Raw genomic sequence first — 72089 nt, forward strand, 5'->3', positions numbered from 1 at the left:
AACGATTTTTGTTCTTTGTTTATTGAAAACATAGTCCAATCTGGATCTAACACCTGCCAATGTGATTTTGTTTGTACCCTATTCGAGAGACAGAAGATCAATCCTTAATGTGGACATCCGCCAGAACATGTATTTATAAAAAGTATTTATAGAAATTTAATTTTTAAAGCGTTAAGTTAACATTACTCTGACATTAATTGTTCTGTTACAAACTCACTTAAAAACAACACACATGCCCACACACATTACAATATACACACTGCTCTCTTTTTGAGATTTATTTGGTATTATGGTATACAACTTTTGGCCACTGAAGAATTCTCAAACGTAAAAGTAAAACCCTAAAGGATTTTCAGTCAATATATTATATTCACGCCAAATATTAGCAGCTCTCTATTGTACATTTGTACTGTATATATACTGATTAGTGATATCTGTTGAGTACTCTCTGTGAATGAACCTATGCATTCCAACACTATAACTATATAAACCTTCTTCTTTTACGGGTGAAAACAATTTTTTTTTTAGATTACTTGAATCGGCTCGCCTTGAGACAAATTCTAGGTTACCATCAGACAACTGTAAAGGAATTGTATAAGATCTACTTTCTCCCTAAACACCATCCTAAGGGTAATGCCAATATTTGGTGACTTCTCTTTTTCCAACTTAAGTCAGATTTTATCATTAAATCACATATTTTTTAATGATTATTATAGTTTCAGTATATTAAAGTATTATTTACAAATTGTGAATATACTGGCTACGTTATTTATTTGTTATATTAATCAAAAAATACAAAGGAGGTTTCTGATACGATAACCCTTATAATATTCGTAAGTATTTTATTTCATTTGGTTTCTATTAGATTCCGTACCTACATACAAATATTATGCTCAGTATATTTCGTCATTGTACTTATATAAAAACTCATTATGATATTCCTTAAAACAAAAATCCATAAATCCATTTTATCCATTCTGGGCCTTCGTTAGCCAATAGATAAAGAGATAGAAGATAGATAACATCAACAAAGATAAAAAGACGAAACTGCTAAATGTATCTAAATAGTATGATTTATATTATTGTAATACCAACAACGGACATAAGTTGGTTTTGTATTACCTAACAAACAGACAAACAGTAACTATAGGTAGTGTTATTAACAAAATATTTAATCATATTATTTATACTAAATATCAAAAGCTATCTAACGAATATAAAATTATTAATTATTATATTTCTACATAGCATTATAATAATTTTATGATTTAAAGTTAGGTATGCAAATTTTCGATCATTTCTAAAATATGGTGACCAGCCACGGCTTATGTTTTGACGTACTTATTCGTTGATTACTATTTTAATAGCGATATTATAATACGTTTGACTTTACTAAATTAAGCTCGTTAAAAAAAAAAAAAAAAAAATACTATAGTTAATTAGAAAATAAAACGTTAAATTTTTTGAGAATGAGTATATCAAATGTCTTATAAATAAATCACATGATTTAATAATAATAACATTAAGAACAGGGGCGTAATTAAGGGTGGTGGTGGGTGAGATAGATTCCCCCAAAACTTTTATTTTACTGCTAACATTTTATATTTGGTGGGATAGGTTACTGTACGAGGCTTACAGATTTTGCTAAAAACATATAATCCCCTCCTCCTCTACAGGACAAATTCTAATTACACCACTGATTACGAGGAACGTACGTAAGTTCTTGTTTAAAATGTATTAAAAAATATGAATTAGCAACGTTATTATGTAAGTTTCAGAATTTTCGATTTTGATTAGATATTTTCAAAAAGGTGCTTCTATGATTAATTCTGATAAACCCCAATGGTTTGAAAATTAAAAGAAATACCATAATTTATGAAACTTATAATTATATGTGAGTAAAATAGTTTTATGCTCAGGAGCATATATATTTAAAAAAAAAAATATGTAATTTTAACATACCTATACTGAAAACATATTTGGCTAAAGTAGGTAGTAAAATATTTAAAAAATGCACAATAATGTAGCGTTAAAAAACTGCAAAGAAGTAGTTACAAGACATATATAATTTAAAATTTCATGAAAAGTAACTTCGTAAGGAGTATGACTATTTTCAATTAATGATGTTTCAATGAATTGATTGACAACTCATGATTCTGACGATAATTCTGTATGTCAATGCATTACACAGACTAGAAAAATATCTATACTCTAACAATTTTCAAGTATATTTGTTCACTATATTATAATACCTATATTATTTTCAGTAAAATATTATTAGTAAACATAAAATCACGGTATACATAAAAAATTATTTGTTTCAAAACCTCTTATCATTTACGAAAGTTAGAATTGTCTATAAATATCATCTTAGATAAAAATGTACATGACAATATTTAGTAACTGGAGTTTGAGATATAAATAATAAAATAAAACCAATTTAATAGGAAATAAATCATTACTATAATGACGATCATTTATATTTATACTTTTGTGTCTTAACAGAATAAATTAGTAATCTGTAAAAAATAACATTTTTTTGATGTATAAATGTTAACAATAATGATTGCAGTGTTGAAAAACTAACAACCGCAAGCAGGGACCTTAGCGAGGACTGGAGGCAGGTTGCATGGACCGGGTGGTGGGAAGCATGGTGCTGGACATCCGCATGGTGAAGGAATCAAAAACAATTGTGGTAAACCAACTGGGGTTTGGAATACAATATCAGGTTTTTGGACGTACACGCCGGGATTGAAGAATATTTTTGGTAGTGGCGCGGGTGGCAAAACGACTGGCGGAGTCGGTAATGGGGCTGGCAATGCGAAGAATATTTTGTTTGGATCAGGAGCTGGTGCGTACGTGACAGTCTGTTCTTTAATTACGTTTCCACCGTTTACGACGATAGGACCTGGTGCCGGTGGTGGAAGTATGATTGGTGCGGGTGCTGGGGCTTGCTTTAGTTTGACAAGCAAATTAGCGCCTGGACCGGCGGGAACGACGATTGGTGCGGCTTTTCCTTTGACTGACGGTGTTTGGATTATCACTGGTCCCGCTGCTGGTCCCGAAGAGATCACAAGAGGTGCAGGTGTGGGTACCGACAGGGTTGTAGCCACGGTCGGGGCAGGTCCAAAGGCCGGGGCTAAGGGCGGTGCAACTGGAAGTGGGGCAAGGGGCGAATATGGTGCTGCTGCCTTAAGAGTAGCTAATAAAGAGGCTAGTGCCGCTGGGCTAATAGGTGGAGATGGAACGCATGGTGGGACTGGAAGTACTGGTGGGGCTGGAAGTACTGGTGGGGCTGGAAGGGGTAGGGCTGGAAGACATGGTGGAGCTGGAAGGGGTAGGGCTGGAAAACATGGTGGGGCTGGAAGACATGGTGGAGCTGGAAGGGGTAGGACTGGAAAACATGGTGGGGCTGGAAGACATGGTGGGGCTGGGAGACATGGTAGTGGAGGACATCCATAACAATCACATGGTAAAGCTTCGACCTTAGTAAGATTGGAAAAGCAAGGTTTTTAGTTTTCTGTTGAATTAGATCTACTCAATAATAATTTAATTACTTACCTTAGTTAAACAAATCACCGCCAAAGCGAACACAAATCCAAAATTATTCATATTTTCTAATATTACTGAATGGAAAATTACGAATTACAGTTAATGATTCTCACAAAACATTAGTAACTAGATATAAGCTTTTATATAGAAGCAATTGTTTGTGTTTTCCACACTTCCACGTTCCTTTAAACTGATTGCCAGTGTTTATTAATTGATACGTTCAATAGAATATACAGTATATTATTGTTTGTTACCTAAAACATGACCAGTCATTATCCAATTGATTGCAACGTTTTAAAACCATTTTAGAATTATCACGCGTTTATTATTTTGTTTTTAATTATCTTATAAGTAGCTATACCGGATTATTACGTTTATAAAATATGTCATACTATGGTTCTTTAATATTACTAGTTAATTTTGGAATTTAATGTTGTTTCCGGTCTTTGTTAGATATTTTTTTCTTGTCATCATAATTATATAAAATAATTAATAACTTCAATGTTCAGGCCATTTTCAGGATTTTAAATATGTTGAAATTACTTTGTTTCGGTGATATAATATTAGATATTTTTTTATGATATACCTATCTAGGATCTACTTGAAATCAATTATGTGTTTGGTAGTGCAATATTATTAATAATATTATAAAATATACAATTTTGGTTACGGGATTCCTGATGAATGTAGAAGGAAAAATCATTATCGATTGTTATTATGGAAATTAATGTTGTTTTTAATTGAACTAAAAAACAAAATAATAAAATCACTGAAAAAATGAAGTTCAGTATTTATCGAAATGGACAATTTTTTATAAAAAAAAGACGTGCTTCTTATTTTACCATTAAATGTTTAATTTTTTTTCATCGTTTTCTCAAAAAATATTGAGAAATAAAATAAATTACTTGGTACCTTTATTGTAATCTGCTTTCAATTTAAATATTACATAAAATAATGAATGATGCATACAATTTTAATTATTAAATCGTATAACGCCCAACAAAATTATCTTCTAAAAAATGCCCGCAAATCTAAGTTATAGTTATTTTATCTTATACTAAAATTTCTTTTTTTTTACTCAGCAAACCAAGAGCTAAATATTATTTATTTTAGTTTCCATTTCAGGAATAAAAATTGTTCAACAAAAAATTTAGAGCGATAATAATGAATGAATACATCTATGATTAAAAATATGAAAATATGCAAATATGCAACTTACTATTATCCTCTACAGACAACATTATAATATCAATATTATCTTTTCAATGATTATTCTATAGTTTCTGTAATATTGTAAAATTGTTAAACAGTTGATAGCACTTATCCGATCGGTTATAAAAAACGTGCTGACTTGGATAACAAATCGTAAATATTTTACGTATAAAAGCATAACCGGATAAATGGTTTACAAGAATTTTTTGTCGTCATTTTAACGATCCACAGGTAACAAAATGATTTCATTGAGAGCAATAAGAGCCGCCGCAGCTTTAGCGATTATCTGTTCAGCCATGGTAAGGTATAGCATATGTTTAATATAAAAGAAAATAACTATAATATCACAACAAATTATTTTATTTTATGTAAATAAGGTCTTAGCCGACATTCCAGATACCCACGAATCACTTTCGTCGTTACCAGATAACCTACCCGACGATCCATTTCCAGATCATAGCAAATCCTTTAACTTTCCGTTTTTATCCCCTTTGCCACCTCTCATCAACAACTTTCCGCGCCCATCTTCTATGTTACCTTTTCCTTTTTCCAAACTAGAAAACTTATTTTCGTCTTCAATTCCCACATCACCATCTGCATCGGAAACACCACCTTCAACTTTACCTGAACCAAAACCAACTTCAACAGATGAATGAAGACAATTATTAAAACTCGTATCTAACAGGCGCAAAATGATCTTATATAACGAACTTTTTATCAATTTTAAACATACAATTTATAATTTAATATTAATTTCAGCAATAACAATTACCTACATATTTTAGCAGATTATTAATCATATTTTACGCAACTTTGTGCAAATTTTTTTACTTGTTTAATAAATTACATTATAGAACACATGTATTGAATTTATTATAAATATTATGTTTATAGTTATTATTTTATACCTACGATTAGTTTTAATAAAGAATGAAAATAGTTGTAACTAATATGTTTTATTAATACTACTTTGTAAACTTGTGAATATTTAACAATATCTTTTATCATATGACATTGCTGGTCATAAATTGTAACACAGCTAGGTATCATCATTTTTATGACATTTTAATTACAATATTGTACTAACGTCTAACAAAATTCAATAATTAAGTTAATAAAAATAAATAAATATGTATAATACATCGTCTGACTATAATTATAGCAATCAGAATCTAATAAAGAGAATAATTTGAATACCCATATTGAAAATAATATGAAAATAAATTTGTATAAAAAAACTTATACATATGTACAATATCAGGGGCGTATTAAGATTTTTTTTTTTTGGGGGGGGGAGGGGACTGTGGTATTTTCTCCAACAGAAATTCCCAATTCAGCCAAAACAACTAACATATGTTAGAAAATTTCCATCTGATAGGACATAATAAGCAGACTTCATAAACAATTCCTGGATTACGGGGGGAGGGGAGGGGGAAGGGGCTGAAGCCCTCTCATCCCCCCTCCATAAATACGCCCCTGTACAATATAAATACTATATAGTGACTGTCAATAAAGTCCACTTAATGCAATGTCGATAATATACTATTGCGTCTTACATAATAGCTCAAAAAGAAATATATGATGAGGAATAATATGAAATCTATTATTTAATTGAAAAATCAATTTACCTATCCCTAATCTTACAATAGTTCTGGTTATTTTTTTTAAACAAAAATTCACAGCCGACAACATTAGGTTGTAAATCAATAAGTATATGAAGCTTACCTCATGTTTTTGAATTATTGCAATAGATCGTGAGACTTTTAATTAGGTGCTTAAAATATTTGATATACTCAATATTATTATTTACTATAATACTATATTACTACTATAACATGGTTATCAACTGGCGTTGTTTAATATGCATGAATTGAGTGGATCATTTATTTATCTGTTTATGACAAAAGCTACAAATCTTGAAAAAATTGTTGGAAAAAAATCTTATAAAATATTGATTCGTAATAATTATGAAGCAAGCGTTGTGTTTATGTTACATATAATATTATATTAAACTTATAGATTTCATTTAATTATCTATTAACTAATACATCATTAAATTATTATAGGTTTTGATGGATGTGAACATAATGTGGAACATAATAAATTTAGAATATTTTAAAAATCAAACAACTATAGTAGGTACTATTATTTGGTTTTAATTTGATTATGTTTGACTTATGCAGTATTATATAAATTATGTACACAGCCACCACGTCAATGACCGTCAAAATATTAAAAAATAATCACAATTTATTGTTTCGGAGCATACTGCAGGCATGCCGGCATATCGTAGAAATGTTTTTGGATGTGTATAGAAACAAAAAAAACATTTGCCTTAAACAGCAATAGGAACTACACTGTTGTTATAAATAGACAGCAGTGCCAGAAAAATAGTTTTACGGTGACACGGGAAGTAACACTATTATGACTTAAAAAAAGACTTAAATCATAACAATTAATTTCAAAAGGTATAAATTAAAAAATACCCATAGTAGATGGTTCGTTTAAATTTAAAAGATTTGATAAACCGCGGAAGATTTTTAAATTTGATGGCTCTCCTTATTTTCTTATTATTATATTATCATTGATTGAAATTAAATTAAATTTGTAATATTGTGCATTTCTACCCATACTTTACTGTGGTACACACGGTATGTATTTACACATTTGAATGTAACAATATAAGATATTTTATAAATTATATTTATATTATATATTATTTATTTCCAAAAAATTTTCAAGCTTATTATTTTCTTTAAATATGGCTATTTGTCTAAGCAAATTTGTTACATTAGAAATCAAAAAAAAAAAAGGTATTTTATTGAACAAAATTAATTTATTTTGTAACCGAATAATGAATATCAAATATGTAGGTATCATACATTGTCAGAATGGTTAGGTGATAACTGAAGAAAAAAATATACCTAAGTCATAAAATGTTGTTTGTGTAGTCTCTGTTTATGTTTTTACATCAAAATCTTAAAAGCAAGATTTACAATGTATAATTTAGGTACCAATAGGAAAAATATGATATGATGTAAAATTATTTTAAATGAATAACCAATATATTGTCAGTTACACATTTTTTGGAAAGTGTGTGATTAAAGTATAAAATTGATTTCTCGATAAAGATGGAATAATATATTTAGACATTTAGTATTTAATATTTATTTATGTGTTTATATTAATATAGGTTATATATAATTAAATATATACATAATCAGTCAATTAAATTTAATAATCCTTGAAATTGTACGAATACCACGATAATTCGTTTATTATTATTTCTTAAATGTTATAGATTTGTTTGTTTTTTTATTAGGTTTATTATTATAAAAGCCAACTTAATATTTGTGCGTATCTTTACAAGAATCAAATCAATTATTTACAATAAACAATAAAATGAATGATACAACATTTTACAAAACAATATTTTTACTATCTTATCTATAGCTCGAGTAAGTCGTTCTAAGGTATATCATAAAGTAATATTACTCTATGAGATATACTCAACGACGTTCCATTTATTGATACTATATTGTCGCACTGGTTTACGGTTGCATCACGTACAACGGTCTTACACTTGTGAAATCTTCTTCATTTATCATCTCACTATATTAAATGAAATTCAAATTACATATATAAGGAAGTGTGAAACACATTATGAGTGCATTAAGATTATATTCGATATCCAGTCAAGTCTTGGAATGAAGTGGTCGATTTTAGTTGCCTGCTTGATTGTGTGTCTCTTGGATTTTAAGGTAATTATATATAAATACCTATGGCAATTCTTTTGAGCGATCAAAACATAAACAATAATTTTTTTTCTATTTGTATACATATCTTTTTTGTAAACACTATAAAATAAACAACAATTGATAACAGATCGATTATTAATTGATTGTGTTATCCGAATAATATTATGCAATTATTTCTCGGACTAGAATTGAGAAACTTTGAATTAAATATTGAAAATTATTTTATTTTTTTAAATTAGGGTTCCGATGGGATTTCCGCGGTTCCTTGTTCCCAAGAAGGCTCAGATCTACAAGACAGCATCGTAAATGTGGATAAGTCTCCAGTCTGCACGGCACCATTAGGCCCCCTGTTAACCAATTTGTGTTCGACGTCAACACTCAATTCTCTACCCTCTTCAGCACTGGTGTCAATCGTGAACGCACTGTCAGCAACACCCGAGCTCTACAAAACGTTGCCACCTCCTACGCTTGTAGCCCTATTGAATGCAGTCTCGTCGTCTTCAACGGTGCTGAGTGAACTGTCACCAATCTCTGTTCTCGTCTTGCTTGCTGCTGTCTCTTCAGCCAGCCCCACGTCGATTTCCGGTGTACCACGAGACGTGCTGTTTCCGTTATTGAAGACGTTGTCCTCTTCCGGTTTACTACCACCAATTGGTTCTGTGAAATCGGACACAGTTTTCACCGAACTACCACCCTTGCCACCACCGGCGCCACAAATCATAGTTCCCGGCCCAGCCCCAGGTCCCTTATTCATAAACCTACCAAAAAAACAACCCAGACCCCCACCCATCATCGTACCAACTGGACCCCCACCATCCATCGTCGTGTCCATCCCACAACCTTACCCAGCCCCGCCACCTTTAATCATGCCGTACGGTACACCTGGTCCGATAGTGATTAATGAAGGACAGAACACTGATCCTCGGTCCTATCCAACTGCAGTATTACCTGCCCCCGAAGCGCAAAAAATATTTTTTACCACACATCCGTCAAAAGCATGTCTCAAATCGATCAATGGCAGACAGTCGCCACAAGATTATTGTAATTCACAATTTGAAATTCCAAAAGTGTATGCGTTACCACCAGGTGTTTTGCCTAACCAATATTTCCAGATTGCTAGAAAAGAATCCTAAAAAATTTATATGTCTTTAATATTTAAAACCATTTGTAAATCGTAACCAAATAAATAAACTGTGGACATTTTTTATTAAAAATTGTTTATTTATCACCAACTATAGCTATATAACCTGAATTTGCTCGGTAAAAATGAACAAATATAAAATATGGGGATATGTTCTCGGGTATATTAGTGTGTGTGACACAGACTATGTGTACTGAGATTTATTGCTTTGCAGTTAAGTAATTCGACCGATATGGGTAATCAATAAATAGTGGAGTGGATTCTATTTTAGTGAGCCAAAAATATCCTGTATGAGCCTCCTATAATCTATAGAAACCTATATAGGTCGAATAAACACTTCCCGAGTATCAATAATATGTGTAAAAATATCGTGACAATTCATTAGTTTCCAAGTCGATAATTCTTATTCAAATTTATATACTCATATAATCATCTTTATTTGCATAATAAATATGATGTTATATTATAATATATTATATAATAAATATGATGTTATATTATAATATATTATATATTATATATTATATAATAAACATATATTATAAAGATAATCGTTTAAAAAGAGTATAATAAAGAGCGTATTTTAGCTGTATTCATAAGGATGAGGGGTTAACATAATCTTCCACACTTTTTAAAAGATCACAAGATTCTAGTAACGTCACCTCTCACACACCTTTTCACCACTAGGTGTAATCCAATCCTCGCAATCGAAATCAGTATAATATGATTAAGGGAATGATATTATTCTTAAGGTTATACACGCACTCGTATATTACGTTTGGAATAGGTACAAAATTATGTATGTTAAAAAAAAAAAATAACAATAAACTAATGATCACTTAGGTACTGAAGTTAGTTCATTGTTTGATACACACACAGTTTTATTAATATTGATGTAGAATAATATGTAGTAGTAACTATTAATCGATAGATAAATCGCAATAAATCCACGATAGAGTTACAAAAAGTCTATTGATAGAAATAGGAAATTAATTATTTAATTTTTGACTGATTAGTATTTTCTATTTAATTGGTTTTGTTTAAGATAATTGCTTAAAATAGTAAATAAAAATCAAGCCAATAAAAAATAACGCTCGAGGTAATTCTTTTGACAATAGACAGAATTACAAATTGGTCGCATTAAATTCATAACTTATATTTAGATACTAAATTTCAATTTAATTGTTTGTAAATAAATATAATAGATTATTTTATTTGGAGCTTCATATATTCATAGGTTAACACCTGTTAAAAACAAATATAGCAAATATCAGATAATTTTATAATTTAAATATAAATAAGATACTGATCCAAAACTTTTTGCTAGTAAACAAGAAGACACACGGAAGTGTAAGAGGAAATGATGGTTGGCATGGTGGTACTGCTAAGCATGGTTGTATTGCTAAGCATCGCGGTGGAGGTGGTTGGAGAATATAAGAATATAAGAGTTTAGTTGGCAAGGCAGAGGGCTTGGATAATTTCCACATGAATCTGCTTTAGCCTTTGTAATAAAAAAAATATGTTGTTAGATATTTAGTTCGATAAAATGTCATTATTACATTCTTACCTCGGTATAACAAGCTAATGCTAAAATCACAACTCTCTAAGTGATTATTTATTTTTTTTTACAAATTTATGTTACGAAGAGTTAATGAACGCAAGACATATTTGTCCGACTTTGATATAGGCTTTTATATAAGAAAAATACAAAAACATTGTTTTTTATTCGTTCACGTTCTTAAAATTGATTAGAAAATAACTACAATTTTCAATGATAGCTTATCATCTTTGTTCATGAGATATCAATAAGTTTACAGTCTTAGTTATCAAAAAAAAAACATGTTACTAGTGAATAGTTAATAGCAAATAGATACATAAAATTAATTGATGATTACATATAAAATTTGATAAATCCTTCTAATGAATTAGAATAAAATATACGTTAAATAAGAACCGATATTCCTTGTCCTTTTCAAAATCCGAACAAGTCTAATATAGTATAGCATGAACACCATAATTAATTTGAATTTGAAAATAAGATCACATACCTAGATTTTCATTTTAGTTTTGTATTATGGTTACATTACTCACTTGCTGTTTAGCCCCTATTATAATACACCGTAATATTTACCTACGTACAATACGCATGAAATATTATATTAAAAAAAAAAAAATTAAGACTCGGAAAAAAATTATTATGATAATTTCATAAATTTTACTGAAATTATTACTAATTTGGACAAATTAAAGTACTATTAAACATATTATTTTATTGGTCTAATAAGTCGCAAAAGAAATTTTATTTTTACATTGTGATTATTTGTGATCGAAATTAAGAAAAAAAACCATCGTAAGATAAAGTAATGAAAAGAATTAAATTCATAATTAAACAATTTAAATTTCTATATCTTTTTCTGCTTGTGTCATTCAGTGATTTTTTTTAAGTTTTAAATTCTTTCTTTTCCTAATATTCAATAACTCTTATAATTTCGTCTACGATTTTCGTCAATCATAAATTTCCGAACTAAATTACATAAACTAAAACTAAACTCCAAGGAACACACATATTACTTATAAAGTTATGAAGTTATGAGTTACCTATGTTTATTAACACAAATTTATATTTCTGGAATAATTCTAACATAACGAACAAATTTATGGGAAATTCAATAAAAAAAAAATTTATCTTTAATTTTAGTACTTTTAATTTAAATAAATTATTTATAAAATATAATTTGTGTATTTAATAAATAAGAGTATTTTTCAATGCGATTTATTTCGATGAAGGAATTATATTTAATCTATCTTCTTTATCTATCTTAATTTATATTAATATTACACACTTGTAACTATATAAAGAAAAATCATATACATAATATTTCAGATCAAGTAAGTACCTAATGCGTGTGTATATGTTATATATTTAACACAAAATATTTAAATTATGACCCATGAGTAACATTATTAATATATGTTCTCAAAACAAATACCAATAATGACCTCTATCTTAAATTATCATTGAAACAAACTAAATGTAATACAAATAGATATTACATCTATATCAGTTGATAAGCATAAATGTGCCATAAAGATATTTTACAAAATGAACGTTTGATTGATCGCATATCCGTTATCAATTTAAAGGAACGTGGACGTATGTTAAACAAAATACAAGTCGTGTGGAGTATAAAAGTCGAACTGTTCTGTGGCATCACATACAACAGCAAAAGTATTTCAATCCTCACATCTATTCTGTGCATTAAAAAAAAAATTATAAAAAAAATTAAAAAATGAATAGTTTTGGAATATTAGCCATCTTGGCTGTGGCTTGCTTAGCTAAGGTAAGAAAATATTTTTATTTACAACATTATTACACTCTACTTCAACAGACCAACTAATTTTAATACTTTTCGATAAACAGGTCAACGCTGTTCCATGTGGTGGATGTCCAGCTCTACCATGCCTTCCAGCCCCACCATGCCTTCCAGCACCACCATGCCTTCCAGCACCACCATGTCTTCCGGCCCTACCCCTTCCAGCCCCACCATGCCTTCCAGCCCCACCATGTCTTCCAGCCCCACCATGCCTTCCAGCTCCACCATGTCTTCCAGCCCTACCCCTTCCAGCTCCACCATGTCTTCCAGCCCTACCCCTTCCAGCCCCACCAGTACTTCCAGCCCCACCAGTACTTCCAGTCCCACCATGCGTTCCATCTCCACCTATTAGCCCAGCGGCACTAGCCTCTTTATTAGCTACTCTTAAGGCAGCAGCACCATATTCGCCCCTTGCCCCACTTCCAGTTGCACCGCCCTTAGCCCCGGCCTTTGGACCTGCCCCGACCGTGGCTACAACCCTGTCGGTACCCGCACCTGCACCTCTTGTCATCTCTTCGGGACCAGCAGCGGGACCAGTGATAATACAAACACCGTCAGTCAAAGGAAAAGCCGCACCAATCGTCGTTCCCGCCGGTCCAGGCGCTAATTTGCTTGTCAAACTAAAGCAAGCCCCAGCACCTGCACCAATCATACTTCCACCTCCGGCACCAGGTCCTATCGTCGTAAACGGTGGAAACGTAATTAAAGAACAGACTGTCACGTACGCACCAGCTCCTGATCCAAACAAAATATTCTTCGCATTGCCAGCCCCATTACCGACTCCACCAGTCGTTTTGCCACCCGCTCCACTACCAAAAATATTCTTCAATCCCGGCGTGTACGTCCAAAAACCTGATATTGTATTCCAAACCCCAGCAGGTCTACCACAATTGTTTTTGATTCCTCCACCATGCGGATGTCCAGCACCATGCTTCCCACCACCCGGTCCATGCAACCTGCCTCCAGTCCTCGCTAAGGTCCCTGCTTGCGGTTGTTAGATGATTTTGTCAACATAACGTTTTTAGTGTTCTTGAAAATATAAGAACACATTTATAAAATATTATTGAAAAATTTTGAACGCTATTATTACTCTGTTTTTAATGATTATACTTTGGGATTTTAATAAATGAAAATACTTAAATGAAATTAAATAATTTATTATTTTCAATAACTATTATAAACCTACGCATTATATTTACAGAATCAAATAATCAAATTTTATCATTATTGTATTGATTCTAGAATTTGTGTTCGAATTATGTTTTATATGAAACATTTAAAAAATGTCTAACCTTTGAACAAACTATATTATTGATAATTTACCAATACATTCAGTAATATTAATCATTATTTAAGGTTAGATGAGTATTCACTATTCGTTTCCTTGCCACCAGTCGGTGGTTGAAAGATTTCAAAATATTATATTGAGTTTATTTTGATCATTAATCAAGTTGTGAACGGTTGTATTTGCATACACAATCCGGTCACTGTATTAATAGGAGTATACACTTAAAATTTAAGTCCACCGGTTTCTTATAATATTTTTCGTTGGTACTCGTGCTACATTAAACAAAATATTATTATGATCGATGTGCTCAAATATTTTCTCATCGCAAAACCCAGTAAATTACTGTATAAGAGCAGTTGAATCATCACTACCACTTTTCTGGTCACTAACCTCGAACAATGTTGATCGGTTCAGAAATAACCTAACAAAACATATTAAATATGGCCACCATATTATTATTAATATGTTTGAGACAGCGTAGAATATCAACCGGTGCTCGTTTGACTGATGTGACAGAAGTTAACTTCAATGTTAATTTTAATCATTCAATTTTAAAAACCATTGACACCGCTTTTTACACTTTTTTACATAATGTACATAATGTAGGTAATAATTTTACTACTAACGTATTAGGATATAAATAAGTTTTTCAAATTTATTTGTTCATTCATTTTTCAGTTCTTATGTATAATACACTATTAAAACCAATGTGGACCTACAGTCTTCAATTATGGGGTACTGCTAAAGTATCTAATACTAACATAATCCAACAGTTCCAGTATATTGCTCTTAGAAAAATTAGAAATGCTCCACCTTTTGTGTCCAATTATACCTTACATAAAGACCTCACAATGAAAACTGTGACAGAAGAAGCTGTAAATTTCTACAAACGCTTTCATAATCGCCTACAAACCCACCAAAATCCATTGATAAAAAGCCTCTACACTCAAACCATACCGGGAAACCCTCAGCGTCGTCTAAAAAGGAACTGGTGCCGTGAATTGTTATAAATAAAAACGAAGTTCTAGACTCTAGACAGCGTTAATTCCCAGCCAAGTGTCACCAATGGGCGATTTCTTAATTCAAGATTAAGTTATGTTACTATTATAATATCATATATACTTATTGTGCTATGTTGTATAGATTGTGTAATGTGTATTTCAAATTGTAAAATAAAAAAATAAATCATTTTTCAAACACATTTTTTATTAATATTTTCAGGTCTGTATTTTTTTTTTTATATATCGTTCTGAAGATGTTTATGTTACAGTTCATATCAATAAGTAGTTCCGTAAAAAGTATTTTCTTTCTAAAATTATATTTTTTCACAGTAATATTATGTAACAACTTATTATAGAATAAATAATCTGATTTAAATGAATATATTTGTGCATTTATTGAATGCAAATTCATACATGGATTTATGCAAAATATTATTTAAATAACTAATATATATCCATTTTAATACTCAAATAAGATATAATTATTCTACAATATTGCTAAGCAATTTATTTGTGATTTAATATATATTTTTTTAAACATTATTCTGAATAAATTGATATTACTCATATTAATATTGTGGTTATAATATTGGTAGTTACTAGATAATTCAAAAAAGTATTTTCTGATGAAAATTATCTTTTTTGATTATATAAATAGTTATCATATATATTAAAGTTTTTAAAGTAAGTTGTTTAACGTTTCAATCAGTTTCTAAAGTACAATTAAATTTAATTTGCTGTAGGTACAAACATTGTATAGAAATTATTATAATACTTTTGTTGTATTCGGATATAGATACACATTTTTCAAATAATTATAATATACTGAATGTATAATATAACGCAATGTATTTTTTTTCAACACCATTTTAAAGACATTGTTGTTAGCTTCTGTTGGATATGTTTTATCCTTCATAAATTAAAAGTTTAATTTGCCGTCCATTTTTCTCCTGGGAGAAATACCATTTTCTACATGCATGGAAATCAAATAAATGACAGTATGGAAGTTAAAATTACGTCAAGTCTTCACGGTTAGGTATAATGGATCTATTATCACACTACTATATATTTATTGTTTTTATCTTTCGCTGGTTAAAATTCACTACCTTGTCAAGATAGAAATTTTGTTTCATTAATAATATGCATAGTAAAAAATAATAAATTAGTTGATAATATAATAATAAATAAAATAGGAATTAATTACAATGGAAATAAATAAAAAAACGTATTTATTTGCAATATCATTTTAATTTACTTTGTTCACTGTGTTACAGGTTATCGGCGAAGCCACACTTCTCTCTTGACGAGTGATTAACGAAAAGTCTAAACTTTTTATCTGCGAAAGATAAAACAATACAAGAGCACGATAATTGACTAGCCTTGATATCGGATTTCCGTGTAGAGTTAATGTTCGTAATTTTAAAAGTGATTTTAGTTTTATAACGTCCAGAATGTCATTTATTTGATTTCCGTGCATGTACAGTATCCTTAAATTTTGAAAGTGAAGAAATTCCTGAAAAATTAATTTAACAGCACACTTTAATAGCATATTGAGTCATATTAAGTATACACTTTTAGATTTTAATATTCTCTAATCATTAACAAGTCAACATTGACGATATATAAATAAACAATCGCTATTTTTATATGATATCTTTAAGTTTAAATGCCTAAATAGTTATTTAATATTTATATACAAATGCGTTCTTTCTTTTTTGTTTTTGTTTTGATCTTTTCTCTATTTTGTTCCATTTTATGTTATTCATATTCACATTAATTTTAACTTGTAACCCATAATATGTGCACCATAACACAAACTGTCATTACACAATATTTTTTTTAATTGGAATTTATTTCCGTAAATAAATTATTATTATTATTATTAATACCGACCATAATATTGTGCTGTGTAAGAGGTAATAATAGGCCAGTTCACAATACGTTCATAAAATTATACAGGTTTTTAACACTTTTTTTTTACAGTGGGATTTTAAAAGTCAAGCTGATATGTTTTACTGGAACACAATTTTTTTTACCGTATAACATAAATTCGTAGTATTTTTAAAAAACGTGTGTCTGTAACTAACACAAAAATATTTACCATTTACACAATATTATCACACATGTTGTCAAAATATTTGAAAGATGTGTTATGCAAACTTTTGGTTTTTAAAACCTTTTCATAAACCCGAAAAAATTAATCCAAGTAATAAAAGAACACGATGAATCGTCTAAATAGAAGTTTTATTCAAAAAGTCTATGGTTTTGTGTTATAACAAATGTATTCGATCAGAATATTCCTCTATGAACTTTTACCATCTCCTTGTAAAAATGGGATTTTAATGAACAAAAATATACTACTTAGGTAGGTATACTACCTAAAATAAATTTACCGAATTTATAATGAAATTTCAAGGTTTACTAAGATACATAAAATGTTTGCTTGTTTTTAACAACATGAAACTCGAGTATTTTTCTAGGTTTTCGTTATTCTCGACCAAAAATGGACGTTTTGATGTAGTAGATATGATGTAGATACCTATGCTGAAAAAACGTGTAGACAAGTTGGTTAAAATTTAAAAAAAATGATTTGAATTCATGAATGTCACAATAAAAAGTCGAATATGATGATGAACAACGGGATTAAATTTAAATATAAGAATATGCAATATCTAATCGTAATAATAATTGTTCGTGCTGACCTTGAATTTAAAAAATCAAACAATTAAACTCTTGCAGCAGTTATAGTTTTTACCTGGCCAATGGTTTTAAATTCATTATAAGAAACGTCAATCCAAATCAAATATGACGGCAACTCGAGCATCTGTTCAACAGATTTGTTCAAGCCTTGTAAGCTCGTCAAATGATTATTATTCAACCAAATTGCTCCACTGATGAATTTCTTATTGGCGCCTCTTCCGGGAACTCCATGGACTCTGACTGACAGCGGTGTCTCATCAATTAGTTCTAAAAAAATAATCATAAATAAATCATCGATGTACTTGTGGTAAATCGAAACTGTATTTTTTCATGGTTTTTTTGTAATAAAAATAACTTTATTGACGCTGCATTTGTGCAGTGTTCTTATATGCATCTGTACCTACCTAGATTTTATTTACGAAATTGTAAAAATAATGGACGTTATATTAATGCGACAATTACTCTGAAAATATTATTATGGTGTTCTAATTTGATTATGTAATTGCACTGCAGTGTGAATAATTTTCGACTGACAGTATTGTTTATATTCTTACTGTCAACCGTCCTAAGGCTCTTGGACGAATAATCCAAAGGTTTCCCTATTTTAATGTCTTGAACAAACTTAGGATCAATGTGTTGAATTTTTGGCACGTTTTGACTCGAATCATTCATAGTTGCGGATTTCAACTTAACGTAAGCACCTGTATAATTATCTAACTTCTGCTTAAATTGTAAGTCTATTAAAAAAAAAAAAAAAAAATATTATGTTATAAAAATAAATAAATAACTGATTTTAATAGTGTATGACAATAAACTTGTATCCAAGACAATTACGTGTAATGTGATATTATTGTTTTAATTTTTCTTTTTTGAAATGTAAGTATTCTAACTCATAAATCGTAATCAATGAAATCATTTATATTTAAAAAAAATTGAAATTATCATTGAATTAGCATTTTTAATTCCTTTTTAGGTGTATCATTTATAAAGTTTAAATAAACATAAAAATATTATAATATATTATAATACTATACGAATTTAAGCAACATTAATTAATAATGATTAGCATAAAAAAATGTTGTCGGTTAGCTGTCTAATTGCAGTCTTGTAAAATTTTCATTTATGACTACTTATATATATATATATATATATATATATATATATATATATATATATATAATATTAAGTATTTACGTTGTTTATTTTCATAATTAGGTATTTAACTCTTTAGGTACCTAGTATCTAATGTTTACATATTATTCTCTCACTGTTTTTTTTTTTGTTATATAATGTATTTAATTTAATTATATAAGCCACTGGGTGTCAATACAAATATATATAAATATAAAATATACTTAAATCAATATATTTTAAGCAAATAATATGAAGCCAATCGAATTTCTCATAATTTTATGGGAACAAAAATTGTATTAATAAATACCTTTTTCCTCCATTAAATCTGATAATATTAAAAATAATTCATTTTCGAAAATGTGTATCATAAACCTAAGTTATAATTTATCATAATAATGTCCAATATAAGTAAATAAATTCTATTTCTTTTTGTATTACACTATGTGATTAATTATTTAATAACAATAAAATCGAGAAAAAATATAGTCCGTTAATAATTTTCGAGTTAAATTGATTTATTATTGAGATTAAGAGTTCACACTTTTATTACCAAACCAGCTCAATAAGATTCTTAATTTTTTTTTCCTTTTATACATAGGTAATATTTATTTATTGTGGATCAGTCGTCGAAGTTACCACTACGGCACTACATAACAGTTAAAAACAAAACCATTAAAAATTATAAACCATTAAAATATTAGGGTCTTTATTCATTATATTTTGTTAATAGGTATCCACTGCAATGGTCTTAGTCTTATACCAAAGTTTGAGAACCTTTGCCACAGTCCTACAGTCTACAATTTGCAATTTATACAGACTCGTGTGAAAGTTTTGCCTCGATTGTTGAAAGTTAAAACACAATATTATACTATAGCGTCTACCAAATGTTCGCAATGTCTATAAATTGTTAACTTTAATATTTATGTTTACATATTATTTTTTATGACGCTTATTATTTGTTATTGTTTTTTTTTAAATACGAAAGCAGAAACACCTTTTCGTAAAATTATATTAGAACATCGCAATTGTAAGAATATAATTTTCTGATGTTTTTAGTCATCAATGGTAGTTGTTACTAAATATGTTATATAGTTATATAGATATCGAAAAATCAGATAATATATTTCGAGTGTAATAGTTTAGGTGCATATGATAGGTAATTTTATCATACACTTAGGTGTATGAATGATGTCATTCGTTTTGATCATTGTAATTTGACGATTTTGTATCAACTTCCTGCAGGTTGAGTTTCGGATCGATTTCTAGTTCTTCCATTTCAGCCCAAAAGTCATCTTTGTGCTCGTACATTTCCATACGACTCGTCGTCGGCGCCGGCACGTCAATCGTAGACATTTTGTCGGCTAAAAGGAAACTCGTGTCACATGAAGACCTCGCTCTGGCCACTGACCTCGTTTTTGGCACACGCGGCAACATGCCACTGATGATCGGCATTATTTTGTTTGACAACCACAAAGACTCTACGCGAAAAGCATAGGCACATGGATAAAAATAATATCAACGCACGGTATAATAGGTGTATTATTATACCTGGTATTATAATATGTGAAATAATATTATAATAATATAATTCTAAGGCTTTGGTCCAAAAATGGGACCAATATGAATTAAAAAGGCTAATGTTATAATTAGGTAGGCGAAAGTAAAATTTGAAATATTTTCAACAGGTTATTTCAATTAAAAAAACTACTTACAGTCCCAATCGCCTACCGAAATAAGTCTTGATAAGTGGGATTAGCCGTTTTAGACCCAAGCCGTAGAACTATCCATAATATTATCACATATTATATTATACGCCATTGTCAGCATGAAATTCATAATTTAGCCGTTGGACGGTTGTGTAAACGGTTTTCTTGAGTGTATATATAACTTACTGCATATGTTGTTTTGTAGTTCACTGGATTTCGTGTTTTTGTAAAACGGATTTTCGATGTATTCGCCACTTTGCATGCACTTTAAATGTCCGAACACAAAATATCCTTTCCCGGTAACCTTAAACGGCGTTATATTAAACATGTTTAAGTTATTGTTAGAATTTTAAATGTTTAATTTTAGATTTATGTTGTCCTTACAATGACGTATGTTGCCTATGTACATATCATTAATATTATAATAATAATATCGATTACAATATTTAAACGCTTCAAGACTTTTAAACAGAAACATTAAATTCTGGTTAGAATCAAAGTAGATGATTTCTTAATTTAAAACTTTTTATATTATTATTTTACTTTTTATATTTTAGTCGTTTGTTGTTGTTAAAATGCATATTTTTCAATGTTTCACTCAAATTAATAAGCTATATTAAATGCATATCATGTATTATTATTATAAGATTATTTATTTTTTAGAAATTTCTGGCTCTTCGATTTACAAGCCCTATTTGTGTATTATTGGTTTGATATTTTAGTACTATGATGTGTTAGCACAAATTGTATTATTGTATAGTACCTATGCTTGTTAAGTATATTTTAAAAATTTTGAGACTAAAATGTACCAGAAATTTTTTGCATTAAAGTCCATTCTTTAATCATCACTCACCATTTCGTTTTCATCCCACGTGCCATAATACGTGAAACCAGTAATGCCACTAATTGGATAAAAAACTTGAAAGTTGTTGACTCTCTTGTCATTCAGCCACATTCCCGTCAAAACGGCTCCAGTCTTACAAAACGTATAGGTTCCCAACCCGTGTTTCATATCAGACTTCCACGTTCCGGAAAATTTGTCGTTGTTTTTGAACTTGAAAACCCCTTCACCGTCTTTTTTATTGTTTATCCAATAACCTTTCCAATGATAGTATTGTGTTCAACATTCAAAAATCAATGTTACATTATAAAAGACGTATATCAGTGGCAGTGCTAGGATGTGGCCGGGCCCACCCTAAAAAATTTTGGGACCCCTGTGGCCAATCTAAAATTAAAAATTGAAAATAAATCATAATCGCCTATTGAAAACGATCTTATGGACCTGATTTATAAGAATATATGAAAATATTTAGTCACAATGTATGGACTATGGGGTAAACAACGTTTTAAAAGCTATGCACTATATGTATTCAAGCCTCATAAGTAACGTGTGTTTTACAGCGGCTAAATACAAAAATGTTCTTTATTACTTAGTTATACAAACTATAGTTTACTCAGTTAAAAATACTTGTAGTTATGTTTTTATTAGTTATATTCAATTATACTGCAATTGATGTCTGATGGTGTGCTCAGGGTATTGAGTGTAAAATTTTGGGTTAGGGATGAGGTATCACCACTCAGGTTCGTATACAGGACGATGAAGAACATTAAGGGAGTTTTGAAAAAAGAAATGCATAAAATTGATATTATGCTATAAATTATTACTAAATTGTAGGTATTATATTTACATTATATTTTTAAGTATATAAAAGTATTTACATCAATAGATGTTTTATTAGAAAAAAAATGCTTTTTATATATGTCTAATACAGATCATTGTTTTAGTAAGTTTACACGATAAAAAAATAACTCAATATGAGTTTTACCCCCTTCCTTAGCTCAAATTCCTGACATAATTATTGTTTTTATATATATCAAGATAACATATTAGCGCCCTTAAAAAATTTTGGCCTCAACATGGCTCCCCTAATACTAAAATTCTGGCGCTGACATGTATTAAATTTTATATGTACATATATTTATTTATTTTAATCTGTGCCAATTATAATGGCTGAGTCAGGGTTATTATTGCTTATAATGTAAAGTATTGAGAGTTACCTTCATATTTGCTCTTATCGTTATAAATCATCACTCCTTTGCCGTTCCTCAGCCCTTCCCTGTAACAACCCTTGTAAATAGATCCATTTACAAATCTGTACTGCCCTCGACCATGCCTCAGTCCGTTTTTATACGTCCCTACGTAGGCGTCGCCGTTCGGTAAGATAGCTTTTCCGAATCCGTGTCGTTCATCGTCACTATTGCGTTGGCCTTTGTACGCCTGAAAAGTGAAATGGAAAACCCTCACCGAGTATTAGAAAATCGTATGGTCTTGGTGCAAGTACAATCAGTAATCAGTAAAGGTGCAGTGAGTTGTCACAATAAATTAGAGGCATCTCATGCTTAGATATCATCATATGCAATAACGTGGCACTTGAAAAAATATTTCAAGAGGGGGTGGAAAAATTCGAGAACGTGCACTTTCAAAATATATGACGTCTTTTTCTGCAAAAAAAAAAAAAAACTTGTTCCTAAAACATACGCATACCTCCCTCGTGTCAAATCAAAAAAGGTAATATTCCTAACGAAACCATATTTATATATATACTATTTAGTATGAAAGTATATATAAGATATTTCAGTAAATATTGTTTGGAAACCAAAAAATTAAGTGGTGCAAAAACAATATTACGTGTGTGTAAAAAAACATTCACGACGATTTAAAAATTTAAAATTACTTAATATTTTATGGGACTAAAATACATAAGGTTTGCTTAAAAATGAAGATCGTTGATTTTTAAACTTTTACGGTGAAAATTCCTCTGGCGTAAACGGAAATCGAACATTATACAATTTTAATACAAACGCATATCACTTTTTGTACCAACCTATAACAGTAGATACTCCTATTAATTAGTCACTGTCAGGATATAACGGTCAAGGACAATATAGGTTTTCCTAATCTATAAAATTCTCTAACACATGGAATAATACTTTACTATTGTTACTTAAAAGGGATGGAATTTCCATGAACTCAGCATTGTTTTTAAAATATAAAAATTTCATGAATTTTTGAAAAAAAAGTAGGGAAGTTTTATTTTTTATTTTTAAGGTAATCTTAGAATTTCAACTTTTAAGACATCTCTGGTTATTTTTTAATTTACTATGAAAATTAAATTTTTATGGTGCAAAACCATTTTTTATAACGTTATATTTTCAGCTCTACTTATAATTTATTATTAACAGCAGATTTGTGAAATAACCTATTTTTCCTGAATTTTGGGTAAAAGTTATACCAGCTGTGCGTAGATGCCTAATTGCCCAATATTAAGTAGTGTAATTTAAAATGACAGGTTTGTCTCAATTGCAAAGTGTAAATAATTGTCATGTGGGTCGAGTAAACTGATTTTACATAATATATTCGAAAAAAGCTTAGTTGCTATCTTAGACATTTCTTGAAGTGTTAAATCTATATTTGTCTTGATAAAACGGTAAATTAAAAAGAGAGAAACGATGGCTTAATTAGTTATGCAATCATCTCGTACCTATATACTATAATAAAAATGCATTTGTATCCTAACTTTCAACGAGTGAAACCACGACGAACAGTGTTATAAAAATAATAAATTATAATATACCTAGGACGCTAGGACTACAATGTATTACGATACCCTAAGTCATATTTATGATTTTACACCTAAGAACAATATTAAATCAGTATTCTGTCTTTTACTCCTCTTCCCCCTTGATATAACAATCAACAAAAATTACCCCTATTACAGACAATGCATCGTTCGCAAAATCGCTTTCGCCACCGTATTCGTCTTCTGGCGTGTATTCATGCATACCAAAATTATCTTCATCTTCAACGTCAGAATAACTTCCTCTATTCATTGTTAATTTATTTTTTATATTTTATCCAACAGAATAATAAAACAATTTCAGTAGCTTTCTATTGAATTGTAATACATATAAAATATCATAATACATAAATATTGAGGTTCTAAGGCATAATCTTGAACTATAAATATAAAGTTTTGCTAGGTTACTACAGTCTTATTATATTATAAACATATGTACAAAAGTTTCATCAAATCTATGTATTTTTCTGGAATTTCTGTTGTATATGTACCAATTTGCCTTCGGCCAAATTTACCAGTAATTTATTGTCCTCGCATATTATACACACGGTTACAATACCAACTTGTTAAATAGGATAGGTTAGGTCAAAAAATAATAAATTCATATAATTGCAATTATATGATTAATATTTTTTTTTATTATTATTATTATTTATTTATTTTTGACCAATAGACAAAGTAAATTAAACATTAAAGTATGCCACTTGTAACTCGCTTATTATAATATAATACATTTTATTCTATATATTTTTTCATAATATACATATTTACCTTTCCTATATTTTAGGGTTAGTATTTTAATCATGTATATAATATCTGAGGGGAATCGGTAAATTCAGTTAAAGACAAGAGGACAACACCGGTAAAATAATCCTAAAATATTCTGCACCAGAATAATGACCATGTTTATGATCACAATGCTTTTTTTTCACATCGGTTTGAGCCAGCCAATTTCTAGCACGGATCGCTATTTGTATTCTTTTTGAACCTTTCCCTCAATTTCAACAGCAACAACACAATATTCAATATTAGTTGCTAAAATCGAAATTGGCCAGCTGCAGTTTTTCTGCACTTGCGACTTCATTATATGTCACCCATTGGAAGGCAGCAATAACGATTGTAATAATATATTATTACATTTTCTATAAAAGTAAAATAACGATTAAAAAAATAAGTTATATTTCTTAATTTATTATGCCTATGATTTTTTTTTTTTTCAATAGACTATAATTTAGCAGCTACTGGGAAGTGTTTTTTTTTTTAGGCGGAGAAGCAGTTAACTGACAGGGTAACTTACAGGGTTGTAACCTCGGTAGGGGTGGGTCCAAAGACCTGGTTTTGAGGTAGTGCAACTAGGAATGGGGCAAGTGGTGAAAATAGAGCAGCTGCTTTAAGAGTAGCTAATAAAGAGCCTAGTGTCACTGGGCTAATAACTAATAAGTGGAGATGGAATGCACGATGGGACTGGAAGGACCGGTAGAGCTAAAGGAGATGCAGGGGTGGAAATAAACAAGGAGGAAGTGGTAATGGTGGTGGTGGTGGTGAGTAGCAAGGTCCTAGTCCATTACAAAGTGTGGCATCGACTTTTTTAATGACAAAAACATATTTAATTCGTTCGTACTTCGTTTAACACACAACATTATGATTATTTTTTACCTTAAAAAAATAAGCCACCACCAAAGCTGTTACGATTCCAAAAACATTCATTTTTATAAAATATTCTTATACCTATAGATACAAAAAAAAATAAAGTAAAATAAAGTATTATAATTGTTTGTATTTTATACTCAATCAATTCGTATTTTGTTTTCGATATTTTCACGTTTTTTTAATCTGATTACGGAAATATGACCAAACACGTGTTAGTTTGATATAATATATTGTTGTTAACTTATACGAGTATTAAACTATATTGATACTATTTTATAAAAATGTAATCATTATGTTAATCTTAAAAAGTAATAAAGTTATTTATTTATTTATTTATTTTTTTATTGATCTGAAATATACATCGACAACTAGGCATTGTTAGTATTTTAGTATTTACATGATTACATTAAATTAAATTGTACAATTCTATTTTTTTTTTAAGAATAAAATTAAGCTTTTAACGTCCTGTGGGTTTGGTCCTAAGTTATTTATTGTTTTAATATGTTGTTTGATTACCTATTGGCAATTAAGTTTGTTGCCTGCAAATCGTACAAATAACGTTTAGATATATCGCGAATATGTATTCGTGTTTGATTAAAATCATAGCAACATTTAATAATTATTTAACAATAATATTTTTAATACAATTTACGAATACGTGTGAAATCTTAGTAAATAATATTTGTTTAAATTGTAAGGTTGATAAATTATATTATTATTTAGGTAGGTATATATTTATTTTTATATCGTTTTATGTCATGTAGTAAATAAAAATAGGCAAATTAATACATGAAACGAAATTATGATTGGAAAATAGGTGGAAATCCGTGGAGGACTAAAACCCTCAGCCACCATCTAAAATATACTATCATCCCACCCCTCATAACGTCACAACAAAAGATCACTGTTTATTTATAAGAGAACGAAAATATACCAACAATCGGATTGATTTTTTGATATTTGTGCGTATAAGACTGACAGCCAATAACAAAAAAAAATTGAGATACGATGCACTGTGATGATCAATGATTTGATCTTATTTGTTAATTAAATTAAAATACAATTTTATATTTAATTTAATTTTTAAACACAACAAAATACATTTTACCTTTGTAGTAATTTATCCTATATAAGACATCAGGGTATTATTTGTACTTGACATACTTAGTGTGGAGTATAGTAACTTGTAAAGTATTATTATTAGATATTAAAAATTAAATATCACTTTGATTAATATTGAAGAAAAAATTATTTTTTAGTTATGTTTGAAAATAGTATTTTGGAAAAATAACACAGTTTTATGAATAGATATTTTAGGATAACAGTTAGACAAAAAATTATAATATATTTAAACAAAGAATAATAATTTTCGTTATAAGGCCAATTGTTGGAAGTCTGTGGGATATATTTAGAATGTTCATGTTTTTCGCACGGTCAGCTGTACGTTGCCAGTTCGCGTGTTGGAAAACGTTCTTCGTTGTTTGTTTTTGCGACAGAAAACAAAACGAAAAACATTGTTTATCATAATATTGTACTCAACTGATTTCTGTTTCAATTCAAATAAATCAATAAATAAATTCTTGAACTATATGTTTTATTATCACTCTAAAGTTTATCTGAAGATATGTTTTTTTCCGATTTTTGAGATTAAGTTGAATATGCACTATTCTGTGATTGTCTGCTGCAAAATCTAATAGTTGAAGCTATATCTCTATTGTGATAATTATGAAAAAACAAACTATAGATTAATGAAATCAGTGAATAAAAGACGCTAATAATAAACGTGAAGTTTTGAAAAACAAAATATTTACGATTCGAGTATAAAAGCTAAACCATACTGGCAATTTATATGTATTATTCGACAGTTCTTCAAACAATTACATACAAAATGAAGACTTTTAGCATTGTGTTTGCTTTGGCACTGGCCTGCTTGGCTAAGGTAAGACATACTTCTTAATCCTAACATACCTGAATATTATCTAATAATCATTTTATTAATAAGGTTGAAGCAAGTCCTTGTGGCACATGCGGAGGGTTACCATTCCTTCAAGATCCTTACCTAGATTTTTTCGCACCACCATTACCTGCACTTCCACTTCCAGCCTTACCGACTTGCCCAGCACCACTTCCACTTCCACTTCCACTTCCACTTCCAGCGTTACCACCATGTCCACTTCCACTTCCACCTTGCCCACTTCCACTTCCAGCCTTCCCGACATTCCCACTTCCACTTCCACCTTGTCCACTTCCACTTCCACCATGCCCACTTCCAGCCTTACCACCATGTCCACTTCCACTTCCACCTTGCCCACTACCACTTCCACTTCCAGCCTTCCCACCATGCCCACTTCCACTTCCACCTTGCCCACTTCCACTTCCACCTTGCCCACTTCCAGCCTTACCACCTTGTGCACTTCCACTTCCACCTTGTCCACTTCCACTTCCACTTCCACTTCCACTTCCACTTCCACTTCCACTTCCACCTTGCCCACTTCCAGCCTTACCACCTTGTCCACTTCCACTTCCACCTTGTCCACTTCCACTTCCACTTCCAGCCTTCCCGACTTGCCCGCTTCCACTTCCACCATGCCCACTCCCACTTCCACCTTGCCCACTTCCAGCCTTACCACCTTGTTCACTTCCACTTCCACCACTCCCACTTCCACTTCCACCTTGCCCACTTCCAGCCTTACCACCTTGTCCACTTCCACTTCCACCCCCAACTCTGGTACCAGTGCCAATAACACCTCTACCTTGTTTCTCAATTCCACCATTATGTCCACCGTTACCACCACTTCCTGGCTACTGTTAATAAGGACTGGCTTAAGAAAAAAGTTGATTGACGTCAGTCTGTACTGTTCTATATGGACATTCAAAATCATTCTAATTAATCAAAACTGCATAATTCACACAAAAAATGTAATATTTCAAAAATAATTTTATATCTACTTGTCACAATAAATGTTTCATCTCATATATTTTATCTTTTTTATGATTTTAATACCCTAACCTTATCATAAATGTTTCATATTGAATTGATACATTTTTAGTAATCCTAGTCTATTCATAAGTATAATGAAAAAATCGTGCTTAATTATTAGACTGGTTATTAATTGTCAGGTACTCATGTCCATAGATCTTATTTATAATATGTTAAGGGATCCGTGGTTATGTAGTACTGAAGCAAGAAATAAATCTCTTTGTATTGTATCTATTGAGAAAATCTGTGTTTATTATGTATACGAGTATATAATTACAAAAAGGTATGAATCATATAATTTTTTTTTAAATTTTTGTAACTAACAAAATTGAAAAGTAAGTAATAACAAATAAGGAGTCCCCCATTCAATTTAAGTTGTATCTAGGGTCCACGACTCGATGTTAATTTCGAACCACTGTAATTATACTACGTATTACGGTCTAGGACAAATGGGCGCCCCCAACTGGGCACGACCAACTCGGCGCTGCCAACTAGGCGTAGGGACAATTAGGCGCGAGTTGAGTGGACGCAAGACAAATGGGCGCGAAAATTTAATGAAAATTCACTATACACCTATCTACAGTATTACTAAAATAGTTACAAAAATTTTAATTTTTTAAAATCAAAAATAATTTACAAGTAGGTTTTTCATATATTCCTGAGTATAGTGGCCACTCCACTATATCTCGCTGTATTCCGGAGATGTGCATGTAGGGGGCAATAATTATTAGATAAAATACTATTATATCTATAATAATATAGGATGTCTCTGTATCGATTTATAAACGGATATTTAGAGTCATATCTGCTCGAACGACGTCGTTTGTACATTGTATCGGCTTATCGCATACCATCTGAACGATGCTTATAGGAAACCTAAATAGGTACATGCGATTAACGACACTACGCGAACAAATACGATAACTAAACAATACAAAATAATAATAATAGGTGGACAATAATTGTGTCTATAGGTATAAAATACAGATCGCATATTTTAGTCTTCGAAGTAGTCGTGTTAAGTTCAGACGTCATTCAATATGGAAAACATCACATCACAGCGAAATCGTGAAAAGTTTTATGAAAACGGATTTTTGTACGTATTTGATAAACTATCTGCAGACGAAAAAACTGAGTTTTGGCGATGTGAAAAAAAACGACATTGTAAAGCGTATAATAAATATATATAATTAATTAATTAATATACATTAACTATTTAGCGCCCAGCTATCCATCGTCCACTTTACTCGTGCCCACTTGATCCCGCGCCCAGTCGGCCTCGCCGAGTTAACCGTGCCCATTTGGCGGTGTTCAACTGTCCCATTCCGACGTATTATACTTATACTTGATTGAAAAAGCTATTACTTTTGTTCAAAGTATGTATTTAGATCAAAATAATTGTTTTATGTTTATGCCACTGCCCACAATGTGCTATGTTTCAGCTCTAAGTGTTAAGAAACATCTCCACACGTTTGATCAGATAAATGGTGAATGTATTAAAGAGCCATATGTACGCAGGTATAGTTAAATATTTAATGCATAAAATGTCTAACTAAATATGCATTTTGTACGGTACGTCGAACTGTTCGAATCTCGGGGCGTGGCCCCTTTCGCCCAAAATCGACCTTTTCCATTTCGCCTGGATATCCGTTTTGACCAAAGTCATTTCAGTCGTTTTAAAATTAAGTTAGCAATATTTATTAAATAATATAAATTTTTTTTTGTTATAACAAAAGTTTAAAAAAATACATAGTATAAATATAATTATCATATAAATATAATATAATAATATATTATCATACTATAAATAGCTTATAAAAAGTCGTCACAAAATACAAATTATTATTTTTTTTAATTTCCACAGATGCTTTTTACGAACTCATACCTTGTAATTTTAATTATAATACAAATTTCCATTTATTATTGTCCACGAAAATCAACGAGAATATAAAACACAATACTTATTATAATAAACTATTATTACTAGACACAGAGTTGTCGCGATCACAAACTATCTTCCGATATCAAAATCTGTGAGAAACGGGAAAGTCGATTTTGTGTGAACTAGGCCCCACCCGAATCTTTAACGGAACCCTTAATATTCGGTTCAATTCAAAATTCGAACTCGGAATGGAAAAATTACGAACCGAACTTGATTGAACAACTCTTAACTATTCAAAATTTGAACTTGAATATATTCTTAATTGAACAATACCCAATATTAATTTTCTTTATAATAATTAAAATATAAGTATCATAATAATAGTATTAGACTACCTATTAATTATTATTTTAATATTATCATTATCAGGTACGATAAAATAAACTGAGTTCGAATTTTAGTTCGATAAACAATTTTAATAGTTCAGTTCGATTTGGGTTCGCAATACTTCGACAATGTTCGGTTCGAGACCAAACAATTTTGTTTGACCCATCACTAATCTAGTTATCTTTTGGCGAAATGTTCATAAAGTTTTTGTGCTCTGACAAAAGGGCTGTAAAATTACATCAGATTTGAACGTGTTAATAAATAATCATAATAAAATACGTACATGAAAATTAAATAATGATTTAATTATACTGAATAAGTTCTAAGTGACCAGTTTCCATTTGATCTAGTTAAAGCTAAACAAAACATACATTTTGGTAATAATTTGGTACGTACATAACATTATGGTGCACTATCAAAATATTATTTAACTAAAATAATACAGTAATTGTTAGAAACATTGCATGTTATTAATTACCAACTAGTTTGTAAAACGTTGTAGTGCACCTTAAAAAATAAAAATAGTAAAACATTCAATAAAAAATAAACAAAAATACCTATATTTTTTTGAAAATAATTTTACTAATAGATAAACGAATCGCATTTTTAAACTTTTTTTTATCAATACGCACTACGAATCAACCTTTCTAAATAGTTTTGGTAACATAAAAGTTAACGGTCGCGATGTGGTCGTCGATGGGAGGGCATACATTGGGACAAATAGGGACATCAGTTTTTTGGATGATTCTTGGACGGCCGGTGGACGAGTGGTTATCATGGGGGATGGAGTCGTTGACATTGCCGTCGTAGTAGTAGTGTCGTCTTTGATTTTGAGCGGTGGTGATGTTGAAGGTGGCTGTGAAATGGCTCCGACCGCTATGACGAGGGGACGCAGAACGGCTAATAAATGATGCAGCGCACTCGGACCGTCCCGAAACTCGTTGGATGAAATGATAGTTCGCAGGAGATCGGCCAACGTGGTGGCATAAGCTTTTGCTTGCTGTGTAGTGAACCGAATCTGCAGCGGATGAGTTGGGTGGCTAGCTTGTCTGGGTGAGCTGGTCATTGAGAACCGTGGTGTTTTTGTTGGAGATACGTGAATGTCAGAGCACTGCTATAAAAATGAACGGATTATTAGTCATTACACATATTTAAGGCTCAGAATTAGTTACACCAATAAATCTTGAAATATGAACTACCTACAAAAAATATAACATTAAAAATACAAATATATTATTTAGGAATATTTTTTATAATATAATATATTTTATAATAAAATATAATAGTATGAACAAATTCTATGAAGTCTATTTTTTTTCAATTTCCAATGATACAGTTGTTTGAGATTAAAAACACTGATTACCAACATTATTGAAAATAAATAAATTAATCTATGCAAGTGTAAGATTAAATTTTTGATATTTCAATTATGAAACTCTAAAGTGTTAAATTATTCTCTAAAGTATTACAAGTTTTGGGGCTATATTGGATAAATAAAATATCGAAAATTGACTCAAATAGATACAGGTATAGATAAAATTATTCTGTTAAATTTATTTAATAAGTGTTCATACAATAATGTCACTCAGTAACTTATATTATTTGAAATGCGAAACTAAGTTACAGTGTTTCACCAAAATTCACATTTGTAATCACTAATAATTAGTGTGTTATTAATGACAAATAGGTTTGTCATTATTTTTATTTTGAGACGAGTTATAAATATTTTTAAATCTTAAAACTTACTTACAGCCAGTTAAAAAGAGTACGAGTATAAAAACCTATGAAGTGAATAATAAATCAATTTACTGTAATATTGAAACTAGCAACACAAAATTAATTCAGCTGAACAAAAATTAGCTATTATGTTTACGTATATTATTATTCAGAGACAACGCAATAATATGTGTGCAGTTCCGTAGGCGGAGCTATTGAATCCCCCCCCCCCCACAGGTATATTAAATTAATCGTGAAAATACTAATTAATTTATTCATTTAAATTTTTCGGAAAACCCTGTTAGACAATCATTATTTAAAATTGATGACTACGACACTGCTGGCGAGACTGCTATGGGTATCACAACCATATTATTCGGATAAATAGTTTTGTTTTTCAAGATAAAAAATATTATAAATTAATAATATTGATATTATAATTTTTTCGCGCCATTTAAAATGTATAATGTATATGCATTTTGTTGGTTGAACATATTTATTTTTATATATATTAACCATACAAAAAAAAAAAAAAAACGGTTTGCCAAAAAACACTATTATATCAGTGTTCTGAATGGGTAGTTTAACCGACAAAAAATGTACAATTCCATGTCAGCTGTATATAAATTTAAGAAAAAAAAACGAGATTTCTGAAAATAATTCACATAGATAATGCCTATATCTCTCGCGGCTTTTTAAATTTTAACTCTCGCCGAATCATTGGTTAGGTTACCTTTATATACTTGTGGTTCGGAAGATAAATTACCAGATTAAACATACCGTGAGATGCAATTGATTCACGAATACGAGTGTCCATGCTACGGTCGAGACGATTTTGAAATTCTTCATGTTATTGTATTGGTATTATTTGATAATATGGTAAACTTTTATAATATTGTACTTAATATGTATAGTGACCGCGTTTAAACTGTGTCTGCAACCTGTGCGAATAATATCATAATCTCTCGGTTTCCATAAATTATTGTAATATTACAATACAGAAGTAGGTACCTACCTGCATATCGAACGCGCGTGCTGAAGCGTTATGCCGGACACAATATCAGGTAAAGATCTGAACGCGCAGGTGGTCGTTAACTTCACGCGCACACGTGCTGCAGTCTGTGTAGGTGTAATATAACAAGACAAGTATGAACATTATAATATCGCTATTACGTGAAAATGGTATTTTATCCGGTCAGTATGTAGTAGATAACAATAATTTAACTGTCTACCGTCATCGGTGACAATTTTCGGGGAGTTTTTCCACGTACAGATTCAATACCAGCTACAATTAAACTGCTTGTTGTAGTGTTCTAACTGCAAGATAAGCAAATCGCGTAATAAATTGTTTTATTAAGTGATAGCTAGCGTAAGCTTCGGGATTGATAAATTGGGTCCCAAATGACCATAACTCGGTAAATTGAGTCCCGGGACAAAAAAAAAGGTGGTAGATAAGTTGGGTCCCGAAAAAAAAAGTTGAAGGTCCCGCCGCGCGCGCCGTTCTGGCTACTAATTAAAAAAATAAATAATAGTACATTTCATTTTTATTATCATAATATATGCCTATGATACCTACCAAATAATCAATATATATATATATATATATATATATCAATAATAATTTATAATATATCGATTTATATATTAAATATAATAATAATGAAATTTATTTTTTATTTTTTTATTATAGGTAATTTACATTTGTAATATTTTTAATTATTATAAATTAAGTATAGGTATAACAGTATAATCTTACGAAATTTAGTTTTTAGCTTTTTAATTAGTATTTGGGACTTAAAATCTATTTTTTTCGCGAGACCCAACTTACCAACTTCCTGTTTTTTCACAGGATTAAATTTACCACCTTCAAAATGTACCAAATTTATTTCGGACCCAATTTACCTAGCCCCGTAAGCTCAATGTTTGATTTAGTACTTAAATATTTTTAAATGAGTTATTCAAATTCATTTAAATTATCCAAAATGTACAGTTTATTTCACCAATATTATTGTACGCCTATGCATAATAATCTGTCTATAAAAATGTCGCAATTCAACACGAACGATTTTTTTTTTCTGTAAACAATTTTTTGTGGCACCAGAACTGCTCGAAATGGTTAACGTCACATTTATTTACATAGGAAATCGTGTCTTCAATGTAGCATTGAACGTGCCTCATACGTGATGAGGAATGTTTACCCTAATAATTACGAAGAATAAACACAAATTAATTATATTGTATTACTATTAGCATGATTTAAATCGGTGAGGGGCAGGAGAGGGCAAAAAAATTTGGTTCCATACATTTGATGTCGATACAAATGCATGTTTATTTAAGGTGCCTTTACGTTAGACCCGGATGTACTGTCTCCGTCTTACAAGTGCGTAACATTGCATTTATTATAAAAATTAAAGGCAACATTATTATTGATGACTACTCGTAGGCTTTTTGTTATATTTTAATTTTAAAGCGAGTTATGAGTGTTTTAAAATTGTAATTTGTTTGTATATCTTAAACTACTCATTAATACTCGCGTTAAAATTAAAATATAATAAATAACCTATGAGAAGCCCTCAATAATCAAGTTGCCTTTAATTTTTATAAGAGGTAAATTCACTCTAAATTTTAAACTCGCGGAGCTAAACGTAATCTGCTGAGCGTAAAATTTGCAATTTAACGCACTTATATGACGGAGATAACACATGTGGGTATAACGTCCTCTTAAACATATAATTTATTTATTTTCAAAAGGTACCTATGTAGAACGCTCAAACCTGTAGAATTCGAATAGTTCAAATTAATTTAAAAAGTTTATTTATTTTTTAAGGTGAGATTTATAGATATATTTTATGAAATGTGTTTAATTTGATTCAGAATATTTACTTGTGATAAGAACAGGTGGTGGTGTTTCGGTTCCTTTTATTACTTTCATAGTGTTTAAAGACCAATAATAATAATTGATGATGGCTTGGTGAGACGCGGTCGTACGCTCAATCTACGGAAACGCACTAACTGACTGGGTGACCATCCAGGATTTTTAGCAACATAGCCTTGCCACACATACACAAACACGTGATACAACCCTACCCACTTAAAAACCTACAAACAAATACACAAAAATAACCCCTACCGTACTACCACACACCCAATATCCTATGTTGCCGTGGGTTCCCCTTACAAAAAAAAAAATAATAATAATAATAATAATAATAATTGATAAACTGCAATGTCTAGTTTATAACTATAACAGTTATAAAATATTATATTATATTAAATTTCTAAAAGTGTATTATTTGTATTGATATAATTTTTATGTATACAACGATCAATAATGTACAGAAATCACAGCCCCCCCCCTCTGTAATTTTTTGCTACTTTGAACTCATATTATCAATAACTAAATTTAATTTAATTATAACGAATTAATCGGTTTAAGTGATAATTATTAATAATACATAATATTATCTAATGTCTATTCAAAATAAAATACAGGTGATAAATGTTAATACCTACACACTAATGTACCTACCATACTTATTTTGTGAAACAGAATTTCATTTCTACAAATAATCAAATACATTTTTTTTGCTTGAATATTTTTGTTTAGTGACTAAAACAGTTATCAACAGCTTTACACTTTACTAATTTCATTGAATATGACTCTATACTAACTTCAAGCTGAACTGGTAAAATGTCTAAATTAATTATTTATGGTGTTTTACCCAATTTTCGTGCATATTGCACTTAATACATTGGCGCCTACGTACTTATACTCTCAGTGAGACCAATACCATAAATATTACGAGTTCATATCTATCGCGACGTTGTGTCGTGTTAGGTGTGTCATTTACTTTCCCCTGCAGTTCCGTAATTGTTTCAAACAGCATATTTTACATCTTTCGACGATAGTATATATGCCTTGGCGCGTGACAATTAAATAGTTCAACATATTATATTCCAAGAATAGGACAGATAAAACAATAAATACCTAAACGCAACGTTTAATGAAATAATTTAACAAGGATTGTTTTTTTTTATTGTAACAAAACCGCTGATTAGTAAAACAATTAATACATGGTATTTATTCGGTTTATAATGCATACCTACATAATATGTATATATTTATACACAAATATAATTATTATCACAACGGTCTAAATCATAAGTACATAATATTATATAAACGGTGCAAAATAAATAAATAAATAGCAATAATATTAATTTGTTAACATATTATAATCATATAATTATATAGTACAAAAAAACAATAAATACATTAAAAATAAAGATGCGTATGATTTCGGGGAAATGAACGGGGCTATTTTATATTTAACAAGGAACTTTGGAGAAAATTGATGGTAGACATTTGACTGGTTTAGCCTGCAAGGGCACCACTGGGTAATTTGTGTTTAGATTTGGCAAATTAATTTTGGGCAAGCTAAGTTTTTTTTTGGGTGTGAATAAACGTTCATGAACGAAATTGAGAATCTGGTTTAAAGATTCTGGTTTATAATATAGTTTGGTCGCCTGTAAAGATGGTATTTCAGGTTTTCCAAATAGCGGAGCGGGTAAAAGGACAAACACTTTGTCTGGTCCCGGTGTAACGTTTATTACCGGTTTTGTTGGTACAGATTTATTAGGTGTATGCAGTTGTGGTAACTTTAAGTTGCCACCTGTAAACAGTTTGATTATACTGTCTATTTTGGCATCTATCTGACTAGCTGTTCCCTTGTTGAACAGCGAGGTCAGGATGGACAGTGTTGAAATCGGCGGAGATGGTATGGGCAATCCAACGGTGGGCACATTTACACATGGAACGGCTGGCACGGCTGGAACGGCTGGCACGGCTGGAACGGCTGGCACGGCTGGCACGGCTGGCACGGCTGGCACGGCTGGCACGGCTGGCACGGCTGGCACGGCTGGCACGGCTGAAACGGCTGGCACTGCTGAAATGGCTGAAACGGCTGAAACGGCTGGCGCGGTTGGCACGGCTGAAACGGCTGGCACTGCTGAAATGGCTGAAACGGCTGAAACGGCTGGCGCGGCTGGTGCGGTTGGCACTGCTGAAATGGCTGAAACAGCTGAAACGGCTGGCGCGGTTGGCACGGCCGAAACGGCTGAAACGGCTGAAACGGCTGGCGCGGTTGGCGCTGAAGGCACAGGTGGTGGATATGGATCACTCGTGGGTAAATCTGCCGGTAAGACGGGGGCCGTGGGTGAAGCAGGAACTGGCGTTACAGCAACTGCAACTTCTTTGGTGACAGCAACACCATCAGGTAAGCCGGAAACCGACCCCGGTGACTGAGCGCCCGGCGCGGCAGACGCCGTGAGTTCTTTGGTGACGGCAACACCCGGTAAGCCGGATGCCGGCCCGGAAGTTATCACGGCGGAATCTTGTGCACTTACCGATGTCAGTGCCGATGGAGTCGGGAGGACTTCGGGCCTTGAAGATTCAACGGTCCCCGTGGCGTCTGCAGGTGTTCCAATCGACAAAGTGCTGCTGAATTTCACGAACAAATTTGAAGGTATTGCACTTGCGAGTGTCGGGATGGACGATAACGAGGTCATAAACCCTTTCAATAAGGATTGAGGTACGGCGTCAAGTACGGTCGGATTGCACGACAGCTGTGTTAGAAAGTCAACTATTAAAAATGGCGGGACGATGCACAGCAACTTCGGATTTGACGACAGAATGGTCAAAAATGCTATGGTCTTATGAACTGCTAATTTAGTCATCAAGTCGGAAGACTGGCCGACTGTCGATAGTGCGGTAGCTTGCTGGAGTCCTCCTAATGGCGACGACACTGATGATTCCACGTGTTTAGATTTATAATGGGCTTCTGTAGTCTGAAAAAAAATTTGTGAGTGTCAAACATAAATTATTAACAAAATGGTTAAACGATGTACGGATACAGACGACTTAACAAATGAAAAAAATAATATTATCTAATTTTTATATACAAAAAACGTACCAGTAATTTTAGAAGTGTCACTGTCACGTAGAAAAGTAACGCCGATAGTTTCATTTTTTTTTTTTTTATATTATTTTTTGTATTTTTTTTTTTTTTTTTAATGTAATTATTAAAATGATAGACCGCGTCAGAATGAGTCGATTTTTTCAATTTCTCTCCCTTTTATAGTATTCGCCACGTTTTTCCGAACATACCTGGGCTTGACGTAAGATAGTCTATAATCGGTCAAAATTATTATCTCAATTATGCAATTAATTTTTTTTCTATAGAATGACCCGACATTAATAACTAGGAACAAAATATTTTATCACATTTTATGTGGTTTATAATTAACATGGATTTTCAAGAGTAATTTTGAGATACTAACATTACTTTGTTGGTTTTATTTCAGCGCTATTGAGCAAATAATTTTGAATATAGTTAACGAGAATGCGAATCACCGTTGTTAGGTTTTTTATGTAGGCTAATAACGTATCTTTGCAACACAACAATAAACCTACGTAAAGATGCGTTTAATAATAGTTTATATTGTTATATGAGCGCACTAAAATATTTCAAACGTGCTCCTACAGCATTTCTATTTAATATTTGTAGATTAATTGGAACTATATATTATAACATTATATTCAAAATAATAAACTTTGAGATTTATTTTGAACGATGTATTATGTTTTGTATAAATTAAGGTAAACCAAAGAATATTTTAAATTAAAACAATTTTGGTGCTTTTATAATACGAGGTAATATTTTTTAATGATTGTTCATCAAAAATATTATTCTAAAAATAGTGTTATTGACTTAGAGATATACTTATAAAACCTCTGAATTAAAATGGTTGCAGTGCTAACAAGTAATTATTATAATGTAAACACATGTACAGTACTTACGACACATAATGTGAAAAACCTTTATGACGCGCTACTTTAAAATAGTATTATATTTATTTGTTGTTAAAAAACATAAAGAGAAAACCCAAAAACGATAAAAGTATGCAAATTCCTCAGTACGACATACGTCAACATTAAGAGAGCATCTCGTGTCGCACTCCAATATTTTTCAAAGTCTTAAACTATATTTCAGTTGCCTCGACTCATTTGGTTCATCTGCATAAATAAAAATTACCAAATTCAAATTTTAAAGAAACATTTATCATACACCAAACATTTTTAAAAGAATTTAATGTATTTGAATAAAACAAAATTTAAAAAAAAATACATTTTTTTTTTACTAAAGCCATTTTTAGCTCAATATTTTTTGTTCGTCTTAAATTTAGATAAATCTGCTTCATAATAAATTAGTACATTTATTTTTTCATCAACGAAAAAATTTTTGATTTTATAAACGTGATAAATATGATGATGTGACACCTAACTTCTTACAATTAACATTTTACATCAAACTATTTTTCAAATACATAAAAAAACATGCATTTTTCGTGTTTGTATTTGACATAAAGTAAAAAATATACTACGTGTATCGATTGGAGGTGATTCTTGAACATCAATAACCAAATTTTTAAAAGGTCGCTATAAAAAAAAAAAGTAGCTATGCATATAAATCCTAGTCTATTATATAAGTCTTTAAAATCTTGATGAGCAAAGCGGTGGACTAACATTTTGTGGAGTGTCTATAACCCATTGAGTGACACTCTGATGATCCAAATTCAAAAGTTTGAATACTTATAAGTTATGGCTAAAAAGATATTCCATCAAAATTCGATTTTATTATTATATGATATTAAAAATAAAATACAAATTACATTTAAAAAAAATAATAACGATAGAAATAGTTAAAAATACTAATATTTTTCTTAAATGACGTTTGTTTTTTAATGATTTAAAACTATGCAGAAAAAATATTTTTATGGAACTTATTTTTTTTTTTTTAAGATGATAAGTGAATAGTGTTAATATATTCACCATGTATATAATTCTTGTTCGCCGCTATAGTCGATTATTAAATGCAATATGACGTGCTTCCAAGACATAAAGTATAATATTTATTTTATCGTTAACTAAACGAAATAAATTATATTTCATATTAACGTCCAAACAATAGTTATTATTGACACTAATATAATCAGTTATCGTGACACCTGTACAGTATGCAACTAAAATAAGCTAAATCATAATATGTTATTTGTGCCTGTATACCTACTTACTTTTCACTATTAAATAATAATGACGAATAGTAAAAAATTACTACCTATAATGAATTAATTACGATGTATTATTAACATATTAAGTTACATAAAATTGGAAAAAAAAAATTTGATATTGACATATTACAGTGAGTATAACATATATTATACAGTATAACAGATTTAGAGTTCTTCCACATACATCACAATGGTGTTATAGGTATATCAATGAAGTTTGATCGTCAATAATAATGTTGCGAAATCGAATTCCATCAGCAAATATACCTATATAATATGATTTACGTAGATCGTGCAATTCCAATTTTTGATACTACATAACTTTGATTTTGTTTTCTCGCACTGTAATATATTATTTCAGTAAGTTACACATCTTTGGTGTTTGAAAAGAATTACACGATTTCCGTTCTATACATATTGGTACCTATAGGCAAATCTTGGTGTCATTTATATTTAAAATACGTATTCAAATACTTCCTTTTAAAAGTATTTGAGTATAACTACAAATACTTTTTTAAAAGTATTCAAAATACTTCAACAAATATTTTTTTTTAGTTTAATAAATTTGAAAAATCAAACTTGAAAATAAAGACTGATTCAAGATAATAGCTAATCCAACCAGTTGTGGTTGTCCGTATGCCTGGGTAAGTGTGAGTGAGGCCAGTGAGGGGCTGACGAGGGTTCATCCATTCAGTTATCTACTTGTATATCGACGAATCTAAAATTTAATTTATAAATTCTCAGAAGTTATAACCGTTATGAAATAATATTTTTAAAACAAAATCTAAGTAAACAGTACATTATGAAATATTGGAAAATGGAATTGGAATAGAAAAAGTTTTCATAGTATTCTAAAATATAAATACAAATAAAAAGGGTGTTGACCAGTTTCCCCCCAAGGCTGTTATCGGGATTTTTAAAATATACCAGTTGCCTTCGACCAAATGTACCAGTTGCCCTCACATGTTAATATATACACGATTACATTATGTAGCCTGTAAAATAGGGGAGGTAAATATACAAAAAATAAATATAATTATTTATAAAAATAATTTAAAATAGTATAAAACGATAGAAATAAATAATTCATAATAAATAATATGATAAGTGGCATATTAAATGTGATAATTTGTATAAAATTATAGAAAATATTCATACCTATGCTTATAATAATTACCAACAAAATAATATGAAAAAGTCAATGAAATAATAATATTATAATTATGTGGCATAATTTGTCAAAAAAAAAAAAAAAAAAATAGATATAATAATTATGTAAATCGGCTATCCACTTAGACGCATCTAAATTTAGGCGTTTTTGTAAAATCCTGGCTTTGCACCTAGTAGTAGGCTATTATTGTTAATACAATTTTCATTTTATCCATACTATTTGTATTATATATTATATTTATTATTTATTACAAAATACAATATCATATATAATTGCAAATATTAAAATTTGGTTTTATCATTTTATACTATTTTACATTATTTTTATAAATGATTTTATTTATTATTTGTATATTTACCTCCCCTATTTTACAGGCTACATATTGTAATCGTGTATATATTAACATATGAGGGCAACTGGTACATTTGATTGAGGGAAATAATTGGTACATTTTGCTCTAGGTAGTTTGGGGGGGGGGGGGGAATTGGTATAAAAAAAGGTACTTTTGGGGGGCAACTGTTACATACCCATAAAAAGTATTTTTTGATTATTTAAATACAAGTAGGTATTCGAATACTTAACACGACTGCTTTTAAGTTTTAACTTATGTACGATGACATAAAATCAATTTTTCGGTTGGTTATTTTGTTTTATTGCTCGTTATAATATGGATTTCAGTATATAATATGATTATACACATATGAGGTATGTTACATAATAAATCGTTGGACGGTCATGGACGAACAAATGGATACCTATACCTAATATACAATATAATATTATTTAAATACTGTTATTCGCCGGAAACAAAATAGTTGTCACATTGCTTGACAGCACAGCATTATAGTAATTTAAATATCCATAAAAATGAAAAAAATGAATGATAAGTGGTAACTAGATAGCAAAATAATAAATACCTAATAATATAACCGTCATGCTTACATCGTTGTACGAGAACACAATTTATAGTCACCGTTAGATAGTAGGCATATGTATGTTAAGAGTAGGTACCTACGCTTATATATGTCATTATAAAATAATATTAGAATGAGCATTCGTGTTACTGTACATCGACTGCCATATCATTATATCGTTACAGAAATTGGCCACAAGTCACATATTTTAATCGTCTAAGTTTAATAAGATAACAAATGTTTGTATTATTCCTTATAAGGCTTCGGAATAGGCGTTTATCGGCGTGATGATAATATTATAATATGAATATATACAACTGAATTTATCGCACAACCGTACTGACTTTAATAATGATTATTATTATATGGAATGGAGATAGCTGTTGAAATTGTAACGGCGGTAACACATTTGCAACGTACTAAAATAATTAATCTTCTTTCAATGTCTATAATATGAGATTAAATATTTTACGAAATATTTACAGATACAATCTAGAGTAGGTACAAAGCGAAAACCCAGAAACGTCGACGGCCATTATAGCTTAGATATTTACTAGGCTCTTTGTGTCGCAAATTTGAGACTCGCAATGGATATCAGTTTTCCGCTGAATTCGATATTTTTTTTATTGGACGTATAAATGTCAATATTATGGTTAAAAAAAAAAACACTTCCCGCTCTACGTAATGTTTTTATTTTTTTGTGTCTACAGGTGCTGCTACTGTCACGATTTCTTATAACTTGAACGTGTAATGTTTATTTAACTGCACTTAATATATTGTGAGCGATGAGCTATAACTATTGTGTAATATTAACTAAAAGATAGGAAGGTTACCTTTTAATGTATTTAAAAAAAAAAATCTTTTCTGTCTTTCCGATTATTATCATTATAGGTAAGTTGAAAAAAAAAATTAAAATCATAGGACCTTGAAACAATAGTGCTGCCAAGCTAAGGGCGACAGAAATAACTCATATCTACAATACAAAGAAAATTGACAAATTTAAAAACTTTTCTTCTGATTATTATTTTAAAAATATTTTTTTAGTAAGATTTTGAATAAAAATACATTAATATGTATTAAAATGTAATCATATTTTATCCAAAAGAAATTGAACATGGAAAATTATTAATAATTTTGCAGTTAAACATAAGATCTATGAACATAATTACATTAATAATATGATGTTTATATAACTAATACACATTAATAAAAAAAATTCTATCAGTTGTACATACCATACGCATAGCCACATTATAGAGGTGACTATAGTAGGTAATTAATATTTCTAGTAATTAAAAATAACGATTTCAAGAACTATGGACTTAAACATTAGAATAATATAATCTCCGTTACCTTCTTATTGTAATATTTTTTTAAGTATTTGCACAGGTACTGATAAGCTTATAATTAGCACCGAATTGGAAATGTTTGGGCTACCTAGATTTTAAATTTATATCGGCCCTCAACAAAGAAGTTGATCGATATTCGACTAAAAATGTTGTACCTTATACTAAACTTATTTTATTTGCACAACAATATAAGAAAGCCAGAATGTATATACCTAGTATATTAATTTAATTTTACGATCACTTTCTTACTAGGTGTAAATTAATTACTCATAATATTGTTTCACGCATTTTCTCGTGAAATATGTGGACATTTAATGGTTTGATAAAATTTAATCTATGGGCCACTAAATCATATTTAAGAGATTGTAAGCTCACTATATTGATTCGTTCTATTATATTTTGTAATTGTTCGTGCGAGCCGGCATACAGCAAACACAATTTTATATTCTGGATGGAGCGATGAATTTTGTATAAATGAATGTATTGATTTCACAATTATGTGTTTTTTCTTTATGTCTTCCATTACCTCTTATTGGTACTTCAATTTTATTCAATTTCAATCATTATTCCTTTCAATTTTTGAAAAATCAAATTAATTTTTATGAGGGTTTTAATTTATTCGTTGAATATTCACTTCACTCGTAATTTAACAAACTCTCATACAATTATCTCCTTATTCGAACAATTATATTCCTAGGCAGGTAGTTGAAACTTTCATTTTCATCGAATGTTTATATATCATTTTATATACATGGTTAAATTTTTAAAATATTTCGACTCATTTTAAATTATTTATAGACTTTTGAAAATTAAAATTGTTTTATTTAATTTTATTCTATAATTCTATAAATATATTTTTATTTTTTGCGCCAAAACGCTTGAAAATTTAACACAAGGTTCCTTATAAGTTGATTTAATTTCGGTCGTCGATAAGTATTAAAGATCCAAAGACACTATTATTTTATAATTATATTTGAAGTTTAAATTTATCAAAATCTTGAATGTTTTAGTTAAAGAATTGTAAAATGTTCAATTTTTATAGTTCAGCATTGAAATTTGAAAACTAGGATAATCATGATTAGTTCATACTGTAACCAAAAAATCTAAAAAATACATTTACCTTCTGTTATTTTTTACTAATATTTTAAGTTTCAATTTGGACAAAATTACATAATATATATAACTAAGAGTAACGATTTTAATTATTTTGTTGTATTTTTTATGCGTACTTGAAAATTTTAGAGTACATTATTTTACTACACTTATACAGTATACACACAATTACATTTTCCAATGCGATTATTTTAATATAAATGTATTGACCTGTTGAATTACTAATACCTAATAGTAAAATAAATTACTTCCATCATAATAATATCATACAATTTATTTAGTAATATTATAGGCTGACAGACAGTCTTTGTTCAGAATCGTTTTTTGTACATACAATTATTATTGAATTAAAATTGGACATATCCATTACAGGAACTTTCTAGTCTTTAGACATCTAATTTTTCAATTATTTTTATACTGTGCTCATAAAAAATGTATAGGTAAATATCAAAAAATCGAAAAATATAAGTATAGAGTTAGATGTTTGCAATTTTAACCTAGGTAAAATGATCTTTGTATAATAATAATTTTTGGAGTCATTTTTTTTTATAAATTTATAAGTTTAAAATTTTGTTTGCTTTTCGATTCATGTTGAGTATCTGTGTTTTGTGTATTTGATTATTGAGTATTCAATTATCAATTATTCCAATAGGTATTTGACTTACAATAATGATTGTTTATGATATCGCTCCGCTCAGAGTCTAAAATTAAACAAGACGATAAGTGAAATTTTTAGTTTTTATTTTTATGTTTTTTATATAACAATATAAATTAAACTGAGTTATTTTAACTGTCCAAAAAAGTTTGAAACTTATACAGCTTTTTATACAACTCAATGTATAACCATTCGTGATCAACTTCTTAGAATTTGTAACCTTGATCCTTCCGAGTAAAGATAGATTTCTCAATGACGGATTGATCCTATATTCATCTTGTGTTCATACTGTATTTATCCTATAATATTGATCAAGTTAGTTTACCTAAGGCATTAAAAAAATGTACATTTTATATGTATTACCTATTTTCTATTACGAGAATGTTGACGTATTTTTCACGCTCTCTGACTCAAGTTCAAAAAACAAACTTTATGTTTAAAATCATGACTATAATCATAACCATGTCTAAATTTAGTGTGAAATTACCTGTTATAAAATGTAAAAGTAAGATTATTATTTTTATAAATAAATAAAATGTTCTAATCTATTTATTACCTATATAATAATATGATATCTATTATCTATTATCTTGGACATCTCATAATGTGTTTATTATATTTTTATTTTAAAACAAATTATGAATATTTTTTTAACTGTAAATTGTTTGTACATCATTCAATACTCACATTTGTTAAAAATATTTAATTTGTAGTTTCTATGATTATATACTAATTACATAAATAAAATTATAATTATAATAAATTTAATATTTGATTATATTATATTAGTAATTATAATATAGGTAATAAATAAATATATTTATAAAAATAATAATCTTACTTTAAAATCTTATAAGAGATAATATCATTCTATTTTCAGAAATAAATTATTACGAATCAGTCCAGCCGCTTGTAACCAATGAACAAAATCGTCAGGTGGAGATTACTCAACTGAAATTTAAGTTGTAAGATTTATTTAAAAAAAGTTTTGCGTCTGGCGACAGCAATAGCAATCATTAAACACGGTCCTTCCGGAGAATTTTAAACAGCAGAACTATGATGACGTAGAAGATACATCTCATCGAAAAATTACGACGGCATAATGTAATATGACTCATCACCAGGAATTGAGCGTTGAAAACGAACGAGTTGTACAACAGCCATTTAGAGAATTTAGATTTTTCCTTGTAACAACAAAAAAAGTGAATCCTTCATGGCCATCCCATTAGATTATAAGATGCAGAACAAGACTAGAAATTACAGAAATAATTTCTTCTGAAACTATTGGAAGACAGGAGGATTTAGACTTTCAATTACCCGATTCCGGCAGTGTTCGTCGCAGGTCATTCCTATCATCTTTAAGGAGGAGATTCATTACAGCAGATAGATTATTGTGCTGTTGGCACAGTGTTCCATCTTTGGTACAAGAATGAAATGAAACTCGTCCGACTCACATTAGAAAAATAAATCTATTTTTAGAAATAAATTACTACGATTAATAATAATTATTGTGCACTTAAAATTTGGTGTTTGTGAAGTTAGCATTCCAATTTATAAGAGCTGTTCCAAAATTATTGTAACCCAATCTAATATGATTTGATTAAGTTGGATCAAGTTATAAATTAACTCAATTAAAAATTGGACTTTGTTATTAAGTATTCTCCTGTGGAAATCGATAAATTCTCAAAAATTTTGAGGTGACAAATTCTAAAATGTTGATTGTCACAAATTGAGTATTATAAGTTACAAATTTTTCTGAATGAGTGAACTAAGTTGAACAGGAGACCTGTGTGAATTTGGACCTTCATCGAGAAATTACCAGTTATTTGAAAAAACATGAGGCTACAAATTCTAAAAATTAAATGGTTATAAAATGATAAGGTTATAATAATTTTTAAAAGATCTTATACAGTGGGGAAGCTAACTTCACACATTTCAAACTGTACGTTCACAATAATTATTATAATCATAATAATACCACCAACTTTTAAAAACAATTCTATTATTCCAATATTATCCGGTTGAGAAACTCATTATTGGCTCCCGAATTGGTAAACACATGGAATAATAAATTTTGAAACAAATTTTTAGAACATAATGATATTACTTGTAAATATTATAATAAGTTCTTTTACTCTATTTTTAGATATTATTATTATGATTATAATAATTATTTTGAACGTACAATTTGATATGTGTGAAGTTAGCCACTCCGTGTATAAGAGCTTTCCAAAATTATTGTAATCTTCTCATCTTTAAACCATTTAATTTTTAGAATTTGTAATCTCATGTTTTTTCAAAGAACTGGTAATTTCTCGATAAGGGGCCAAATTCACACAGGTCTCTCCCTCAACTTAATTCACTAGTTCAGAAAAGTTTGTAACTTATAAAACTCAATTTGTAACAATCAACGTTTTAGAATTTGTAACCTCATAATTTTTGAGAGCTGATCGACTTCCCCAGGAGAATACTAATTAAAAAAGTTCTATTTTTAATTAAGTTAATTTTGAACTTGATCCCACTTAATCAAATCATATTAGATTAAGTTACAATAATTTTGGAATAGTTTTGGAATAGGAGGGCTAACTTCACAAACATCAAATTTTAAGTTCACAATAATTATTATTAATCGTAGGAATTTATTTCTAAAAATAGAGTGAATTTATCTCTTATAAAATTTAAAAGTAAAATTTTTATTTTTATACATATATTTATTTATTTTATACTTATAATTTTTTTTAATATGAGTTGGACGATTTTTATCATTCTTCCTCCAAAGTTGTATTACTGTGCCAGCAGCAAAATAATCTACCAACCTTAATGAATCTTCTCCATAAAGCTGATAGGAATGATATGCGATGAACATTACCAGAACCAGGTACCTGTAAGTCTAAATCCTCTTGTCTTACAATACTTTCAGAAGAAATTACTTCTGTGATTGCTGGTCTTGTTGTTCCGCATCTCATATTCCAATAGAATTGCCACGAAGATATCATTGTTCTTGTTGTTGCAAGGGGAAATCGTATTTCTCTAAATGGCTGTTGTACACCGTGTTCGTTTTCAGCGCTCAATCGCTGGTGATGTGTATAATTCAACGGAAGGACCAAATTCAGCGATCTCTCTATTGCCGCCGCCTCCCGCAAAGCCCTTTTTAATAAATCTGACAACTCAAACTCCAATTGAGTAATCTCCACCTGAGGATTTTGTCCATTGGTTACAAGCTGCATGACGGATTTAGTATTCGTCATAACAATCCTAGTTTCCAAAATTGTAGACAGCTGTTGTACACCCGGTTCGTTTTCAACGCTCAATCGCTGGTGATGTGTAAAATTCAACGGAAGGACCAAATTCAGCGATCTCTCTATTGCCGCCGTCTCCCACAAAGCCCTTTTTAATAAATCTGACAACTCAAACTCCAATTGAGTAATCTCCACCTGAGGATTTTGTCCATTGGTTACAAGCTGCATGACGGATTTAGTATTCGTCATAACAATCCTAGTTTCCAAAATTGTAGACGGCTGTTGTACACCCGGTTCGTTTTCAACGCTCAATCGCTGGTGATGTGTAAAATTCAACGGAAGGACCAAATTCAGCGATCTCTCTATTGCCGCCGCCTCCCACAAAGCCCTTTTTAATAAATCTGACAACTCAAACTCCAATTGAGTAATCTCCACCTGAGGATTTTGTCCATTGGTTACAAGCTGCATGACGGATTTAGTATTCATCATAACAATCCTAGTTTCAAAAATTGTAGACGGCTGTTGTACATCCGGTTCGTTTTCAATGATCAATTGCTGGTGATGTGTCATATTAGCTTCTGTCGTCATAATTTTTTGGTAAGATTTTTCTTCAACATCACCATTATAGTACTGCTGTGTATAATTCACCGGGATAACTGAGTTTAATGGTATCTCTATCGCTGTCGACACCGGCAAAGGTTGTTTTAATATATCTGACAACTCAATTTTAGGCAAGTCCACGAGATTTTTGCGCCGATTTGTCACCAGCGGCAGGCCATGTTTTCTTTTTGGAGCTAATAATTTTTCTATTGCCGTTACCATACGTAAAACTTTGTTTAACATATTTGACAACTCGAGTTGATTAATCTTAGGAAATTTTACGAGATTATGACGTCGATTTGCCAACAGTGGTAGGTCATGTTTTCTTTTTGGCGTTAATGATTTTTCTACTGCCAAAACCATACGTAAAACTTTGTCTAACATACTTGACAACTCAAGTTCAGTAAATTCTATGCGATAATTGTTTTTGTTTGTTACAAGCTGCTGAACGGATTTTGCTTTCGTCATAATAATATGAGTCTTCAAACTTGTACAGGACTGTTGTAGACCCGGTGCATTCTCAATGCTCAATTGCTGGTAATAAGTTTTATCATCTTCCGTTGACATAATTTTGCCGTGAGATATTACTTCAATATCACTAATATAATTCTGCTGAGTAAAAATCTCTGGAAGGATCAATTTTAAAAGATTCCTTTTTGCTGACGAACGTAAAGTATTGTCTAATATATTTGACAACTCAAGTTGAATAAATTCTACACGATGCTTTTGTCCACTTGTTACAAGCTGCTGAACGGAATTTGGTTTTGTCATAATAATATGAGTCTTCAAACTTGTACACGACTGTTGTAGACCCGGTGCATTCTCAATGCTCAATTGCTGGTAATAAGTTTTATCATCTTCCGTTGACATAATTTTGCCGTGAGATATTACTTCAATATCACTAATATAATTCTGCTGAGTAAAAATCTCTGGAAGGATCAATTTTAATGGATTCCTTATTGCTACCGAACGTAAAGTATTGTCTAATATATTTGACAACTCAAGTTGAATAAATTCTACGCGATGGTTTTGTTCACTTGTTACAAGCTGTTGAACGGATTTTGGTTTCGTCATAATAATATGAGTCTTCAAACTTGTACACGACTGTTGTAGACCCGGTGCATTCTCAATGCTCAATTGCTGGTAATAAGTTTTATCATCTTCCGTTGACATAATTTTGCCGTGAGATATTACTTCAATATCACTAATATAATTCTGCTGAGTAAAAATCTCTGGAAGGATCAATTTTAAAAGATTCCTTTTTGCTGACGAACGTAAAGTATTGTCTAATATATTTGACAACTCAAGTTGAATAAATTCTACGCGATGGTTTTGTTCACTTGTTACAAGCTGTTGAACGGATTTTGGTTTCGTCATAATAATATGAGTCTTCAAACTTGTACACGACTGTTGTAGACCCGGTGCATTCTCAATGCTCATTTGTTGGTAATAAGTTTTATCATCTTCCATTGACATAATTTTGCCATGAGATATTTCTTCAATATCATTAATATAAATCTGCTGTGGAAAAATCTCTGGAAGGATCAATTTTAATGGATTCCTTATTGCTACCGAACGTAAAGTATTGTCTAATATATTTGACAACTCAAGTTGAATAAATTCTACACGACGGTTTTGTCCACTTGTTACAAGCTGCTGAACGGATTTTGGTTTTGTCATAATAATATGAGTCTTCAAACTTGTACACGACTGTTGTAGACCCGGTGCATTCTCAATGCTCAATTGCTGGTAATAAGCTTTATCATCTTCCGTTGACATGACTTTTTCTTCAATATCAATAATATAGATCCGCTGTGTAAAATTCACCGGAAGGCGAAAGTTTAATGGTCCCATTATTTCTGCCGCTGCATGCAAAGCTTTCTCTAATACATTCGACAACTCAAGTTGAGCCAACTTGACTCGATCTTTCCGTTCGTTTGTTACCAACTGCAGGCAAAGAGGAAAAGTTAATCAAAATAATGAAATCAAATTATTTTAAGTGAAGGGATGCCTGACCATTAAGTTAAAAGTTAAAAATTAATAAATTTAACTTGATAAGTTTAAAGTTAATATGGAAAAAAATAGTAACTTATCTCAACTTTAAAAAAATGTTTTGAACTATAGCTAACGCCCACCTTTGACTGCTGGACTGGTTTCATTTCTGTTGTAATAATCTGAGTCTTCAATGACTTAGATGTTTGTTGTAGAACTGGGCTGTTTTCAATGCTCAATTTCCTGTAACCTGTTACGTCCGGCGTTAACTGATCCAAGCTCAAAGTCACATTAATATCATTTCTTTGAGAATTCATTTTATATCTTAAATGCGTAACACAATATACCTCGTGTAGTGCATAAAATATAATGACAAATATTTTAATATTTATTTGATTCTATTATGAATAAAACATGGTATCAAATCGCATAGCAACAATATATTATATTTATTTATGACAAAAACATTATTTTTGTAATGAAACATTTTTATTATCTTATTTATTTATTTTTTTACGTATGAAGACCATAATTTTTATTTTAAACATAATAATACAAAATAATTAATGTAGTTAAAATATATGAAAACAAACCTATTTTAAAGGTGGTAATTATAATTGTTATATTCTTTTTACATATTTCTATAGATCTAGCTTAACAAATTATGAGTTACGAGAAATCTTGTGTTAAATTTTCAAGGATCTTAACCTAGAATAACATTTTTTGTCGAAATTTATAGAAAATAAAAATCAAAGAAATCTAAAATGACAAATTATTTTGTAAATTTTTTTAGGAGGTCAATTTATATTATAGATATGGGTTATATGGTATAAATTTCAACAATCGATACCTAGTGGTGCATTACCTTAACGCTAAAAAAGCAAAACATATTTTATCGAAAACAAGTATATTACGTAACCGAAACTTAATTTACTTTAGCTAATGGTTGATTATATCAATAGTTAGTTATGATAACAATTATGGATAATCTGTAAACATTTAGTCAAAATACAATAAATAACACCCATTGAAATTAAATTATATATTAATGACATTTATTATTTAACGGTACGTTTACAATATTTTGAATAATTAACAATTGCGCATTTAAAAATTAACGCATTATTACATAAAATATGAATATAGCACCTATCCAAATAATATTATATTTACTTATAGAAAAACAAATGTTATACGATCTGTATACTTGTACGTGAAGGTACATTAAATAGGTAACGTCTAATTAATTTGTAATAATTAAAAACACGAATTCGAGAACTATAGACGCTTAACACTATTACCTACACCATATTATTATCTATAACTAAGTAATATGTTTTAGTGGCTGCAGGTACTGCAACTTATAATTAAAATTATTTACTATCGTTGTATTATAGTAAAAATAAAATAATAAATCAATACCGAAGTTATTGTATTAAATATATAATATTATATTAGACAGAAATTTTGAATATTTTGAAAATAATGTTGCTGTTAAAAAAGTATAAAGAGCGAACGAACATAAACAATTACATAAAAATTATTTATTAGGAACATTGCTCCTACCAATAATATTAAATAAAAAAAAAAACATTACCAGCTGTATACACAAAGAATGATATTACGGTATAATATAGGTAACGGGTAATTAATTTCTAATAATATTGTAGGTACAACACAATATTTCAAGAACCAGAGATTTGAGAATATTCCATTATATTATTTATCACAATCCTATAGCTCATAGGATTTGACTAAAACACGATATTCATTGCAGGTTTAAATAGATATAAAATAATATACTGATATAACATACTAATATACTATATTGTTCATAAATACTATTTCATAATATTCTGTGCGTCAAAAATGACGAAAATGCGCACGTAGGTAACGAAAACGCTCTGTCATTCCTGCGGCTGTGAATTATAATATTATTAATTTTTAATCAAATTCGGTCGTTATACGTAATATTTTTATACACATGCCGAATAAATGATAATTGTTAACCTTAAAACGTAGACAGGTACCAATGTCGTGTATCATGTTCGGTTTAAAAAATATAATAATATCATCGAATGGATATAATAACACCGCACGTCATTTAAAAATAACAACAACCTATCGTTAATCGTAAACCCGATAATATAATGATAATAATAATAATAATGCACGTTATTGACTCAAGTCAAACGAAAATACTGTACATCACACAAACGACTGCTGCAGCTGGGCAGTGATGATGGATTTTTTGACTTTGAAACGGATATTGAAATCTGAACGGTTATTATACAATAACTGCAGTGTGGAATTACATTGTATTATTATTATTATTTATGTTCTATCCGGCACGCACTTATTTTCAAACGAAATGTAGGTTACGCATAGTAGCAATTAGGTATATCCCATTAAAATCGTTGGATTGCTGCTGCAGAGTCGGCCTTCGGTCACGGCTTTTTCAGTGATAATACGATGTACCAGCTAGTAGACGTCCTTAGATTCGTCTTAAACGTTTGCAAACCACCGTCGTCGCTTAAACCCAAAAATTAAAATCTGTGATATTAAATAACGGCATGTAGGTATAAAATTCATCAAGCAGACACCGGCGAGGTTCATTTAATATTTCAATTTGAAGTTTGAACGTTAGAAAACAATCAATAGCAATAGGTTAGGTCTTTGGTTTTACCACCTCCGTTTAAATGTATTATTAGCAGTAACACTGTTACTTAAAGGGTTAGGTTTGGTTAGGTAAGGTTTTCTCATTGAACATTTCCGGGCACTCCGCCGACCTCTAAACTTGTACCTATTACGTCGAGCGGCATACCGCGCGTTCTTCTGTTCGCCGATCGTCGCTTAGGCATTGACAAATACCAACACGTCTAGCTACCTCTCGGACATGAAATTCGTAATATTTTAGTACACCTAACCTATTCAATCATTATCAGCTATATTTAGCACCAATCCCGGATACAAGAAAGGAGCGTAAAGTGCGGCGTGGTATCAGTTCTGCGTGATCACTCAACCGGGATTCATCGCTGTGGCACAATGCGGTGGCGAAAATTGATTTACGACGTTTTAAAAATGTGAATAATTAGTATAACGTATAATTTTCACCTCGATTATAATTAAACGGTTCAGAAAACAGAACGAACGAATAATATTAGACAATAGACTTGCATGCATATACCTATACAGTATACACTTATTGTCTTAAAACAAAGCTACGATTATATAGTGCAAAAGAAAACAAAAGTTTTAATGTAAATAATTATTCTTGTACAACTACGTAGGTATTACATAGCTATCGAAATATACAAGCAAGTGTAGATCTTGCGCATCAATGACGGTAAAACCCGAGGGTGCAAATCGACCTTGTTTTTCGATAACTCAAAAGCGCAAAACGAATTTGCTCTTTTTTCACCTTGGTAGTGGGATAAAAGCGAAAAAAAAAATGTCTAGATTGAAATACTTGATGACGGTTGGATTCAGATTTAAAATTTAATTTTGAGGTACCTACTCATTATATAGTTTAATATATTTATTTATTTTATTCATGATACTTGTTTCGCTAATTTAAAACAATACTCAAAATTATTATTTTGATTTTTTACTGATTTTTTTAAACCAATTTCAATATCACTGTAAATGCTAGATGAAATATTAATAATAATTACGATTTTAATGAAATACACGTTTTTATAAAATTTATTGGCGCTGACGAGTTGTTAAAAAGCTAATTTTTAGATTCTGAACGAAGTGATGAATGTATTGATTTTACAATGATGTGTGTTTTTTTTTTTGTGTGTCTGTGTACAGCATAACTAGTCGAAATAATGCTTCGATTTCAAACGTTGGGGGTGGTTTCCGATGTAAAATTGAAGATCCTTGGTGCATTATAAAGGTCGAAAGTAAATATTTTCCAACAGTTTTCAAAAAAATCAAGAAAAACAAAAAAAATGACAGAAAAACTGGAATTTTTACGCAAACCCAGTTTTTGACCAAATTGATTTATTTTATATGGTTCTAATTCAAAAACTAATCATTGTAAATACTTGAAATTTTCACCAAATATTTATGTTAGTGTTATATATATACAGTTTAATTTTGACTTTTTTTGAGTTATTTATAGACCACTGAAATTTTCGATTTTTTTGAGAATTTTTTTTTGAAGTGTCGGTAAAAAAATGTTGGAGGACCAAAACAACTTGAAAATTTAATACAAGGTTCCTTATGAGTTGTTCTTATTGTAGCTAAAAAAAATTAAAAATCGTGAGTCACAATTTTTTTTAATAAGCGTTTACAGTTCAAAATTTTACGAAATCTGTCGAAAACGCGAAAATTTGCAAGTAATTTTTAAGTTGAAAAATCATAAAAATTTTTGCGTTTATAACTAAGGATTAAAAATACAACACTAAGTTTTCCATAAGTTTTCCTCCAAGTAGCTATAGAGAAAACTCGAAGCATCATTATAGGAAAAATTTTAAGTGCGTTTGAATTTTAAACTTTTACGAAATAGCGTAACGATAACGATTTATCCTCAAACGATTTTAAACATTTGTTATTATTCAAAAAGTATGAGTCGTAGATACTTAAAAATTTTATCAGTTATTTAGATTGGCAATTTCTTTACATGATTTATTTTTCAAAATATTTCGACTTTTTTTGAGGTATTTATAAACAACTGAAATTTTCAATTTTTCTGAAAATTTGTTTTTGAAGTGTCGATAAAATTTTTATGGCCCTATCAAAATACTTGAAAATTTAATGCAAAATTCCTCATAAGTTATTCTTATAGTGATTAAAAAATTATAAAAATACATAGGCACGATTTTTTTTTATTAGGATTTGAAGTTCAAATATTGACTTAAGACGTAAAAATTACGGCAATTTTCAAATTATCTTAGATCGAAATTCATAAAAGTTTTTCTTTTTAATTCTAAGATTTGAGAATTTAATACAAGGCTCGTAATATATTTTTACAATAGCAGTTGAAAAATAAAATAAATGTATAGCCACAATTTTTTTTTTACATGTATTCAAATTTTAATTTTGACCACATACGTAAAAATCACAAAAATTCGTAAATTATTTTATTCTAGAAATTCATAAAAAATTTTCCTTTTATACCTAAGATTTGAAAATGTAATAAAAGGCTCCTAAAATATTTTTACAATAGCAGTTGAAAAATCAAGAAATTTATAGTCACTTTTTTTTTATAAGCATTTAAAGTTCAAATTTTGTCTAAATACGTAAAAATTACGAAAATTCGCAAATTATTAAAATTATTATAAGCTAGAAATTCATAAAAAATTTTCTTTTTAAATCTAAGATTTGAAAATTGAATACAAGATTCCTTACAAATTTGTCAATCTTTATCACAAAAATAATGTCCACCGGAAATTCAAATTAAATTTTTATTAGCATTTGAATTTCAAATATTGACAAAAATTCGTCAAAACCATGAATATTTGCAAATTATTTTGTAGTACAAAATTCATAATATTGTTTGTATTTATATCTAAGGTTATAAAATTTAACACCAAGTTTTTCATAAGTTTTGCTTCAAATAGATATAGAGAAAATTTAAGCGTCATTATAGGAAAAATGTTTTGAGCGTTTGAGTTTTAAATTTTTATGAAATCGCGTAATGATAACGATTTATCCTCAAACCAGGTATACGTATATCTATGATAATATAAGGTATTATGAATTATGATAACTACATGATAACTACACTAATTGATTAACCATGCCATATGCAAAATGCGTCTTAATTGAAAAATAAAATATTTGTTTCAAAATAGAATATATGACAATATTTAAATACAATATATCCTAGACTGACAAATCATCTCCGTTCAGAATCGTTTTTCGTATACAATGATACCTATCATTGCATTCAAATTTAATCCCATCCATTACAGTAACCTACTGTACAGCAGAGCGACATCCACGACTTACCCGCTTTTTTGCACTTGTGGGTTATTTATTTTCGCGCAAATCAATAATATTGTATCAGTTGTACGTATAATAGGTATAGTAAAATAACATTGAAATGTAAATGTAAAATAATACACCTATACAATTTAAAACTTCGATCATAATATTTCATTGCACTTAAACTATTTACAAGGTCATTAATACGCGCAACTCGATTAATATATGAACGATATCATTTAAGGTATATTTTATGAATCATTGTAGTATTATTAGCTAAGAATGTTTTGAATGAATGGTTCAATTGTAATAACTCACAGCATCGTAGAGCGGTATACGAGTACACATTTGATACAGTTATTCGAAAAGTACTGAAAATTATTCTAATAGGTGGTAGATATTTGGTGTTTGTATTTCATGTTATTTAGAATTTAATTGTAATTATTATTAACTTTATTATGAAACTATAGATAGTTTTATCGTTTGAAAAAAAAAAATGTTTTATACATTCTTCGTAACCTATCAAGTATCTACTCATATATTTGATAAATTATTAAAACTCGAGTAGGTAGTACTGGTAGTAGGTACCTATATTATATAATTAAGCGTGTCTGAAACTTAAAATCGGCTCAATCTAAGGGCCAATAATTTCCTAGAACTTAAATAATATAATTTCATTCATGTTTCTGATAAAGATTAAAGATTATGATAAAACTGTGTTTAACTGAAATTGAATAATTGTTCGTATTTGTCTCTCACGTATTGACGGTGTTAAATATCTTCAACAAGAAAAATTTGTTTTCACAAACAATTTCCCTCTTTAAGCATGTGAACGAAACATTTACATTGTCAACGCCATGAATTATAAACAAAATTGCATTCTTTCATAATAACCAGCGTGAAAAAAAACTTTTTTGTTTTGTATTATTAAAAAATATTCGATTGTTTTTTGAAGATATATTATACACTATCCATTTAGTATAAAATCATTCTTAGCGACACCAAAAATAAATGTATTGATTTTTTAAGATGATTTCAGTATGATTTTTCCATTATTTTTCTTTATAGGAAAATTCGGTTTTTACGTTGTAGGACATTTTGAAAGTATCATAACATTTTCACTCAGATCAGAAACGCGTTATTCAAACAAGTCATTTTTTATAAATAAATATTTCAGAAACTAATCACCTAGTCTCTGCACACTCTGTTCGTTATTATTATTTTGGTTATTTCTTTTTTTCATACTGTTGTATACCTACTTTTGTATTTACAAAATAATAATTAAAAAAAAAAATCATGATCATAACACATTTCAAAACAAAAACTGTCCGTAGAAAAGAAAATTAATTGTTGTTTAGTTGCGTAACAAAATACAAATATTTATCTCGCTATACGCTCTGGTTATGGATGGTAATTAAATCCCCCTAGTGGCCTAGTGCTGTATTATATATTATATAGGTATGTGTGGTGATATATTATATTGTATTCTATGGCATAGTTAGTAGTTCAGCTACCAGTTGTTGTTTTATGTTTGATAATGAATTTTTCTTACGCTGTGACCGTTACATACTTTTCGGGCGGATAACCATCAGTGACATTCGGCGAGGCAGTAGCCAAGTACATTGGTGAATCATGTAACAATAGTGTTTATTACCCTCTGCGTCAGTGAATTGAAAAGTCCATGGACAAATATTTATCGAAATACGTGTTACGTATAATAATGAACTTGTTAGTTTCCCGAGTGCGTCCCGAAATTATCTTTTTTCAATGTTCCGAGTGGTTCAAAAATAAGGTAACGGCCAAGTGGCAACCCCCCCCCCCCCTGAAAAAATTTTGTACATTAAATGTACAATTTAAACGCAGTCTTAGTGCATCTCAGTGTATTTAGAGTTACCCAGGGCGCACCACGAGGAGGTGAACTGACTTCTGCAGACTTACGTCCCAAAAATATCTTGTGATTCTTGATAATATATGATAATATATTTTATTTTAGCTTTCACCTTTGAATTTGGGCGAGCGTACTAATTATTTTAAATGATTTTTTTATTTATTTAAGAAATGTTATTTATTTATTAGTATATCTATATAGGCTGGTGTTTAAATGCTATTCTCTTGACAAAATCTAATTTTGATATTTTATTATTTTTAAATTAATTTATGTTGTCTTCGATGAATAACATTTTGTTGCTTGTGTTTTTTTCTCTCGTTGTTTATATATAGTCTCGTTTGAATTGCTATGTTAGTGTCGATTCGAATTTTGTTTAATATTTCCAAAAATGTATATATGTATATATATATATATATATATATATATATATGTATGGTATGTATAAAATAACGAATTATACTTATGACGAAAACTTTCACAAGCATTTTGTGTCCGTTCAGAACTACTACTCATTTCAGCCCACATAGAAATAGGAAGTTTTCAAGGACGCACTCGAGCTATTCATTGTAATTTTTTCGATAAGACTGCGGACACACTCGGGCTGTAAAAAAGGTAAAAATTAAAAACGGGACGCACTCGGTAACTACTTTGAGGTTTAGAAATAATTGATAGAAATCGAGGAATGAATGATAATACCTCACACAAATACCTATTTAACCTTACGATGATTCAAAGTAATTATTCATTGTTAGACGTTATAACAATATATGATATGCTTATAACAGTAGCCTGAGCATATAATATGTACCTAAATAGTTCTATACTCGGGATTTTTGAATTAATGGATTAAGTTTCATTTAACACAAAATGTCATATATTTTATATGTTTTTTTATACGTTTCATTCTTCAATCACTAAAAATAAAATACTGTAGGTATTACAAGTGGAAATTTAAGAATAAACCATTGGGTGGGTATAGTATACACTGCGTGCACTCCGTGTATAGTAGCTTTATAACTTCAAATGTAAGACATTACAATTATATTACTAAGTTGTACATACCTACATGATATTACAAGATATGATTATATTATTAACTGAATAATTATCAACAAGTCGTGTAGAGTATAATTTTATATTTATAAAATTGTACAACATTATATAACATACGATTTATCAATGATAAGATATAAATGGCACACAAAAGAGAAACAATAAAATATCAGGTGACCCTTATACATTTCTTAAATTGATTAAAATTGTTTACATTTTTATATTATAACTAACATGAAGGTACATATCTATAACGGTATTTTTGGTTTGTTATTGTATTGTCCAGTTTTTGTTAAATATAGGTGGATATAAAATGATATCATCATATCAAACAGTTATAGTATGATTGGAATTCAAAACTAAGGTCATTTCGTATTAATAGAAGCAAGGAGGTGGTGGACAAGGTGCACAGGGTTGACATAATGGTGAAATGGAGAAACAAGGTAAAGGGGATATTGGTACTGGTATCAATTTTGGAGGCGGAACACATGGTGGTAAGACTGGAAGAGGAAGTGGTGGTGGTGGTGATGGCAGGAAGCATGATGGTAGTGGTGGTAAACAGGAGAGTGGACTTGGTGGTGGACATGCTGGACATAATGGTGGATTAGAGAAACAAGGGAAAGGCGATAGTGGTACGGGTATCAATTTTGGGGGAGGAACACATGGAGGTAAGACTGGAAGAGGAAGAGCAATTGGAAGTGGAAGTGATGTTGGTGGCAGGAAGTATGGTGGTAGTGGTGGTAAACAAGGGAGTGGGCATGTTGGACATAATGGTGGGATGGAGAAACAAGGTAAAGGTGATAGTGGTACTGGTATCAACTTTGGAGGCGGGAAACATGGAGGTGAGACTGGAAGAGGAAGCGGAAGTTGGCATGATGATGCTGGCGGTAGTAGTGACGCTAAATAATCTAGATAAGGATCTGGAAGGCAAGGTAATCCGCCACAATGATTTGCTTCAACCTAGTTAACAAAATAATAATTAGATAATATTCAGATGGGTGCGTTAGGATTGAAAAATATTTCTTACCTTAGCCAAAAAAGCTAATGCCAAAGTAAACACAATTATTGAAGTCTTCATTTTGTATTTAATATAACTGCTGAATAATACAATATAATGAGCATCGTTGTTTAGCTTATATACTCAAATCGTAAATGATTTGTTTTTCAAAACTTCACGTATATTTATCGCGATTTCATAAAATTAATCAGTAATGTATTCGTTATGCTTGTGGAATATAAATATGTATTATTACAGATGAATGTTTATATGATTCAGATATGTACCTAATATGTGATACTGATATTTTTATCCTAAGAGACACAGACTATAATATGAAAATTGTGTACACCTCCAAAACTACTGATTGGCGTTAATACAACAATAAATATGATCGATGATAGCGCCGTCTAAGGTTATGTGAGTCCTCAGTATTTTGAGAGCTAAAATTATTCAAATGATTTAGGTATGTTAATCTTATACTTAATTATTGTGCATGTGTTTGGAAGTGCGTAGTCCAAGATTTCATGATAAAGCATAAATATTTGAGAACAAAACCAAATAACTAAACACACACAGACACGCCATTACAATAATGATAATATAGTTTTATATCTGTTAATTGGCACCTAGAAAATTATAATACAATTTTTTTTCATATAGACTACCAAATGAGTATCACAAAAAAAAATGTCAACACAATAATATCATTTACGATAATGTAAGTATAATATTAGAATGTTTGAACATGGTTGAAATATTTATATTTTAATACAGATGATTAAGTTTAGTGGTTTTTTTTTTTCATCTTCGTTGAATTAGTTTAATTATATGTACCAACTATAAACTTAACATGTGGATATTAAATTATTATTTATTAAGGTACAGAAAATATAGTTACTGATAAAAAGACAAAAACTCAAAAATTAAAACTTTGAATTTTCAAAAATATTCTGAAACTAAAAGTACCCATAGAAATTAGAAATGTATAGTTTTTTTTTTTTATATTATAAGTAAATGTATTTCAATATAATTACAAAAAATAAAATCCATATGACGTATACAATTGTAAAATAAAATAAAAAAACATTACAGTATAGAAAGATATTTGTTCAACACGACATTACTCACACTACCTACTCTTTCAGAATTATCTTTGGTAATTTATTATATGCATCAGTTTAATGATAACTTTATTTATGCATTTTATATTAAACTAAGTTTAGTATTTAAGTTAAAACTAAAAAGTAGATGGGTATCTGAAGCTATATTATTGCAATACAACAAACAACAAATAAAAAAATAAAATAAATTAGTTAAGTACATTTTTAAATCTTACACATCTTATATTCAAATATTTATGCATTCAATATCGTATTTTAATATCTATAGTTTACACTTAAATTGGTACAAAACACTTAATATTTGTAATAACTACATTTTTTTTTTTTTCAAAATATTACCATAAGAAATAATAAAGTAAGACAATAAGTTCAAAAAAATACTGTTTTATAAGTTAAAAAATAAAAATATTTCGAACATATTTAGATCATTAAGATACAGTTTCAATTCAATAACCACTTATATATATAGTTAAACATAATATAATCGATGCAAATAATAATTGTAATAATATTACCTACACATAAATTAAAACTTAGACAATTTTTTTCAATAAAATTTGAATCCCAGTGGCCCTAGTGGGTTTTTATATATAAAAAAAATATGCAGTAACATAAATCGAAATGAATTAACTATAATAAATTTATATATTATAACTTAGAATATTTTAGTTTTAAAAGAATAATCATACAATGAATTCAAAAAAACAAAAAAAAAAATCTAGAAACCTTAAGAATAAAGTATAACACAGATATTTGAACTAATTCAAAAACAAAAATGTAATACAGTAGGTATAGGTACATATTAAGCACTGAAAAAAATATGTTATATTTTTTAATTGATATCCCCGAACAATAATGAATAATCGTTTGAAGGTATACAAGCTAAAGAATTCGGTAAGTAAACTGTTATTGAGTCAAACAGTTGGTGCCTTAAAGTCGAAGGAAAATTGTCCAATACAGATGGACACGTCACCACTGTGGATAACATTTTCGCAAAATTATTGGGATTTAATGAACTCAATATTTTCGGTGAAGGTATTAAAACATTAAACATCGATGTGAAATGTGTAACGGGCAATCCTTTCGTTAACGCCTGTGACGAACCGAAGACAGAACACAGCAAATCAAAAGTACTGATCGGCATCACGCTTAACATGCGCGAAGTCATTAGGGGGCTAAGGATGCCGACTAGTACCGGAGTCGGTATCGTGTTCACCAGAAAAGGCGAAGATTCGTCAAGCGTTTCCAACAGGCCGTCCAGAAAACCGAAAACAGTGGACGGGCTCACCGTGACCAACAATTCTGATTTACAGCTCACGAACGTCAGAAACGACAGTAAAGTCGGTATGGGCAAACAGTTGAACGTTGGCTTCGACATGGATAGCGCGGTAATCAAATTTATAGCAGACGGATGTGGTAAATCCACGAAAAACTCAGGAGAGGAAACGATTCCTAATATGGAGATGAAACTGCCCCTCGGGATACTGTTCAGGGCTCCCGCGGACAGCGACAGCAATCCGTTCAAGAACAGGACCCTGTCCTTGGACGGCACCTCGCAAAGTGCGCAACGGTTAACCGACAGTATCGACAGTGCTGAGTTTAGGCACGGTTGAGAAAGCGTGTTGAACAATTTTGGAGTACAAGCAAACATGCCGACCAAGTAAGTGACTATGGCGGGTGGCGGTGGGTCCATCATACTACCGTACACAGACGTAATGGTCGCAATGAGCGATACTTTGTGGTCCGGCGACAATTCAGCCAATGAAGTCTGTGAACAAAACTTTACCAAATCTTCGACAGTGTTTATGGATGACGAAAATCCATTTTCAGCAATATGATGATGGTCCAAGCTCTATAAAAAATCATGTCAAGATTCCCCTTAAAATTGTTAAAAACTAAACGAACCTACGACTGCAGTATAAGTTATCTAGACTGGAGCACCCATATGCAAAGGGGTGACGTGTCGCCCCCTCCCTTAGAAAAAATATTGTTATTTTTTTAGTTTTGAATAATAGATTAATTTTACTAATGATAAGGTTTTTATTGTAATACTATGTCGATTATTATTTTTGTTCACATATAAAATGTATATATTTTGTTTCATTATTTAATAAAATAAATTTGATTGATTCTTAGTTTTCAAGTTATTTATTTTATGATTGTCACCTCCTAGGCTTTGACAGATGGGCGCCCTTGTGTCTGAATTATATTATTATTATCTGTACAATAATAATATTTACTTACAGTTTTTACTAAAATCGAGTTTTGTAATGATATCGTCATCGTATGGCGCGTCTTGAGTTTATCATTGTTTGATTTCTGAAACAAACATTATATACATCTTAATAATATTATATAAGTTTTATTTGAAAAATATACATATAATATAGACGAGGAACGTCTTTGATGTTAATCGGCTTAAAAGAATGTATAGCAAGTGGTGGACTATGCAGGTGAGACTTTTTCTTTTAGGCCTTGGCTCGTAGTAAACAGTGAACTGTTATTTATTATAATTAATAATTGGACGGCATTCCTATTTTATGGTCTTGCTTAATGTTTGAAGAGAAAAATGTGTGTGTAGGTATAAGACGCAATTTATTGAGATTATTAAAAAATAAAGTTTTTTATTTTATAAAAAAAAAAACAATGTAGTTTCTTGCGTTTTATTTTTAAAAGTTATATAATATTGTGTTTTTAAAGTACAAAATATGAATTATAAAATTAGGGCAATATGTTTTATAAAAATCCAAAATAAACACGAATTTATAATCTAATCACTAAATTAATGTATGATGAAACAAGTTTGAAGGCTGGTAAAATAAAATTTTTTTTCGAATTTTTTTCATAGTCTGTCACTGTATATATAATATAGTAATAATTTAATATTGACATAATTGTCAATCCTTAATTTTCTAAATTCCTAAACTATCTGATGTTTTTTTGTATGTAATATTTTATCCTATGTCCAATAATTTAATAAATTACTTACTGTTGCAACCGATACATTTACTGGTGTTGTTAAGATGGATCCAAATTTACAAAGAATGCATTTACCTGCGTATACACCACTATTCTGCAAATAAAATATTTTTATTTATTTATAAATTATAATAATTGTATTATAATGTTCTATCGACAGTTAAAATAATTAAATGTATTTTTGTCAAATATAATAGCAACAAGGTAATAATATATATATATATATATATATATATATATATATAATTAATCGATATTTTTTTTTCGCCATAAATCAGATAAATGAAAAACCAAGTAAGTATCAAGTAAAGGTACCTACATAAAAAATAATAAGAATTAACAATAAGTATTTTTGAATGGAAACTTACTTGGAACACAGCCATAGTGCAGATGAATACCCAAATTATGGAAATAAATCGTTTCATCTTCAAACAATTTTGTTGAAAATAATATATATATATATAAAAAAAAAAACAGTAGGTACAATTGACTCGTGGTCAAAACGTTCACTGAGTATTTTATACCGTTTTATACATACTTTAGGAAACTGATAATGTAAGATAACGTTAACAATGTCGTACACATAATATTATTTTATCTACTACCTACAAAACCAATGTAAATAATATATTAATATAATATAATATATATGTGTATATTTCCTGTAATACGAGTATGATCTGCAGAGCACATTATAACGCTTATAGTGTGAGGTGTATACTGTACACGTCTTGGTCATATTTTACGTAGGTATTAATTTTTTTTTATCTATCGCTGCAACACTATTGTAATGCCTCGAATCAAACGCATGGTTAAATTTATCCGGTGCATTCGTCTAAATACAATTTTTTTTTTTTACTTTTCTATTTTTCTATAGTAGGTAGGCCCTTTTGTTCGACATTTTTTAAGTGCTTTTATCCGCATATAGAGATTATAATATTTAAAGAGATGAACGCAAACAAATAGTGATTATAATATTCAAAATTGATCAAACAGCAAATTGTGTTCGTCAAAACCTCAAAACTGTGTATCAGACTTTATTGTGCGAGCCATAATAATCTACAGACATATCGTGATATAAATATATTCAGTGGTCCATTTAAGGGGATGCTACCCGGTCAGAACGTAACTATAATGCTGGCCAATAGAATGCGCTGCTCTATACGTGACCCGGGAGTGTACAAAATCTGAGTGCGGTTTTTCCTTTACGAAAATTGTTTTTTACAAATTAAAACCAAAGTGCGTCTTTTGAGTTATTGTAAAATCAACAAATGTTCACAGTTTATAGAAGAGAAAATTATTTGTGCCAAATTGTTTTGAAAAGTTTATTGTTTTTGTCAAAAAATAGTTATTAATACAAGGCTTACCAATAACCTGCAACTATGTCTATATATCTTACCTTATAGTCTATACATCTAATTGTTCCTACGGTTCAACTTATTTATAGATAGAAATAATTATTAAAGACAGGTAATTATTAAAATAGGAAATTGGGCCTAACATAGATTGTATTGATTTATTAATTATAACAACCCACTTGTTCAGTTTATCTAGAAAACTAATTAATTTACATACTTTTCGAGTATACTAGGTATACCAGATATTATAATACACTGTGGTATTAACTATAAACCATACATACAAATATGTTGTAGTGACAAACATGGTCACTATCGCGGTTGTGCTATAGTGCTGTCAAAACTATTCACCACTTCACTTTCAGCTCTCTCTGATTATTCATTGTTTTAGGCTCCCAAAGTATTGTTTCTTATTAACAGATTTTTAATATATATATGTATATATTATATATATATTATATATTTAAGCAATGCTCATAGGTAAGTACGTATTTTTTACCGATATTCAATAGATCTAATGTATGTGCATATTGTATTGTTATGCAATACACATAATATAGGGGAAACCAGAAATTCCCACGAATCGTGCCTTAAATCACGATTATGCACGGTTTGCGACTGGGGCAAGTCACCTTTCCTCGAGCCCACTCGACTACGCAGCATTTCACTCTCTCTCTCTCTCTTTCTCTCTCTTGTGCACGCGCCCGCCTTATTGTGTGGGTGCAAAAGTGCGTTTAGCGGTGCCAAAATGTCACTAAAAGATAATCGGATTACGCGGCGAAATCAAAACTAAAGATCGTCGTCGCCGTGCGGCGTTTGCAGTATTTTATTTAGTTTTTTTTTTTTTTTCATCCCCTAAATACACACAAGCGGGTGCGCGCGCGCGCCGGAGCGGCTCACTGACGGCGATAATCGGGTATTACGGGTGCTCCAGCGGCTACGTCGAGGTGACTAAACTGGGATTAGCGCGGCCCGGTGCACGTGCGGGACACGCGCTTACCAGTCCTAATAAAGTTAATGCCCCGAGAGAGAAACAGCGATGCGACGAAGACACGGCGAGAGAGCCAGCGTGAGAGGGTGGTACGAGTGAGAGAAAGAGGGAAGGGGTGAAAGTGAGAGGGAACGGTATATGTATACGCGTTGTATGGGAAACCGATATAGGCGTCATCGTTGTTTTTGTTTTTACGGCCGCCGCCGTGGCAGACGGAGTGTGAGAGAGAGGACGTTAAAAAAAAAATAATCTCGATAGTCGAGGGGTTCTCCGAAAACGATCAAAATATCCTATAGGTATGTATATGTGTATATATAATTATCATAATATTGTGCGTAATATTTGGTGGGTATAAAATATAATATTATTTTACGGACTGTTTAGTTGTCACGTTGTCTTAAAGCGATGCCCATTATTGCTTTATATATTTTTATTATTATTATAATCTGATGTTATACAATGAGTAAATAACAAACCGGATGACCTAGAGAAATAAAAATAAACCGCATTTAAACATGAAAAAAAAAATGTTACATCACTCCTCGATGCAACTGGTTTGATTCACGATATTATGCAGTACAGGTACGGGTGAGTAGGTGCAGCATCTTATCTAATTCCAGTGACTGCGGTTTGATATAGTACCTAATAACACAAGCAGAGTCGTCAGCGTAATACTGTCTAGTAAGCACCTCTATGATAATATTGGTAAGTACCACACAAATAGAACTAACATCCTCGACACCGATTTGATTCTCATCGTATCCTAAATTTCGCAGATGACCGGTTACATTTTTTTCCTCCATCGTTTCTGTACGTGGATAATAATATTATGACAATGATAAGAAAAATATACATTTATATTGATATTATAATATTTTCGTTTCGAGTAAAGGAGAGTATAAGTGCACAAATATCGAATAATAATTTATGTACTTGATTAACAATGACTTGTGGAAACCGAGTTAACATGATTTATTATCAAATTGTTAATGACAGTATTATAGGTTAACCTATACCTATACCTAACCCATACCTACGCCACAAAAATCGTATTTAATACCTAATAACTGATTCCATAAAATTTCAATTTTGATTAAATAAACAGTGAAAGCGAATTCATCATTCGATAGTTATACCTCCTCAGTAGTTGTCAACGCCTGTCGCATGTGATTTGGTCATTTTATCAGAATAACGTCACCGCGCATATAAAACAATAACATGCTCATATAATTATTATACGATATGTACACAGATGAAATATTTAATAATTATTATCATTTGACATAACGCTGTAGGTACATTAATCATTGCCATTGTTAAATTAATTTTTCAGGATTTACGTATAACCTATACACCTGGGTAGGTAGTTAAAATTCTGCAGCAAGCGTGTTGGTAATAATTACATTTTGCGTCAGTTACATTTTACATCGGTTGAACATTTGACACTTTACTTATTAACACGTAGATATGTACCCATAATACTATAAGATCAACCCCGGGGAAGATTTGCATTCTATGAGCTTTTGGAAAGAGTAAAAAAAAAACATTAAAAAATAAATAAATACGTTTTCATTCTCATTACGAAAACCCTATCCTCCGAGTACAATGTATGGTGTTTATATACTTTATAGTATATACATTATGCGACGTGCATGCATATATATATTATATATGTATAATATATAAAACTGTAACGAGAAAATCTCCGAGGTAGCATCGTTTCCGGTATGACACGGCAACGGCTTCCGCAAAATCAGTTGCCATGGATACTCTCGACGGTAACTACGGGCGTCGTCTTATCAGCGCCATCCAGATTGCCACGCCTCCCCCTCATCCACCGATGTGCTTTCTTTATCACCCTCCCCGGCATCCCCTTGTGCTCCTTAACTACCCCTCAGCCCATTCACCCCCCGGTGATCATTCTTATCGCTCTTCCTTTGTCACCCCTCAAAACCTAACCTGTCACCCGAATTGTTATAACAATAATAATATATACGTAATGTATGTTGTTGGATTTTTGAATCGAAAAACAGGGGAACGGAGAGGGAAAAAAACCGACTCTTCCGACCTTTTGTAGCCTTTCAATTTATTTTCTTTTTCTCCGTTTTGTCGTAAACCCGAACGGATACGTCGATGTTATCGACCAGCATACACTGCGCAAACCACACAATATATTATATTATATAAGGCACACCAACTTGAGCAGGCCACCACTAGATTATTTCATGTTTTTATTCGGTCGACCTACACTTCTTGTTGGAACACTTTTCGGTTTTTCAATATCATTTTATATTTTATAATCATAATCTTAATATTTGTGATAACCTTTGCACATTTTTCAATCAAAATCGTACAGATATAATATAATTATATTATATAATTTATGTAATTTTCCTTTTTAATTAAAATTGTAACGGTTTTTATATTATAGATGCAAATACATTTTTTTGTTTATAGCCAGCCAATAAAATCCTAGCCTTTATTTTAGGGATTATGCCATATTACAAATACATTTTTTTCAACTTTAAATGACATACTTGTAATAATTTTATTTATTTTTTGTCATTCAAATATTTATGGATGGTGGAGAAGATTCTAAGTGACTCATATAAAGCCAAGGAAATATTCAAATATTTACAACCTCAAAAGAAAAAATATGTTTTCTTTTGAGTACGACATAATTTGTTGTGTTATCAACAATCAGTACGTCGAATTAGAGTTTTGAAAGTGTTAAATCTTAAATCAAACAGGTACGCTCATTAAAAACTTTAAAAACCAAAGATTAAGAAAAAACTAATAACTATTACACACTTTAAAAAGGGGGAGGGGGGTATATAATAAATAAACTAAATCCCTGTCCTTCAAGTGTGCCTTATCATTAAGTAAGTTACTGTTAAGGATGTGCTAAATTTGACTTATATTTTAATACATACTAAGGTGATCCAACCCGTGATTCTTGAAGCCTTTCACTTCCGCATCTAAAAGACAAATTACGTTCATAATATATTCAAAAATATATAACGATTTCCGAACAAAAGAGCACAAATCAATTTTAATTAATTTTAACATTGTACATCGGTTTTGTGGGTATAATTTTAAGACAGATCAACTGGTGGCACTGAAATTTGGTTATTTCATTAATAATAATATCTAATATTAAGTAGATAATCTAAACATCAAAATTATATATCAATATCAGTCATCTGTAATGAAATTTCTATTCCATTTCTATTAATTACTTTATGTAGGTATGTTGTAAAATATAAATAATAATAAAATTATTTTTAATTTAGACGTCCCTCGGCTATACTGGCTATAGTGTTTATTTGAATGAGTAAATTGGCCTGCCAAATACGAAAAGGTAGGACCACCCTGACATATATGCATATACGAAAAACGATTTTTAAATATAGAAAATATTCAGTTAGTCTTAGTACCCACCGACTATGACCATTTTCCTCGGTATATTCTGCGCATGGT

The 72089-nt window shown here is 30.2% G+C and overlaps 10 protein-coding genes across 14 annotated transcripts; 4 read left to right on the plus strand and 6 right to left on the minus strand.

Annotated features, from left to right (window-relative positions):
• Positions 1-2582: 2582 nt before the first annotated feature.
• On the minus strand, positions 2583-3612 carry LOC107164263 (uncharacterized). The gene is made up of 2 exons (XM_015512019.2): positions 3562-3612; positions 2583-3485 (listed from the first exon to the last, which is right to left on the minus strand). Exons 1-2 carry the CDS (start codon positions 3610-3612, stop codon positions 2583-2585), a joined length of 954 nt encoding a protein of 317 aa, XP_015367505.2.
• A 1374-nt stretch (positions 3613-4986) lies between these two features.
• On the plus strand, positions 4987-5482 carry LOC149054784 (uncharacterized). Its single transcript, XM_089229910.1, has 2 exons — positions 4987-5063; positions 5142-5482. Exons 1-2 carry the CDS (start codon positions 5004-5006, stop codon positions 5418-5420), a joined length of 339 nt encoding a protein of 112 aa, XP_089086036.1. The 5' UTR covers positions 4987-5003; the 3' UTR covers positions 5421-5482.
• Positions 5483-8282: 2800 nt separating this feature from the next.
• LOC107164270 (uncharacterized) lies at positions 8283-9736 on the plus strand. The gene is made up of 2 exons (XM_015512027.2): positions 8283-8525; positions 8762-9736. The coding sequence occupies exons 1-2, from the start codon at positions 8472-8474 to the stop codon at positions 9653-9655; spliced, it is 948 nt and encodes a 315-aa protein (XP_015367513.2). The 5' UTR covers positions 8283-8471; the 3' UTR covers positions 9656-9736.
• A 3217-nt stretch (positions 9737-12953) lies between these two features.
• Positions 12954-14035, plus strand: LOC149054785 (uncharacterized). Its single transcript, XM_089228074.1, has 3 exons — positions 12954-13004; positions 13085-13118; positions 13239-14035. Exons 1-3 carry the CDS (start codon positions 12954-12956, stop codon positions 14033-14035), a joined length of 882 nt encoding a protein of 293 aa, XP_089084200.1.
• A 2537-nt stretch (positions 14036-16572) lies between these two features.
• On the minus strand, positions 16573-18698 carry LOC107164271 (leucine-rich repeat-containing protein 51-like). The gene is made up of 3 exons (XM_015512028.2): positions 18581-18698; positions 18082-18293; positions 16573-16839 (listed from the first exon to the last, which is right to left on the minus strand). The coding sequence occupies exons 1-3, from the start codon at positions 18696-18698 to the stop codon at positions 16573-16575; spliced, it is 597 nt and encodes a 198-aa protein (XP_015367514.1).
• Positions 18699-20351: 1653 nt separating this feature from the next.
• Positions 20352-24757, minus strand: LOC107172076 (uncharacterized). Its single transcript, XM_089228415.1, has 5 exons — positions 24635-24757; positions 22925-23144; positions 21720-21964; positions 21053-21170; positions 20352-20638 (listed from the first exon to the last, which is right to left on the minus strand). Exons 1-5 carry the CDS (start codon positions 24755-24757, stop codon positions 20352-20354), a joined length of 993 nt encoding a protein of 330 aa, XP_089084541.1.
• Positions 24758-28042: 3285 nt separating this feature from the next.
• LOC149054786 (uncharacterized) lies at positions 28043-28966 on the plus strand. The gene is made up of 3 exons (XM_089228649.1): positions 28043-28093; positions 28157-28439; positions 28551-28966. Exons 1-3 carry the CDS (start codon positions 28043-28045, stop codon positions 28964-28966), a joined length of 750 nt encoding a protein of 249 aa, XP_089084775.1.
• Positions 28967-31687: 2721 nt separating this feature from the next.
• Positions 31688-36123, minus strand: LOC107172077 (uncharacterized). Of its 5 annotated transcripts, none has more exons than XM_089229581.1 (4): positions 36003-36123; positions 34135-34436; positions 33900-34060; positions 31688-32514 (listed from the first exon to the last, which is right to left on the minus strand). In XM_089229581.1, the coding sequence occupies exons 3-4, from the start codon at positions 33966-33968 to the stop codon at positions 32035-32037; spliced, it is 549 nt and encodes a 182-aa protein (XP_089085707.1). In that variant the 5' UTR covers positions 33969-34060; positions 34135-34436; positions 36003-36123; the 3' UTR covers positions 31688-32034. The 5 variants fall into 5 exon arrangements, with proteins under 5 accessions (XP_089085707.1, XP_089085705.1, XP_089085706.1 ...); XM_089229579.1 differs by having other exon boundaries at positions 31688-32517; XM_089229580.1 differs by having other exon boundaries at positions 31688-32517; positions 34135-34238; positions 36003-36115.
• A 996-nt stretch (positions 36124-37119) lies between these two features.
• LOC149054787 (uncharacterized) lies at positions 37120-39243 on the minus strand. Its single transcript, XM_089229383.1, has 2 exons — positions 39092-39243; positions 37120-38966 (listed from the first exon to the last, which is right to left on the minus strand). Exons 1-2 carry the CDS (start codon positions 39143-39145, stop codon positions 37449-37451), a joined length of 1572 nt encoding a protein of 523 aa, XP_089085509.1. The 5' UTR covers positions 39146-39243; the 3' UTR covers positions 37120-37448.
• Positions 39244-63135: 23892 nt separating this feature from the next.
• On the minus strand, positions 63136-66961 carry LOC149054788 (uncharacterized). Its single transcript, XM_089229622.1, has 4 exons — positions 66629-66961; positions 66271-66354; positions 65526-65600; positions 63136-65133 (listed from the first exon to the last, which is right to left on the minus strand). The coding sequence occupies exons 1-4, from the start codon at positions 66683-66685 to the stop codon at positions 64114-64116; spliced, it is 1236 nt and encodes a 411-aa protein (XP_089085748.1). The 5' UTR covers positions 66686-66961; the 3' UTR covers positions 63136-64113.
• Between the last annotated feature and the right edge of the window lie 5128 nt (positions 66962-72089).

The sequence above is a fragment of the Diuraphis noxia genome, unplaced genomic scaffold (assembly GCF_037042655.1).
Source record: "Diuraphis noxia isolate RWA-SAM2 unplaced genomic scaffold, SU_Dnox_SAM2 contig0005, whole genome shotgun sequence".
Taxonomy (NCBI): Eukaryota; Metazoa; Arthropoda; class Insecta; order Hemiptera; family Aphididae; genus Diuraphis; species Diuraphis noxia.

Bases quoted from the DNA above. Each gene is read 5' to 3' on its own strand.
- LOC107164263 (XM_015512019.2), bottom strand. From the start codon at position 3,612: ATGAATAATTTTGGATTTGTGTTCGCTTTGGCGGTGATTTGTTTAACT. The intron at 3,486-3,561 runs GTAAGTAATTAA...AATCTTACTAAG, and splicing joins CGGTGATTTGTTTAACTAAG to GTCGAAGCTTTACCATGTGA.
- LOC149054786 (XM_089228649.1), top strand. From the start codon at position 28,043: ATGAAGACTTTTAGCATTGTGTTTGCTTTGGCACTGGCCTGCTTGGCT. The intron at 28,094-28,156 runs GTAAGACATACT...TTTATTAATAAG, and splicing joins CACTGGCCTGCTTGGCTAAG to GTTGAAGCAAGTCCTTGTGG. The intron at 28,440-28,550 runs GTCCACTTCCAC...GCCCACTTCCAG, and splicing joins ACTTCCAGCCTTACCACCAT to CCTTACCACCTTGTGCACTT.
- LOC107164271 (XM_015512028.2), bottom strand. From the start codon at position 18,698: ATGAATGATTCGAGTCAAAACGTGCCAAAAATTCAACACATTGATCCT. The intron at 18,294-18,580 runs GTAAGAATATAA...TTATTTTTTTAG, and splicing joins GAGCCTTAGGACGGTTGACA to AACTAATTGATGAGACACCG. The intron at 16,840-18,081 runs GTAAAAACTATA...TTAATTTTTCAG, and splicing joins AATTTAAAACCATTGGCCAG to GAATTTCTTCACTTTCAAAA.
- LOC149054788 (XM_089229622.1), bottom strand. From the start codon at position 66,685: ATGAAACGATTTATTTCCATAATTTGGGTATTCATCTGCACTATGGCT. The intron at 65,601-66,270 runs GTAAGTAATTTA...TGTTTGTTTCAG, and splicing joins TAAATGTATCGGTTGCAACA to AAATCAAACAATGATAAACT. The intron at 65,134-65,525 runs GTAAGTAAATAT...GATTTTTTATAG, and splicing joins ACTCGATTTTAGTAAAAACT to AGCTTGGACCATCATCATAT.
- LOC149054787 (XM_089229383.1), bottom strand. From the start codon at position 39,145: ATGAAACTATCGGCGTTACTTTTCTACGTGACAGTGACACTTCTAAAA. The intron at 38,967-39,091 runs GTACGTTTTTTG...ATTTTTTTTCAG, and splicing joins TGACACTTCTAAAATTACTG to ACTACAGAAGCCCATTATAA.
- LOC149054785 (XM_089228074.1), top strand. From the start codon at position 12,954: ATGAATAGTTTTGGAATATTAGCCATCTTGGCTGTGGCTTGCTTAGCT. The intron at 13,005-13,084 runs GTAAGAAAATAT...TTCGATAAACAG, and splicing joins CTGTGGCTTGCTTAGCTAAG to GTCAACGCTGTTCCATGTGG. The intron at 13,119-13,238 runs TACCATGCCTTC...CATGTCTTCCAG, and splicing joins ATGTGGTGGATGTCCAGCTC to CCCCACCATGCCTTCCAGCT.
- LOC107172077 (XM_089229579.1), bottom strand. From the start codon at position 33,968: ATGAAGAATTTCAAAATCGTCTCGACCGTAGCATGGACACTCGTATTC. The intron at 32,518-33,899 runs GTATGTTTAATC...TCATTTTTATAG, and splicing joins TGAATCAATTGCATCTCACG to CAGTGCTCTGACATTCACGT.
- LOC107164270 (XM_015512027.2), top strand. From the start codon at position 8,472: ATGAAGTGGTCGATTTTAGTTGCCTGCTTGATTGTGTGTCTCTTGGAT. The intron at 8,526-8,761 runs GTAATTATATAT...TTTTTAAATTAG, and splicing joins TGTGTCTCTTGGATTTTAAG to GGTTCCGATGGGATTTCCGC.
- LOC107172076 (XM_089228415.1), bottom strand. From the start codon at position 24,757: ATGAATAGAGGAAGTTATTCTGACGTTGAAGATGAAGATAATTTTGGT. The intron at 23,145-24,634 runs GTAATTTTTGTT...TTCACTTTTCAG, and splicing joins ATGCATTGTCTGTAATAGGG to GCGTACAAAGGCCAACGCAA. The intron at 21,171-21,719 runs GTGAGTGATGAT...ACGCCGTTTAAG, and splicing joins CGTGGGATGAAAACGAAATG to GTTACCGGGAAAGGATATTT.
- LOC149054784 (XM_089229910.1), top strand. From the start codon at position 5,004: ATGATTTCATTGAGAGCAATAAGAGCCGCCGCAGCTTTAGCGATTATC. The intron at 5,064-5,141 runs GTAAGGTATAGC...TATGTAAATAAG, and splicing joins CGATTATCTGTTCAGCCATG to GTCTTAGCCGACATTCCAGA.